Source organism: Salminus brasiliensis, chromosome 15, assembly GCF_030463535.1.
Source record: "Salminus brasiliensis chromosome 15, fSalBra1.hap2, whole genome shotgun sequence".
Classification (NCBI taxonomy): domain Eukaryota; kingdom Metazoa; phylum Chordata; class Actinopteri; order Characiformes; family Bryconidae; genus Salminus; species Salminus brasiliensis.
Window position 1 is genome coordinate 1,910,571 of NC_132892.1, and position 71,190 is coordinate 1,981,760.

General features: G+C 44.4%; 4 protein-coding genes across 5 annotated transcripts; 1 reads left to right on the plus strand and 3 right to left on the minus strand.

Annotated features, from left to right (window-relative positions):
• The first annotated feature begins 253 nt into the window (after positions 1 to 253).
• LOC140536200 (interferon-induced GTP-binding protein Mx1-like) lies at positions 254 to 7,054 on the plus strand. The gene is made up of 12 exons (XM_072657901.1): positions 254 to 660; positions 2,186 to 2,323; positions 2,591 to 2,745; positions 3,069 to 3,207; positions 3,286 to 3,484; positions 3,888 to 3,966; positions 4,351 to 4,473; positions 4,621 to 4,762; positions 5,006 to 5,164; positions 5,266 to 5,342; positions 5,457 to 5,729; positions 5,813 to 7,054. Exons 1-12 carry the CDS (start codon positions 471 to 473, stop codon positions 6,035 to 6,037), a joined length of 1,899 nt encoding a protein of 632 aa, XP_072514002.1. The 5' UTR covers positions 254 to 470; the 3' UTR covers positions 6,038 to 7,054.
• A 724-nt stretch (positions 7,055 to 7,778) lies between these two features.
• On the minus strand, positions 7,779 to 12,711 carry pcnp (PEST proteolytic signal containing nuclear protein). Of its 2 annotated transcripts, none has more exons than XM_072657675.1 (5): positions 12,646 to 12,711; positions 9,653 to 9,888; positions 9,482 to 9,550; positions 9,277 to 9,332; positions 7,779 to 8,387 (listed from the first exon to the last, which is right to left on the minus strand). In XM_072657675.1, the coding sequence occupies exons 1-5, from the start codon at positions 12,692 to 12,694 to the stop codon at positions 8,279 to 8,281; spliced, it is 519 nt and encodes a 172-aa protein (XP_072513776.1). In that variant the 5' UTR covers positions 12,695 to 12,711; the 3' UTR covers positions 7,779 to 8,278. The 2 variants fall into 2 exon arrangements, with proteins under 2 accessions (XP_072513776.1, XP_072513777.1); XM_072657676.1 differs by having other exon boundaries at positions 9,653 to 9,885; positions 12,646 to 12,696.
• A 2,471-nt stretch (positions 12,712 to 15,182) lies between these two features.
• On the minus strand, positions 15,183 to 26,020 carry mylz3 (myosin, light polypeptide 3, skeletal muscle). The gene is made up of 8 exons (XM_072657970.1): positions 26,016 to 26,020; positions 25,772 to 25,882; positions 25,365 to 25,488; positions 19,310 to 19,337; positions 17,220 to 17,363; positions 16,054 to 16,224; positions 15,837 to 15,914; positions 15,183 to 15,452 (listed from the first exon to the last, which is right to left on the minus strand). Exons 1-8 carry the CDS (start codon positions 26,018 to 26,020, stop codon positions 15,424 to 15,426), a joined length of 690 nt encoding a protein of 229 aa, XP_072514071.1. The 3' UTR covers positions 15,183 to 15,423.
• Positions 26,021 to 28,932: 2,912 nt separating this feature from the next.
• lancl1 (LanC antibiotic synthetase component C-like 1 (bacterial)) lies at positions 28,933 to 38,282 on the minus strand. Its single transcript, XM_072657695.1, has 11 exons — positions 38,200 to 38,282; positions 36,288 to 36,385; positions 36,061 to 36,178; positions 35,201 to 35,408; positions 33,969 to 34,116; positions 33,615 to 33,761; positions 32,632 to 32,814; positions 31,512 to 31,688; positions 31,243 to 31,315; positions 30,306 to 30,394; positions 28,933 to 29,562 (listed from the first exon to the last, which is right to left on the minus strand). The coding sequence occupies exons 2-10, from the start codon at positions 36,372 to 36,374 to the stop codon at positions 30,318 to 30,320; spliced, it is 1,218 nt and encodes a 405-aa protein (XP_072513796.1). The 5' UTR covers positions 36,375 to 36,385; positions 38,200 to 38,282; the 3' UTR covers positions 28,933 to 29,562; positions 30,306 to 30,317.
• Positions 38,283 to 71,190: the final 32,908 nt, after the last annotated feature.

Sequence of the window (71,190 nt, forward strand, 5' to 3'; positions counted from 1 at the left end):
TGGGTCACAGACACGTTTATGTCTTATTAATAACTTTTAATCGTGTTTAAAACACACTTTTCCAGTCAGGTTAGCAAACCCAGAACCAAGCTGCTAACCCTGAATGGAGCTAGTGGCTAAGCTAAGCTAAGCTAAGCTAAGCTAAGCTAAGCTAAGGGCGCCATCTTGTGCTCGGTCGCGGTTATGGCATTTGTGTAGCATTTAGGAGCAAGTAGGCTTTATTTCCTCGATGTTTTACTGAAAAACGAAACTAAGGAAGCTGAGGGTGAGTTTCGATTTCAGGTGAAGCCCCAGCTGAGCTCCAACTCCCTCCAAAAGCCAGCGAGAGAAGCTGAGGGAGCTGGTGCGAGCTAGCTGCTGAGGGGAGCCTGGCTGACTGTTAGCTAGCGCCGGCTATCTGAGGTAACTCACTCACGACAGCTGCTTCCCTGAGGCGGTGCGAGGCGGTGCGAGGAGGTCACTGAGGCGAGATGGGCTCCACGCTGAACGAGCAGTATGAGGAGAAAGTGCGGCCGTGTATTGACCTGATAGACTCCCTCCGCTCTCTGGGGGTGGAGAAGGACCTGGCTCTACCTGCCATCGCCGTCATAGGAGACCAGAGCTCCGGGAAGAGCTCGGTGCTGGAGGCGCTCAGCGGGGTCGCCCTACCCAGAGGCAGCGGTTAGTGCGGAGGGTCAATTCTCAGAACCAATAGGAAGGCTTTAGTACTTTCATAGTAGTTTTAATATATTATAATATATTATTATTGTTTTAATATTTTAATCTCATTTTAAATCTATTTTTTAATCTTATGCTAATATTTAAAATTATATATCAACTTGTAGTGGACTGTATGGATGGCTTTAGTACTTTCATAGTCATTTTTACTAATATATTATAATATAATAGCATTTTTTAACCAATATTTTAATCTAATTTTTAATCTTATGCTAATATTTAAAATTATATATCAACTTGTAGTGGACTGTAGTGCTCAACTACTTCAATGTATAACCTTTTGACCTTCCAGATATAACCATACACTACAATAACTAAGATTTCGGGTCATTGTGTAGGGTAAAAAAATATCTGATGGTTTTGGTCAATACCAAAAAGACCAAAAAAAACAGCTTTTGTCCATACGACCTTAAAATTCCACTTTGTAGGACTGTGGGACTGTTTTTTTTTTTTTTGGCCGTAGACATTCAAAATTGAGCCTAAAACTTGTACTTTCTTGACCCTTAAAACATAAACACACAACACTGAGACTCAAAATTCTAGTTTTTAGATCCCCACAACACAAAATGTAAGTTTTCTAACCCCAAGACCACACCTTACATTGTGACCCTAACACGTAAATGTTGAATATTATCACACATAACTGCAGTCTTATGACTCTTCTGATATAAACTGGCTACATTCTGCCGCAAACTGCCTCAAAAACTTCTCAAATGTCTTAGACCCTCTCAGGATGAATGCACGATTGTTGGTTTTTGTCACCCACAGATTACTAGATTATTAGATTTTTTTACCTTCGAAACTTAGACGTGAAACTCCGGGACTTACCTAAAGTACACCACTGTCATTCAAAATAGCATGACTGCAACGTCAGTACAACCGTAGGCCTCTCACGATACTTACATCATCAATTTATTGCCCAATATATGGACCTCAATCATTCTTGCGGGCCGCCATATTGCCCAGTGTGTTTACTGGTGAGTTTGTTTACATGAGAATGGAAGTCTCTGATATTTTAGCCAGTCATGCTAAAATATGACCAAAGCATCAGTAACAGCGCCTCCAAGAGGAGGACGACTCGGTAGGAACAGCCAGATCACAATCCAACTCCACGTTTCTCAAAAATGAGCGCTGAGGAGAAGGGACATGGATCCATTCAGAAACAAAATATCTGCTCTTTATTTTTGAAAAATGTACTGTGGCATAAAATGATAGCGTTGCTAACGCCGTGATAGCTCTGCTAGCACTGCAACAGGGTTTATAACGCAAGTGATGCTAGTGCCACATTAGTGATGCTAGTGCCGCGGGAGCAATGCTAACGGTATGGTAGGGATGATGGTGTGTTAACACTGCGTTAGCTTCACGGAAATCGTAGGCTTCTAAAGACGTGGCGGATGATTAGGTTGCAAAATGCTGATGAATAAAGTACATGGAATGACACACCTCCCTTTCCCAAACACACATAAAGGTATCGTGACACGATGTCCGCTGGAGCTGAAGATGAAGAGGAGCAGGGAGGAGGACAGATGGCACGGGAAAATCAGCTACGACGGCTACGAGGAAGAGATCGACGACCCAGCTGAGGTGGAGAAGAAGATCCGAGAAGGTACCACACATGAAATCATCTTGAAATGCTAATAGAGCACATAGCTAATGTAGCCTATGCGGTTTCCCGCCCTTACCCCGAATGTAATCAATCAGTCAAGGCTCTTGAGCAGAATAGTGTATGTTGCATACTTTTGCCCCCAGCATGGTCAACCAGCATGGTCAAGCTTGGTCCTACTGCTTGTTTGCTTAGTCGGGTAGTGGGGTAGGCTTGACCAACATAGGATTATGTGTTTACGTAGCATCAACCCATCCATTGTGTTTTTAGCTCAGGACAAAATAGCCGGGGTCGGAGTGGGCATCAGTGATGACCTCATCAGTCTGGAGATCACTTCGGCCGAAGTGCCTGACCTCACGCTCATCGACCTGCCCGGGATCGCCCGAGTGGCCGTCAAGGGCCAGCCAGAAGACATCGGAGACCAGGTACACAAAGTCTGCTCCATAATGCCCTTCTGAGTCAGTGTTGTAGTGAGTAGAAGCACAAAGTAGGGGTTTCTAATAAAGTGGCCAGTGAGTGGAAGCACAAGGTGGGTGTTTCTAATAAAGTGGCCAGTGAGTGGAAGCACAAGGTGGGTGTTTCTAATAAAGTGGCCAGTGAGTGGAAGCACAAGGTGGGTGTTTCTAATAAAGTGGCCAGTGAGTGGAAGCACAAGGTAGGTGTTTCTAATAAAGTGGCCAGTGAGTATACATAAATGTATTATTTTTGGCATCAGTGCAGTTCAGTGAACGCTGCAGATTTCTTTCAGATTAAGAGACTGATCCGGAAGTTCATCACCAAGCAAGAAACGATCAGCTTGGTGGTGGTGCCGTGCAACGTGGACATAGCGACCACCGAAGCTTTGAAGATGGCTCAAGTAGAAGATCCGAATGGGGAGAGGACTCTGGGTCTGTACCTTTTGTGAGGAAAATGTTCTAGATACATTTGTGCGTTGCGTTCATTGTAACCCGCCAGTCGTTCCTCAGGGATCCTAACGAAGCCGGACCTGGTGGACAAGGGCACGGAGGAGACGGTGGTGGAGATTGTTCATAACGAAATCATAAACCTGACTAAAGGCTACATGATCGTCCGGTGCAGAGGGCAGAAGGACATAAAGGAGTGCATGTCCCTGAGCGAAGCCATGGAGAGGGAGAAGGCCTTCTTCAGAGATCATGCGCACTTCAGGTGGGTCATCTGTTCTGTTCACGGAAATGACCGGACAGCCAGTCGGAGGTGCAGATCATGATGATGAATCAACATGCTCCAGTTGATTACCCAGGACATGTCTGTTTAGGCTAACAGAAGATGCTAGGCTAATGTTGCTAACGAAGTCTCTTCTCTGTAAAAACACACCCAATATCACTTCTTTCTGAATCGCCACAAGAGGGCAGAGTTTACCAGCTTGTTTCCTCACTCTTTCAGAGTCACTGCATACTTAACGTAGAGTCATCCTGCACCCCCTCAGAATCACTATACTCCTTAAATCTAGGGTCTAACTGGTTCTTAACAACCGTACTGTACTCTACAGAAGGTCACCATCACTGCTTGGATCTTTACTTTCTGTGTATGATGAACCTTTTTTCCACAGCATGCTGTACGATGAAGGCAAAGCCACCGTTCCCAGACTGGCTGAGAAACTGACGCTTGAGCTGGTTCATCACATCGAGGTAAAAAAAAAAAAAGTTTATCTATGGAAATCCTAACCCTAAGACGTTTAGTCCGGTCTGCTCTTGATGGTTAAAGTGAGGGGTGAAGATCACCATGGCCAGATCCAGAGAGCTCTCTGAGGCCCTTAGAAAGAAGGCTGTAGATGCAGAGGAGTGTGGGAAGGTGGTTAAAAAGATCCACCATTTCACTGTCGAGTCATTTACAGGGTATGGCAGGCTCTCCATCACAGAACCCACTAAGAATTCAGTATTGTATCAGAGGGTGAAGCTGAAGCCTCACACAGCTGAAAGAGTTCTGCATGGAGGAGTGGGAAGCTTGGAGGTGTGTAATCTGTGTGCGTCACTTGTTGGTAAGATTAGACCCTGTGTGTGTACGTTGGTCAGAAATCGCTGCCACGGCTCGAGGAGCAGATTGAGGTGAAGCTGGCCGAGACCCTGGACGATCTGGAGAAGTACGGGAATGGACCACCCATTGAGCCTGGAGAGCGCATCTACTATCTGATTGATGTGAGTTTGGCTCTACGTACCCGTAAGGAAAGAGGAACATATTGAAAATGTGTGGCCAAAAGTAACCGGACACCCATTCTTTAGGCCTGCAGTAACGCTGTACAACTGTACGATCAGCTGTTCTGCTTGTGTTGTTGTGTCTTTCAGAAAGTCACAGCCTTCAACCAGGACGCCCTCAGCCTGACCATCGGGGAGGAGCTGAAGACCGCGTCGCACCTAAACATCTTCTCAAAACTCAGGATGATGTTTGAAAGCTGGAAGAACCACCTGGACTATTCAGGACAGGCTTGTGAGTGTCTCCTATCACTGCTCTGAGGTCCACTATTTTTTCAAAACTTTGTGGACACCCTTTCTAAGGAATGCATTCTGCTAATTTAAGGTATAATGCCAGGCATGGGCTAGAGGGGTATAAAGCCCCCCCCCCCCCAGCATCAGTGGTCTTATTGAGTCCCTCCTTCAAAACGAGGAGGCTAATAAGCAATTCTTTTATGGCATTCTTCAACATCTCAGTTTCTCCAAAATGGTTTACTAGTTAACAAGCGGATCGAGAAGGAAGTCCAGGAGTACGAGGTGAAGTACCGGGGCAGGGAACTGCCAGGCTTCATCAACTACAAGACCTTCGAGGTGATGGTGAAGGACCAGATCAAGAAGCTGGAGGAGCCTGCCATTAGGAAACTGAAGGAGATCTCAGGTAGGCAGCAAGACGTTACCTTGGAACACACAGTCTGTCATACTCTACATATCTTTAATTACGGACGTGTTTTTTTTTTTTTTTTTTCCATATGTGCAAAGATCTAATTAGAAAGGGCTTCATCCAGCTGGCTCAAAACAGCTTTGTGGGCTTCCCTAACCTTCTCAAAACAGCAAAGGTAAGTTCTTACGTTGTTCTCTGGCGTTAGGATGAAGAAATCTATAAGGCAGGTAAGGGATGTGGTTGTCTGGTTGTCTATGGCTTTGGCTGAGGTTGCCCTTGGCTCTTCCAGACCAGGATTGACAGCATAAAGCAGGAGAAAGAGGCACAGGCCGAGTCGATGTTAAGGACCCAGTTTAGGATGGAGCTGATCGTGTATACTCAGGACAGCACCTACAGCCACAGCCTGGACTCTCTGAAGTGCAAAGAGGAGGACGAAGAAGAAGAATACGGAAGAAGGAATTCCCACAGAGTGTCTGGCTTCGGTTCCTTGAGTTTGGTCTCCAACACAAACAACCACGCCACCCTTCAGGAACTGATGCGGCACCTCAAGTCCTACTACAGCGTAAGTGTTCGCACAACCGTCTCTTATGTCCTCTTGGTTAAATCATCCTCTGACTCCTGCTGTCCTGACTGACCCCTGTCTAGATTGCGAGTAGGCGTCTGGCGGACCAGGTCCCGCTGGTCATCCGCTACCTGCTGCTGCAGGAGGCAGCCTTGCAGCTGCAGAGGGACATGCTGCAGCTGATACAGGACAAGGACTGCACCGAGCACCTGCTCAAAGAAGACCACGACATCGGCAACAAGCGCGCCAACCTGCAAAGCCGTCAGAAGCGGCTGATGAAGGCCCGCAGCTACCTGGCCAGGTTTTAGGGCCGTCGGCCAAAGAAAATGACCAGCTGATTATGTAGTGAGACTATCTATCTAATCTTTCTGTTAGTTTAGTTCTGTTGTTATTTAATGGTGGGCAGGGTTGCTTTGGACCTCCTGTGTAGATGTTTTGGGGGTGGTTATCTGTTCTCTGAACCAGAGACGTCAAACTGGGTTTCTTGGTGTTCGTCCTCATTAAGCACTTCCTACTCAATCAACTCCTCAGCTAAGTAGCAAAGCCTTTGAGAGGTGAATTGGACAGAGTGTCAGACGGCCAGTTTCCCAAAGGGTTTCGTGTGCTGGTGCACGTTTATATGGTTTCTGGTAGGTGTCCCAGTATTAACCAGTGGTTGATGGCGATTTACATGAAATAGTCGTTAATTAGCAGGTTAATATTGTAACACAGCAACCAAAATTGCAGTATGGAGTCATTAAAATATTATAAATAATATATAAAAAAAAATACTATTTTTGGACTGTTGCTGCCAAATTAACGGTTTAACACAGCGGTTTAATCCCAAATTACACACTGCTCCCTATGTAGGGCACTATGCAAGTCAGGAAATGGCCTCAAAATATAAACAAACCTTTATTTATATGTCTGTAGTGAAACCATATCTATATTTGTTCATATATGGAAATCTGAACTCTTTTTCATAAAGCTTAGTGTTTCCCATCCACACAACACTGTTACACTAAGTAAAAGGGCCCTCGGCGACTGAAAACAACCCAGGCAGACGTCAACAGTCAGACGTTCGTTGCTACCTTGGCAGTAAATTGTCAACACAGGCGTGGCCAGCCCAACATTCGCCCTTAAATCAAGCTGCACGCTGCGTGATAGAAGGCTCCCCAAAAGATCGCTAAAATAGGGCCCATAGTGTTCTCAGTAAAGTTGAGGTTTTCTTTTTAGGTCACGTCTTGGTTGCTGAAGTATCTTGGTCATCTTTGCTGATTGATGTCTTTATCTTATTATTATTATTATTGTCTACATTATAAAAAATAAATATAATGTTTACATAATTTGTGCTTTGCATTGAATGATCTCCAACAGACATTTAAAAAATGTTTCCTATAAAACCGTAGCTGAATTGGTCAACAATATTCACAGACCTCAGAACTTGGATTTTTCCAAGTGTGCAAACAAACCAAACCAAGAGGAAAACACTCCCAATTCATCTTTTACAAAAATGCTCCTGATGGTCCAGTTATGCTCAACCTCTGCCTGGCAAGGAAGGGTTTGGCTTCAGGTCCCATCAGCTCAAAGCCCCCCAATAACTCAAGCCTAAATGTCTTCAGTTCTCCTTCCTTGCCTTAATCAAGCAAGCGCGGTCTCCACTTTGCAAAACAAAGCACTGTCTAGTAGAAAACATGTATCGTCCATGAAATAAGACATAATTCCAGGTAATTTAGAGCATTCCCATTGGTCCATTCATCCAGAAGTATTCACACAGTGTACAGAAGCAGCTACAGGGTTCAAACCATGGAGAAAACTAAAAACGGAGATATAGGTTTTTATTGGATAGAAGTGAGATTTTTTGTTTTTTGAAGTTTTCAGCTGTCCACATCACCAAAAAATCAATCCGGATACAATCTAGATCTGACGAAAATCAGATATGGGCGGGCAGTCTGAACACTGCACTATAAGGCCCACCACACAGTGCATGAATGACCCATTTCCGAGATCCCTCCAGCACAACGCGACAATGCTGGATCTCATCATCGTGAAAGAAGACACTCGCTGGCATTGTCTCTTCAGTTTGCTTTAATGCTCTTTCCAAAAGAAAACCAAAACGGATCACAATGTGGAGAGCACACGTTCAACATCTCACACGCCTTCCTAATACTCAGCCGTAAATTCGGTCCTATGCTTTATTTCCCATTGCTAATAATTATAATTATAATAATATTAAGTCATTAATAATGGTACTAATTGAACTATACTTAACGTTGGCATATACAGACGAAGTGATGGTGACTCTGGATTTCGATCTTCATCTCTATATGGAGATTTTGTTTTGAAGGAAGGCTTTTATTTAGTATTTTTTTCAAACCACAGCCTCGTGGTAAAAATCACATTCATACCTACAATAAAAAGACGCTTTATAGTGGAAACATCCCGTTACATATATACATTTTTACAGAGTTAATCGAAAAACAGAGACAAAATGACAAAAGATTTCAAAGAAAACAAAAAGTAAACGAAAAACGAAAACCATCTCCATCGTTTGCTGCGATGCTCCAGAGCTACTGGTCTGTCTGGGCTTTGAGCTTCCTCTCCCAGAGTTTCTGATGGTCAGAGAATCCCTGCTTGCCTTTGTTGAAAGAATTGGGGCCGGCGGAAGTGGGCGTGTCCCTGGAAAGAGCAGCAGAGGTGAGACACGTCTATCAAACACCAGCAAGAAGTCTAACGTCTAACCAATATCAGCTAGCATAGTTAACATCTAGATTTCATCAGTGGAGTAACTGTCATCTAGCCAACATCAGCTAGAGCAGTTAATGTCTAGGTAATGTCAGCTAGAGAAGCTAACGTCAACTGAACATCAGCGAGAGTAGCCAACATCTAGCAAACATCAGCTAGAATAGTTAACACCTAGATTTCCTCAGTGAACCAATTGTCATCTAGGCAACATTAGCTCGAATAGTTATCTCCTAGACATCATCAGTGGAGTAGTTATCTGTCAACATCAGCTAGAGTAGTTAATGTCAAGTGAACATCAGCTAGAAAAGTTATCGTCTGGACAACATCAGCTAGAGTAGTTAACGTCTATATAACGTCAGCTATAGGTAACATCTGGTAAACATCAGCCAGAGAAATGATCATCTAGCCAACATCAGGTTGAATAGCTAATGTCTAGATAACATCAGCTAGAGTAGCCAACTCAAGTAGAGTGTAGTTAACATCTAGACATACACTATGTCCTAAAGTTTGTGGACACCCCTTCTCATGTAGCTACTTTAAGCACCCAATGCTGACAGAGATGTGCAAATGCACACACACAGCTCGTCTAGTACCTGTAGAGGAGTGTTGCCAATAGAACAGGACTCAAACATGAACTTATTATTGGCACCATGCTGCCTAATACCAGGCGTGGACTAGAGGGATACAAAGGGGGGGTGCTCATCTTCATCCAACATCCTGACTCCACCAACTTTTTAGTGACTGAGCAGGTGTTCGAATACTTCCCCACCCCCAATATAGTGTACATTCAGCTCATTAGTTGATATTTTTGATATAGACCCACCTTCCGATATTTTTCATCCTCATCTTGGCTTCTGGAGGCATCTCCTCAGGTTCACTCTGGAGAGACATTCACGACAGTTAAACAAGACTGTGACCCTGCAGCTCCATTAAACCCAATCATATCTATCCAGAATAACTACAAGCTAACAACTAATGCATGAAGATCGAGAAGATTCCTCAAGATTCGGTGAAGAGCAGACACTCACATCATCGTCATCGTCGAATACCGATGCAGGCTTTTTGACGGGTGCGGCAGGAGCAGCTTCCTTAGGTTTCTGTGCAAAGGGGACAGAGACTTTAGTGAGAAGCTCTAGACCAACCTCCAAGCTAACCCGTTAAAAGCAGGAAACCGATCTGGCCTCAGTGAAGCTACTCACGCTAGCTCCCAGCTTGATGGAAATGGGGGCAGGCTTCTTCAGAGACAGGCTGGCTGTACTAATGCCTGGTTTGGCTATTTTGAAGGGCACAGCCTGTTTCCTGCGCTGATTCTCCGTGCTGCTGCTGCCGCTGCCGTCGCCATCGCTGGCCGGCCGCTTTCCCAGGCCTCCCCCGGGGCCCGTGCTGGAAGAGACCGTGTTACTTTTCACACTGCCTCCCTTCTCCTCTGGTCCTGCTGGAGGCGAAACAACTTACCAAGGTGAGCGACTGTAGCCTTGGTGACCAAAGGAGAGCTACAGTTACCTGGAAGATGAGGGGACGCCAGGAGGACCTGCTCAGAAGTGCTGCTGGTGAGCATAAAAGCAGAACTTCTACTGGTGCGATTAACCAAGCTCATGTTTAAAAGGCTGTATCTCCTCTCAGAAGACCTCCAGGTACTTCCAAGAGAATAACAGCAACTTCACAATTAGAGGTTAAGCTGTGAATAGAGCGGGCTTGAGCTGAAACGCCCTGCTTTAGAGACGTTTTTAGAGACGTTTCCTAATTGGTCATGGAGTAAGCTGCCTGACACCTAAGACACCCATTCACGGTGGAGGGATACATGCAGAGCGTTGTGAGGCAGAAATTCGAGTTGTCAAGTTTCTCTGCAATGAAGCGCAACTTTGAAACCAAAGCTCTGAACCATTGAGATATGCAGTATTTACACAGAGCTGGTTGGGTTTCTTCTACTGGAGAAGATGGGTTCTGGTTCCTGTGGTGGCCCAGGATCTAAAAACACGGCGAAGTGTCGACATTCTGCATCACTTCAGCATGAAAAAGGTTCCACGACCTAGGATCTACTTCTTATGGCCACTAATTATCTGACTTCTCAGACTTATCAGCATCTACTTTTTGAAATTCCTATAGAAACATCTAGTCTGAAGGTCACATGTGTGAAGACGTCGCTGCACAGTAGACCAGTGCACCACCACTCCAGAGTCTGCTCAATCGGTCTATGAAGATCTTCTACAGTCAGATGTCGCTCTTTGTTTGTCTAGCAAACCTACAAGAAGGTTTTCCTGTTTTTCCAGACCTCAATGTCACCTCCACCACGTTAGACCTCCCTGTTTACTGTCATTACTTAATGCCTTGCGAACTGAGGAGACGGCTACCTTCATGTCATCGTTGTCGTCTTCTGCTGCTTTGTGAGCGTCAGTTACTTTCACTTTCAGAGCGTTGGGCAGCTGCTTAGAGGAAGCCATGGCTGCTGATTGCTGAGGGCCAAAGCTTTTGTATTTATAGAGCTTTAAAAATTGCCTCTCATCTCAGAGATGACCGAACAAAAGCCATAGCCTTGATCAGTTCATTAAAGGTCGAGGAGACCTTGGTAGACGTTATCTGAGGAAGTTCTGCATGGTTCTCCTTCCCTATTGTCACTCAAAACGTATCTTTTAAAAAAAATGGCAGACTAATTTAGCTTAAAATTATTACATTTTTGGCTTTTGGAGATCAGTTGATTCTAAGCTGTTCAGCCTGACTGTTGACAAATTTTTTTCGAGGTTACCAGACTGTGAGTCCAGGGTTGATGTTTTTTTTTATGGGACTGGGGTGACTATTTAATTTATTGTAAATAATTGTATTCAGAAATTTGATATTAAGAGTTTCTGAGGTGCTGAGAAATCACAAAGTACGTATTTAGAAGCAGGAAACCACTAAACGTGTAGGACAAGGGGACCAGGGCTGGGAACCTATGACCTAGGTGATACTCCTTCCGAGTTTTTGCTGGAAAATGTTAAAATGACAGATTAATCTGGCCTAAAATTATTACATTTACGGCTTTTCATGGATCAGTTCATTCTTCTCACTTAACTGTTCATCTCAACTCTCAAATCTAAAGAACCTCGTATCTCTCTTGAGGAACCATCTAAAGAACCTCGGAGCTCTCTTGAGGAACCATCTAAAGAACCTCAGAGCTCTCTTGAGGAACCATCTAAAGAACCTCTGAGCTCTCTTGAGGAACCATCTAAAGAACCTCGGAGCTCTCTTGAGAAACCATCTAAAGAACCTCGGAGCTCTCTTGAGGAACCATCTAAAGAACCTCGGAGCTCTCTTGGGGAACCATCTAAAGAACCTTGGAGCTCTCTTGAGGAACCATCTAAAGAACCTCAGCGCTCTCTTGGGGAACCATCTAAAGAACCTTGGAGCTCTCTTGAGGAACCATCTAAAGAACCTCAGCGCTCTCTTGAGGAACTATCCAAAGATATTAAGAGTTTCTGAGAGATCACAAAGTACGTATTCAGAAGATGATACACAGGAACCACTAAAACGTGTGGGACAAGGGTTCTCCCTGGACCAGGGCTGGGAACCTGTACCCTATGCAATCCTCTTTCCACGTTTTTGCAGAAAAATATTAAAATGACAGATTAATCTGGCCTAAAAAGATTACATTTATGGCTTTTCATGGATCAGTTCATTCTACTCACTTAACTGTTCATCTCAACTCTTCACAGTAGTTGTTTTCTTAGCTAGCAGGCTGTGTTTCCCAGGGTATTTAGCAATAGCATTTTTATTTTTTTTTAAAAGGTACTGGGTTATTATATTTGAAAGATTAAATAAGTTTATGAGTCAGAAATGTGATATTAGGGGTTAATGGGGTGCTGAGGCTCCCCGTTAGACCAGTCAACAGACCGCTACCGTGCCCACAGCCACAGCCACCCCAGCACAGGACAACTCATTACAATATTAAAATTAATACAATATAATAAAGATTAAAAACTAAAAACATGGAAATTCAACCCGCTTTCAGTGCAACTTTAAACGACAACGCTCAAAAACACGCAGTCTGTCAGTTAGCCTAGCCTAGCCTAGCCTAGCCTGGCCAGCTGCAGTGTATTCAGCGCCAGCGCTGCTGGAGCACAGTTCGGGCTCAGTTCGGGCTCAGGCTCAGCGGCTCTGCCCGGACTCTAAGCTCCTCTCTGAGGAGGAATTCAGGGGGAATTGTGTGTAAGTTCACCTCCTCCGTGCCGCTCCACTCCGTCCTGCTGCTGCTGCTCGTTCGCCATAGTGCTGGAAACGCGGAGGACGGACGGAAGCCGAGCAGTAGCAGCCGAGGCTGTTCACTTGATTCCACCGATTCAGGAGTCGACTCCGATTCACTGTCTAAACTACTATCTAAAGAACCTCTGAGCTCTCTTGAGGAACTATCTAAAGAACCTCAGAGCTCTGTTGAGGAACTATCTAAAGAACCTCAGAGCTCTGTTGAGGAACCATCTAAAGAACCTCAGAGCTCTGTTGAGGAACCATCTAAAGAACCTCAGAGCTCTATTGAAGAACCATCTATAAAACCTCTTGAGGAACTATCTAAAGAACCTCAGAGCTCTATTAAGGAACCATCTAAAGAACCTCAGAGCTCTATTAAGGAACCATCTATAAAACCTCAGACCTCTCTTGAGGAACAACCCAAAGAACCTCAAAGCTCTATTGAGAAACTATCTAAAGAACCTCAGAGCTCTCTTGGGGAACTATCGAAAGAACCACAGAGCTCTCTTGCGGAACTATTTAAAGAACCACAGACCTCTCTTGAGGAACTATCTAAAGAACCTTAGAGCTCTATTGAAGAACCATCTATAAAACCTCAGAGCTCTCTTGAGGAACTATCTAAAGAACCTCAGAGCTCTATTAAGGAACCATCTATAAAACCTCAGACCTCTCTTGAGGAACAACCCAAAGAACCTCAAAGCTCTATTGAGAAACTATCTAAAGAACCTCAGAGCTCTCTTGGGGAACTATCGAAAGAACCACAGAGCTCTCTTGCGGAACTATTTAAAGAACCACAGACCTCTCTTGAGGAACTATCTAAAGAACCTCAGAGCTCTCTTGCGGAACTATCTAAAGAACCTCAGAGCTCTCTTGGGGAACTATCTAAAGAACCACAGACCTCTCTTGGGGAACTATCTAAAGAACCTCAGAGCTCTATTGAAGAACCATCTATAAAACCTCAGAGCTCTCTTGCGGAACTATTTAAAGAACCACAGACCTCTCTTGCGGAACTATCTAAAGAACCTCAGAGCTCTCTTGCGGAACTATCTAAAGAACCTCAGAGCTCTCTTGCGGAACTATTTAAAGAACCACAGACCTCTCTTGCGGAACTATCTAAAGAACCTCAGAGCTCTCTTGGGGAACTATCTAAAGAACCACAGACCTCTCTTGCGGAACTATCTAAAGAACCTCAGGAGCTGGTCAAGCTAGTTTAGTTGGTTGAGCAGTTTAGCTGCTGACCAGTATAGGGCAGGCTTTTGTTAGAGTTTGATGGTTAAGCATGACCAAGCACGACCGGTATGACCAGCAAGACCAAGCTGGTTGACCAACATGACCAAGCATGCCCAAAATCAAATGCAACATACACCTTGTTGACCAATAGCTGGTTATCAGCATAAGACCTGAGCACCTCTGACCAGGTCAAAACTTTCATGTCCAACACGGATCCCTGGTCAGCAGTGGTGGATAACTACACTATAGGGACAAAAGTATTGGGACACCTGCTCATTCATTGTTTCTTCTAAAATCAAGGGGATCAAAAAGAGCTGATCCTGCTTTTGTTGGAGGAACTGTCTCTACGGTCCAGAGAATAAGGCTTTCCTCTAAATATTTTGAGGACCAGCATTGCTGTGAGGATTTGATTGCTTTCAGCAACAAGAGCATTTGTGAGGTCAGGATGTTGGATCATCATCCCCAATGGCTCAATGGGGCGCCTCTACACACACTTGGCTTGGAGCCACCTGCTTCGGAGAGGCAGTATTTCTCTACAGAGACTGGACATGTCAGCAATAGGGTCAAGTCAGCTGAAAGAGCAGAACTACTGAGGAACACGTCTGACCATCGATGATGACAGTTTTAGGTGGCGCCCCCTGCTGCACAGCTGCAGACTGGTCGTAGTGCCCCTGTTGATCTTCAGCAGTGTCTAGAGTGGACGCACAAATGCCTGGACTGGACCGGTTTTGGTAATGGTAGGTGAAGGTATGGTTCACATGCTAGATATGGTCAGACGTAAATACCTGTACCACTGGAGGTCCAAATTGTGACTGGCCAGTGAACTGGGTCACGGCATGACTGTTTACCTGACCTGAACACAGTTACCCCAGGGCACCTTCAAAGATCTTGTAGAGTGAGCTGTTTTGGTGGCAACAGCGTATTAGGCAGGTGGTCTTTTGTGGTGTATATCTCAATGTATATATACATTTTGGTGTATATATAGATGTATACACACCTTATAAAGGCTTATGTCTTCTTTACATGATTAGCCAGGAGCTGCAGAAAAGCAAAGACTAAGAGGCACTTTTGGAAAAAGAGTTTATTGTGAAATGGATGAACGCATGAGGGCTGGTTGGGCTTGGCTGGGCTGGGCTGGACTTGGCCGGGCTCGAAAAGGGGGTTACCAAATGCGCGGGCCGTCCGTGGCTGCCGCAGGTGCCTTTGGCACGGCTGGCTGGTGCTGGAGTGACCTTGGCGGGCGAGGGAACAGGGAACGCACCCTCACTTTATGAGTGGACGCCGCCTCCTCCCATCGGTCTCCGCCGCAACCGCGACTCGACCGCTTAAGGGTTTTTTTTTTGGTGTGAGGTGGGTGCGAAAAAAAAAAAAAAAAAAAGAATGGTTTAGAAGTGGTATCTCATTGTCCTTTTTTTTTTGTTGATTGTTGCTCGATTGGTCTTAGAGTTGATGTTGATGTTCTGACACCATGGGGTCTGTAGATACACCACCTTTCTCACCACTCTCTTGGGCTGGGGGCGTCTTACACAGACAGGATGTGCTTGACGAAGCCTGTAAAAGGAGAAGCGGCGGTCTGTCAGTTGTATATCGCCATACAAGGGCCTGAGGCACTTTCTAAAAATACTGACAAAGCCTGAGAGATATCAGAGTTGGCTTGAGATCTCAATTAAGGATACGTTTAAAGCAGAAGTGCTCACACAGAAAGATTTACACGATAAAATACTTATAAAAACACAAAACCTACCGAAAAACCCACTATAATCAGTTAAATATGGTAGAGCACAAGCTCATTTTCATTGGATGAGGGCCTGGGGTGAAGGTAACTGTTCCCTCAAAGGCCAGAATTTGACCAGGCCCACGTTTAAAGGCTGTTAAATAATAAGGTGCTGTGGAATAATAGAGCCCTGTGAGGTGTTCCCAGCTCAAGGCACGTACTTTCATAGTTGACGGAGCCATTCTCGTCCTCCTGTCCCTGCATCAAGGCATCAACCTCGGGCTCGGCCATCTTCTCTCCTGTGGGAAAAGGAAAACAACAGAGGTGTTCAGGCTCATCAGCTTAAACTATATTCCCCATAATCTTCTCAAAGCCTGAGGCCCAGTCACGCCATAATACGTAGCAGTCAGGAGGAGGCCCCACCCCCCCGCCACTCACCCAGTGTGGACAGCACGATGCGCAGCTCAGCACCCATCACTGTGCCGTTGCCCTCCTTGTCAAAGACGCGGAGACCCTCAACGTAGTCATCGTAGGCACCCTTCTGGACGGCATCCACGGTCTTCAGCATGGGCATGAAAGTATCGAAGTCGATCCTCTTGTTGGCCATGTCTGCACGGACACAGAAGAACGTGTTATGACAACCGGCCTGTATCAATAATGCCCTTCACGTATTTACACTTACACACACACATATATATATATATATATATATATATATATGTACACACACACACACACACACATTAGTTCTATGCAACGTAATCTATTTTACAATATTATAAGATTATTTTATATATTCCTACATATTATTTACTAGTTTTTAGTCAATAAAACCACTAAATGTCCCATTTTAGAACATTATTCAATATTTTAATTATTGCTTTAATTAATTAACTTTTTAATTAAAAAAAACTTTTTTTAACTTAAGTAATGTTTTTCCTGTTTGAAATTATTTGATCTGTATACATTTTAGTATACTGTCAGCTATATTCAGCATATTTTTAAAAATATTTTTCTGTAGCTTATTTTAAGATATTTTATAAGATATTTTGACTTACTTCTATACATCTATGTTTCTTTGTTTGTTCTAAGTATTTTCTGCTTCTCATTTTAGAATATTACAAGTTATACATTTTAACTCTTAACTTTTTCATGTTTTAAGTCATTTGATCTGTTTCTCATTTTGGAATATTCTAAGATATATTAACTTAGTTATAAAAATTTCTAATCACATTGACATTTTCAAAGAATATTTGTAATTTATTTTTATACATTTAGTTTTTCTATTTCAAAATTGGTTTGAAGTAATTTGATCTATTTCTGATTTGCTTTCAACCTGTTGTTAAACATTTCTTTCATCAGTTTTAAGTCATTTTATATAGTGAAAGTATTTAAACTGAAATACACACATTTTTCTGAATACATTTTTAGACCCTGTAAAAATCCCTACTAAACTGACGTAAAAACTGGAATATCGAATCAACTTTAAGTATTGTTTTTAAAAACTAATGTGTTATTTTGTGTGAAATAGGTTTACAGTATTACTTCAGACTTCTGATCTGTAAAGTTTAAACTTTAACTAAATAGAAAAACGTTGGCCGTGCCTTCAGCAGATGGGTCACCCAGGATTTTCTTCACGTCCTTGTTGGTGGGGTTCTGGCCCAGGGCGCGCATGATGTCAGCAACCTGGTTGTAGGCAACCTTGTTGTCACCAACTCTGTCAAAGAGACCGAAGGCCTCCTTGAAGTCTGTAGAGCAGAGGGAGAAGGGTCTTTAGCATGGCTGTCAGCTGACATCGTAAATGTCCAGAAATGATGATGATATAAATACAGAAATGAGGTGGATCTTAATTCAAATCAAAAATGTCTATTACTAGTGTTTTTTATTTTTTCATTTTAGCAGGATAAACGGGTTCTAGACAACATTGTCTTCACATAAGAGGGTATTGTAATGCTGTAATTTAGGTTAATGGAGATTTTCAGCAAAAGAATTCTGGATTATTACTATTGGCCCAAATGTCCTGGCATGTTTACAGAATGCAAGGATAAACAAATTATTAAAAACACCAAAACAGTATATATTATAGTAATAACAGTAATATTTATAGACCTGCATTCCGATGTATTACCAGTTCCTGACTAAACCCGCAAGGTCAACGAAAGTGAAGGCCTTGCTCCTGCCCTCTGCAGCTACCGCTAATTAAAAACGACGAACTCACTGACAACTGTGTACACAGGAAGAAAAGGAGTGACGCTAAGGCACCATTGCTATTTCTATGGGCCCAGCAGGGAGCTAAATGGAAAGTGATCCTCCAGCAGATTGATGACCTCCTGCAGCTTCCCTACTGTGGCAGCTGCGCCTCTCCGGCCTCTTTTGGGTGGCATTTAGTGCCCTGCCTGTCAGCTGATACGTCTTGAGAAAGTGGCTCTTGCCAAACATGGCTACGGCCCCTGAACCAAGTTTAACGCGGGAATGCTGACTACGGCGTAACCCGCGCCCCAACACCCCCCACCCCACCTCAGGACACGGTTCAGCCTGCTGCTGAGCTACTGTCCTGGATTATGTCTCGCTAATTATAACAGCGAATCCGACGGTATTCCAGAATCTCTCGGAAATACGGCTGATTAGCGTAGATCCAAGGGATTAGCAAGCTAATATATCTGAGGTAACATGACTTTCCTGTTCGCGGGGAACAAGAAGAATGGGGGGGATTACTAACGCACATTCCTGCCGAACAGCTAGCGTTAGCTGTGGATAAACACCATCTCCAAATGCAGAAGGCTCGCCTGTTTTTTTTTTTACTGTTGCCTGAAATATCCAACACATGTTTACCCACAGCAGCTGAGGAAAGCTAGCGGGCTCCATGTTTTGGTCGCAGTTGAACCCCTATTTGATCCCCTATCGAGTTTAGAGGAAAGCTAATGAGCTCCACTGGCTGTTTAAGAAATGCTAAGATGCTAATTTCACTGACTGGTTTGAATAAAGGCTAATAATCACACTAACGATGCTACACGATGCTGCAAGTACAGGCTAAGCTTAAAATTAAAGCTACCCCCCTTTTAGACATTTTGATCCAAACGAAGGCTAACAGACTCCAGCTAACATGCTCCACTTACTATTTCGGTTTAGTTAGCCTAAACTACAAGCTGTTTTTGGACATCCGTTAGCATTTCTGACTAAAAAGTCTACCTTCTCTACCCAAAAAATCCACTTTCCTCCACACCAGTCCTTAAATTATCACTACCTCCACCAATTCTGTTGTTGTTATGTTGAGCTAATTCTGCTAGTTCTAGCGTATGCAGCAACATGCTATGCTAGGTCTTTACCATTGACTTTATCCTCATTATCTGACGCCAGAGAGGAGAGGATGTGTTTAACTGACAGGATAATGTCCGAGCTCTTCACCCTACATGTTTTTTCTTTTCTTTTTTGCTTACACAGTTATTCTAATGCTAATGATAAGTTTGCCTCATTTTAGGACCTCCTGGCTCGTTCCACACTAAAATTGCTCTGGTAAATGTTTGAATCCCGAACTCCGAGGTTCAATCCTGAAGTAAGAGGTTGAACTTCGAGAGTTTTAGCTACCACAGCTAAACGCAGCGTCCAAGAATGCTATGTCAACAATCAAATAAGGTACCGGGAGGGAAGGGAAGGTACGGTACTGTAAAACCTTTTATAGACATTGATTACTTACCCTCAATCTGGTCAGCAGTGAAATCACCCTGGCAAAGACAAACACAAAGGTCAGTCCAGTTTACATCACTACAGTTTCATGCTAATCAGCGGCGGTCAGCGGTACGAAACTGGGCAGCTAATCTAAAGGAATCTTCAAAAGTATGCACTTTATGGACATAAAATTTCACAGAAACAGCCTGACAGAAAGAAATTCTGTGAAATGTTATGATAACGATTTCAGAGCTGTAGCTTCTACAGGGTTACAGGGAAAATTAGCGAAGTTGTTCTGCCGATATGAAAATTCTCAAACATTCTCAGTGAATTAGCCATCCTGCGCTGATTCACAAAAAAAACAAAGGGTATCCCGAAATTGCCCAGACGCCGGGTTGCCAGATTTCCAGAGCCGAACCGAATGCGGAAAGAGAAGCAAAAAGAGCATATTCCGTATTACAGTACACACCATGATGCAGTTTAGATGGACAGGAGAAGGGGCACAAGTCAAGAAGCCTTAGTCCCAGGAGAGTGGTCCTGAGCCACGGGCACAGGCCTTCATATTTAAGCCTGGCGGCTGATGTCACAGGGCGGATCGGCTGACGCGTTGGAAGTTCTTTAACTTTCTTAGGGCAAGCCGAAAGGGGAGCTGCGTCCTCCTGTCGGTGGCACTATTTTTAGACTACTCCCTAGGCCTCTATTAAGACTCCTTGGCTCTGGTCAGCAATTCAGTGTTTTGCAGTGCCCGATTACATCACAGCAAATTGGCCATCATTGACAAGGTAGATTACAGTCAAAAGTGAGAGGTGGGATTTTACTCAGTGGGCTTAAGACTTTTGGGCTTTTGCTTCAGGCCGGCGAGGAAACCTGGGAGCGCTTCTCACTTTCGGTGGCGATATTTATAACCGGGGACACTCGGCCACATATGGCCTATGAGGAGCTTGGTAAAGCCAGGTCAGAATGGGTAGAAGCAGTGCACTTCCTTGATGTCGTACGAAGGGGCTGATAGATGTGAAGAAGGTGGTCTGTTAGTATTCACAACATTTTTGACTGTTTTTAATACATGGCAGTAGAACATGGATATGTTTAATTGAACAGATAGCTCCATCACTGTCCCAGCTGGTGGATTAATGGAGTTGCATGCTTGGATATAGGCCTGTAGAACAACTGGTGGAGATTCTGAAGATGGGCTGGTTGCAATTTTAAACATGACAATGTCCAGAGATCAAATTTCAACACTCAAACACTTCTTGCATCTTGTAAAATCTTGCATCTACAGCTGCAGTTGTTCTTCACATTGTGGAATATATTGTTCATTGATCTCTTTTTTCCCGTCTTATGTCATTTGCCATTTGAGGTTTATTCTTTTTTTTTTGTATGATAGCGACGATATGCTCGATATTCCATAATGTTTTGTACTGTATAGTCCATAAAGACGTAACAATTGATCATCTTACTGTCCTGTGCAGAGTGGACCAACAGACAGAAAGAGAGACAGAAGGACAGGTGGGCCAAAAGTGTTGAATACAACCAGTGGAAAGTCAACCCAGTTACACTGCTAAATAACTAACTAAATAAATAAATACAGATAATAATTCAAATAAAAAAAGAATAATTCAGAAGGAAATCTGTAAAATAATGGTGTCTCTCTTTAGAAAAGTTTTTTAAAATCAAATAATTATGCAACCAGAAGTAATTAAAACAAAACAATACAATCAATGAAATACACTAATAAAATAATAAAAACACTGATAAAACTGACACATAATCACAATATATGGGTTTCCATATATGGATATATATTACCTATAAGATGTATCTAGAAGATATGTCACCATCACATACACATATCCTCTGCATACATGTAGCTTAAGGTTTGTAACATATACAAAACACCTATAAAAATGTGTATATGCAATTATATATGTAGTATCTCTATATATTGAATTCATATATACAAATGTATTAAACAACAAAAATACAACATGCTACATTCAAACTGTGTAATTCTTATTATTTATCTAATCTATGTTTCATATTTACACTGTATATATATATATATATATATATATATATATATATATATATATATATGCGCATATATCGTCAGCCTTTGAGATATATATGTATGTATGTATGCATAAAACATATAAAAATATATAAAACGCTTATATATATCAATAAATATATATTTTGTCTCATTTATTGATCTTATACATATACATGTGTGTATCTATATATATAGATATGTATATACAATATATGTATATATGTATATAATATATATCATATTTGCATATAGATAAGAATGTTCTGATCTTATACATATACGTGTGTAAATATATATGTATATACAGTACAATATATGTATATATGAATATATGTATATAATATCATATTTGCATATAGATAAGAGTGTTTTTCCTTCCAGAACCTTCACCACCAGGGCCTCCATCCATCAACATAACAACCTCCTTAACCCTGCCCCTAATTTCCTTTTGTCTTCTCCTGCTTGCCATTACATATTCCCCAAAGGTATAGGATACCCAACTCAGAGCAGAGCAGAGGACCTACACCTACACCCTACACCTACACCTACAAGCACAAATATTTAATATAAAAGATAAAAAGAAGGACAAAACACTTTGACCTGGTTACTAGGAGACTGTGATCAAATCTTAAGAGTCTGCAACAGACGGCGACCAAGCCTCTTTAGTATTGGACGTAATAAACTGGACACTTTGGTACATTTATGCTCATATCCAAATTACTTTAGCAAGTTCTCAGTCTTCAAAGAGCTGAACTGAGGAAATTCCCAGACCCAGGACAAATTCCCAGACCATTCCAGACCGAATACTACCCTGTTACGGCAATTACAGGTCCGACCTGGCAGTAGTAAGACTCCTCGGAGCCTGTGGCAGCCACATTTATGGTTTGCCATGGCATTTAAACTCTGGGCCACATGTGAAGTGTCTGTACAGCATTTCTATTTCAGGCCAAAGTTGGCCCAGTTGTAGCCAGCTGCGACTGTGTTGTGGCACCCGAAGCCATCGGCTTCGTCGTCACACTGCGTTATGCGGACTGGGCCACAGAACTGGGCCGTGACCACACTGGTCTGACCTGTGTTAAAGTATATGGATCAAGTGTCAGAGGACTGAGCTTTTCCTGCTGCTTCTAGATGGTCTGGAGCGATTACCAAAATAGACCTCCCCTGCGTTTCTGTCGGCGTATTTCTCAGCGCGGCAGCTGTAACGCACCACTGACCATTTTCTGAGCTCCACTTAACGCCGCGTAGCCCCCTGGGTGTAGGTGCACAATTAAGGACTATAGCCCTGGATCTTATTAGCTCTCAATGTCCATTCATTCATGGTCGGGTTTGGACCACAGGGCCACTGTTGACCTGATGATAGTATAATGTTGGGGTGGTAGTGTGGATGTCGCTGCTAGGTGGAGAGCGGGTCCACCACCCAAAAATACCCAGACAGGAGTGTCTCTGTGGTCAGAAAGCGGGCACTGATTAGGTTCTAGCATAGCATATTTTTTGGTGGCTGATTTTTGCTTCTTTAATTTGACCCCTGGAGCCACAAGGGGTAATGTAGCATCACATAACAGTAGCTTATTGCTATCCTAACAGCTAGCATTGTGCAGACAGCATGCCTCCACGCCGAGTACTCTACAACCGGCTCAAGCTTGTGGTTTCTGACATGGTGTTCTGGCATTCTGTCCTCTAAATGTGGGCTCATAATAAGACATGTTTGCTAATGTAGCTAACAAGTACTGGAAACTTTACACCGTCAATTAGCATTCCTAAATCATCACTCACTTGCCTCAAACTGTGTCCAGGTCATAAGCAAGTCACTTTGAGATTTTGAGAGTTGTACATTATGTCTTATGAAACAGTGTTAGCTGTAAAAATGGACGAAGGTAGCTTAGCATTGGTGAAAACAGTAGTGCTACACCTGTCTATAGGGGAATCAGATATGTGGTCGTATGTGCACATATATATATAATTAGGAATTGGGTATATACTGTATTTTAAAACATGTGTACACACACACACACACACACACACACATATATGATTGGTGGCCAAAGTTGTATTTTTCAGTCGTCCTCTATGAGAGTGATGTAGCTAACCTGTAGTAGAAGCTAATGTACAGAATTAGCATTAATTCATTCATAATTCATTCATTCATGTACATTCATTCATGTACATTCATAAGAATTATATATATATGGATTATAGTTATTATACTATGCTATATAGTTACATTATACTATATACTAATATATATATATATATATATATATATATATATATATATATATATACACAATTCACCAATTTATTTAGCAGAAATATATATATATATATATTTAAAGAATTATATATATGGATTAAAGTCATAGTTATTATACTATACTATATAGTTACATTATACTATTATATATATATATATATATATATATATATATAGTTTTTTAAGGAATTATATTTATGGATTATAGTTATAGTTATTATACTATTAATCACTTTTAATCTGGAAGCAGAGCCTGTTGTTACAAGCATGTTTTGTAACGTAACAGGGTGGTAAAATGCTTGTAAAGCTTGTAAATCTGAGCATTTCTTTACACTAATCGCACTCTACTATTTATACGTCAAATGTTGTAAATGCTCAGTAAATTCATTGTGTAGCACTTTTAAGTTAATTTAACAAAGTAAATTCATGAAATTCAAAAACTTAATTAGACTTATGACTAGTTTACTTTAAGTAAACATGTAAAGTTAGCTAAATTTGCTTAAAACTTTACTGTAAAGTATGTAAAGTAGACTCATTGAACTGAGCTAACACAGTGTGAGCGAGTGTGCACTATTTCAGGATGGATTTGTTACAGAATACGACCGAAGTAATTTTTTTATTCCCTCTGATCACCAACCCAGCATTTTCTGCTGATATCAGCCCCACAGCCGCCCGTACCAATGTGCCATCTCCAGTCCTAATTATTGTTTTTAATTAATATGCTATTTTTATTATTGTATTTTAAGATAACAACAAATTTTAACAACAAATATGGCTCTCAACCTGGCTCATAAAGTCCATTTCCACCAGTGTTTGGTTAAAAATACACTGAATATGTCTAGGTTGATTGACAGTTGAAGTCCGTCTGGAATTCTGCCTGGATTGGAGCTTCATGGTTTAAGCACATGACCAGAAATGGGCACGCTCCCCGGTGCTTTCCCTGCGCTCATTAAACCCAACAAAAGTCCATTTTGCAGGCGTCCTTACTTCTCGCCCTTGCCTTGAGCGTCCACTCCCTTCTTTCTGAATGTGTTGGAGACTCCGCCCCCACCCCCCCACCCCTCCGGGGCAGATGAGCTCTATATTTAGGCCCACTCTCTGTGTTCGGAGGTGTCGAGTTCCCCCTGAGGTTTCTCAGAGAAGGGAACTTGGGCCACTCAAGAGTCTTACACCCACACGTCTTACCTCCCCCCCACGCCCACCAGCACCCCCGCCCCCCCCCACCAGCAGGCCAGGGATCGTAAAGATGCTTAGCAACAGCTCAAGTTACCCACCCACGGCTAAGAACCGATTCCAGATCGGCCAACCAAGACGCCGCACCAAGATGCTCCAGAGCCAGGGCTGCAAGGGCTGGCCTCAAGACAGTCGCTGGGCTGCAGTTTAAAAAAAGCCGGAGCGAGAGTCCATCATTGTCCAGCAGCCCTGAGGAGGCGGGAGCCTTATTTGGATTTGGCAGAGAGCCTTGGGTCAAGGCGCAACGCTGAAGATCTGCCCCATTGACTTCTACTGTACATGTATTTTGCCTCAGCGGCTCTGTGGGACATTAGGGCCTGTGCTAAACGTTCGTAGGCTACAGTTCGGGCAGATTCAAGCCCCCTAAATCAATGCTTCTCCACCCTGGCCCTGGAGGCCCCTTCTGTCCTGTATTTTCTAGTGTTTACCCACTAGAAATGCCCATGTGGGGCCTGTATGGGTTTCCCAACTGGGAACCAGAAGATTTTGTCCTCTGGTTCCACATTGGCTCCACATATGGACGCCCACCAAGGTCCATCTGGATTGTACACTGCACATAGGGCCTAGACTGGACCCATGTGAGCCCATCTCATCGTGATCGAGGAATTCACTGCCGTAGAGGCTAATAACGTTAGCAATCTGGCTTCCTTCTGCACTGCAAAACTCCTCCCACCTTCAAGATACATCATAAGAGGGGAGGGGCTTGATGGAGACCTGCAGACATACGCTTAAAGCTCAAAATTGTGCTGAACTGAATGCAGGACCTGGTGTAAAAACAGAGCACTCTGCTGCCATCTGTTGGAAGCCTGCTAAGCCTGATCATCAGATCACACTAATGGCCACTATATTAGAAACCCCTTCCAATGATCTGCTCTTGCTAGCTGGTCAGCTAGCCGGTTGACCAGCTCTTGATTAACATGGTGTATGCCCCAACTGATGTAGGTCCTGCTGGTCACCCAGCTTGGTGATGCTGGTCTTGCTGGTCATGGAGGTCGTTCAGCTCGGCGATCAGAAGAGAAGAGTCGCTACGGGAACACAGCAGATCGGGAACAGACGTTTCCATGTACCTGCATTCCCGTAAGCAGGGATTAGCTCAACCGCAAACGAATACATGCTGTAACACTGCCAGCTGTGGTTACCAGTCAGCCCATAGGAACCTCTTTGTCTTCACATCCTGATACGTATGCAAAACAGGCTCACCCCATTTGCGTGTCCACTGTGTTTCCATGCCCAGAGGTGAGAGATATACAGTCAGGAAAGTAAGATGTTTGGGGGGGGGGGGGGGGGTTCAAGTAGGCCTAACTTATAGGCTGAACTGAAAGGAGGTGATTGGGTCATTTAGGCTATTAATTTACTGGTCTTTTGCTAAACGAGGAAATGTGTGTGTATTAATGTACATTAGCATACTGTACGGTGGATGTACGGTAGCATATGGATGGTGGATGGCCATGTGTGTGTGTGTCCCCAGTGTCCTCTTATCTTGAAAACAACACAGCTCATGCGTTACTGAATGTCTACTATTCTGTTAAATTTCAAAAATGAAAAAGCTAGCTAGCATGTCCTTGATTTTTTGGACCGGAGAACAACTAAATGTGTGGTGTGCCTAATAAAAGTCTGCACTAGCGTGCTAGCAAGTGTCCCTTTGAAGTGGTTTATGGTTGAGGACTTTTATGCAAATGTATTCATCTTATTTATTTATTCGTACACCTAAAAGATTATCTTGTTAGATTCCGTATCGGTTTATATATATATATATAAATAAATGACCTTGATGATATTATATAAATAACCTATGCAGTCCTCTCTCCTATGTATATACGTAGCTATACATTTATAACATATACAGTGGGGAGAACAAGTATTTGATACACTGCTGATTTTTCAGGTTTTCCCACTTGCAAAGCATGTAGAAGACTGTAATTTTTATCATAGGTACTCTTCAACTGTGAGTGATGGAATCTAAAACAAAAATCCAGAAAAATACATTGTATGATTTTTAAATAATTAATTTCCATTTTATTGTGGGAAATAAGTATTTGATACACCAGAAAAAGAAACTTAATATTTGGTACAGAAACCTTTGTTTGCAATTACAGAGATGAGACGTTTCCTGTAGTTCTTGACAAGGTTTGCACACACTGCAGCAGGGATTTTGGCCCACTCCTCCATACAGATCTCCTCCAGAGCCTTCAGGTTTCGTGGCTGTCGCTGGGCCACACGGACTTTAAGCTCCCTCCAAAGATTTTCTATTGGATTCAGGTCTGGAGACTGGCTAGGCCACTCCAGGACCTTAAGATGTTTCCTACGGAGCCACTCTTTAGTTGCCCTGGCTGTGTGTTTTGGGTCGTTATCATGCTGGAAGACCCAGCCACGACCCATCTTCAGTGCTCTTACTGAGGGAAGGAGGTTGTTGGCCAAAATCTCACGATACATGGCCCCATCCATCCTTCCCACAATACGGTGCAGTCGTCCTGTCCCCTTTGCAGAAAAGCATCCCCAAAGAATGATGTTTCCACCGCCATGCTTCACGGTTGGGATGGTGTTCTTGGGGTTGTACTCATCATTCTTCTTCCTCCAAACATGACGAGTGGAGTTTAAACCAAAAAGTTCTATTTTTGTCTCATCAGACCACATGACCTTCTCCCATTCCTCCTCTGGATCATTCAGATGGTCATTTGCAAACTTCAGATGGGCTTTGACATGCGTTGGCTTGAGGAAGGGCACCTTGCGTGCACTGCAGGATTTTAATCCTTGACGGCGTAGAGTGTTACTGATTGTTTTCTTTGAGACTGTGGTCCCAGCTCTATTCAGGTCATTGACCAGGTCCTGCCGTGTAATTCTGGGCTCATTCCTCACCTTCCTCAAGATCATTGATGCTCCACGAGGTGAGATCTTGCATGGCGCCCCAGACCGAGGGAGATTATCCGTTATTTTGCATTTCTTCCATTTTCTAATAATTGCACCAACAGTTGTTGCCTTCTCACCAAGCTGCTTGCCTATTGTCCTGTAGCCCATCCCGGCCTTGTGCAGGTCTACAATTTTATCCCTGATGTCCTTACAAAGCTCTCTGGTCTTGGGCATTGTGGAGATGCTGGAGTCTGACTGATTGAGTGTGTGGACAGGTGTCTTTTATACAGGTAACGAGTTCAAACAGGTGCTGTTAATACAGGTAATGAGTGGAGAACAGGAGGGCTTCTTAAAGAAGAAGTAACATGTCTGTGAGAGCCAAAATTCTTACTGGTTGATAGATGATCAAATACTTATTTCCCACAATAAAATGGAAATTAATTATTTAAAAATCATACAATGTATTTTTCTGGATTTTTGTTTTAGATTCCATCACTCACAGTTGAAGAGTACCTATGATAAAAATTACAGTCTTCTACATGCTTTGCAAGTGGGAAAACCTGAAAAATCAGCAGCGTATCAAATACTTGTTCTCCCCACTGTATAGAATATCCATAATAAACAAGCATATGTACATAATGGATTCATTTTCAAATAGTATTCTATGATGTATCCATATATATTCATTTACTAAATGCTCATATATGCTATTATTTGTAAATATGTAGGTCTGTTTTATACCTACAATATCTAAATATACTGAGACGAATATACATGTACACAATAAGTAAGCCAGAGTTTGCACTAGGCTAATGGCTAACTCACTGCTGTGGTCCTTTAATGTGGCTAATGCTCACTTGGAGGAAAGCGTCGGGTCTCCAGCTCCCCCACACCGGCTAACGACTAGATGACTGTCCTGGCCAGCATTGTGATGAGGGGAAAGAGCGCCATCTACCCTCTCAGAGAGAGCACGGCCAATTGCGACTGCTGATAGCAAAGCGGCATGGAGCAGGATTCGAACTCATGACTCAACCATGCATTAGTCCGTTACGGCCTATTTGATCCAGACATATTTTAATGGATCGGGTACAGGCTATTTCAATCCAGTTCTGATCCTTTGCTTTAACCGCCGTATTCTAGCAGAGCCCCACCTGCCACATTATTTCAGGTTGCGTTGACTTTTGCACCACGTCTGAAGCTGAAACTTCGTGTGGGAGCGTACCAAGCATTTAGGAGTCAGTGTAAGGAACAGACGTCACAACCACCCAAGTCTTTTCACTCTACAGGTTTTTTATTATTACTGAGCAGATGAAAATGAACAGCAGATGAAATTGGAAGAAGAAGAAGAAGGAAAAACCTCGGAGAGCAAGGTCAGGAACAATTTCTCGAACTACTGTGACAAACAGCTAGCGTTGCGTTTCCTCTAAAGTCATTTATGATCATCAGGAGATGATGGATCTCGGTAAAGACCTTGGCAATCTTAGTGCAAAGCAAAGTTACGCTAACATCAACAAAAGTACGCTCACTGTACGAAGGTCCGAGAAGAGAAAGCTGGGATGGCACTTGTACAAAAATAACACTCGTCTTGTCTGATTCAAAACCATCCATAAGCGACACGCTATCCATTACAAAGACGCCCAACATTTAGTGCAACAGTAAGTGCTTACCGCCCCAAGTTTTAATCCACGACATTGACGTGACGGTTCCAGTAAGACGTGAGGTTCCCGTGAACTGGAAGCATGCAGACTCACAAGTAGAGAATGGAGAGCGGTTAAGAGTGTGACTGTGACTGTTCTGGAGTTCGCGACGCTCCAGATCCAGGCTCCGGGCTTTTGTTGCAAAGCACTACTTAACGCCACCTGGTCAGCTGCCGTTCGGTGGCGGCCTGTGGCGGGGGGACCTGCGGCACAACGGAGCAGACAGATAACAGAACAGCGGAAATGACAGTTTTGAAATAACTGAAAAGCAAAAGCGCTCTAAGCTAACGCTAAGGATCTGGGCACAACGCTAATGCTGCGTTATGCTTACTTTGGAATCTTGGATTTTGACGTTTGAGGCTCTCCCGACTTTCCGAAATGTAGGAAATCCAACTTGAAATCCAGTTAAAAAAACCCTACCTGCAGATCGGAAATTCCGACATCCCAGTTCTAACGGAGAGCAGCATTAGCAACGAGTATCGCAGCTTCTTGTTTGGGTGGTTTTCAGCCCTTCAGCCATGCTTCCCAGCTGGTGTGTAGCGTAGCTGGGGACCTGGCGCTTTCCTCCGAGCGGCTGCCCGGCAGTGTCACGTGTTAAGTTCTTATCCTCTTTTCCTCCTAGAAGTCTAATATTAACTTTATCAATCCATAAGACTCGTATCCAAACAATTTTCGGCTGAGGATCCAGGAAAAGGGTTTCTTCTGATGGCTCTTCCAGAAAGGTCATATTGGTGCAGGAGGCGCTGCACAGTAGAACAGTGCACCCCGACTCCAGAGCCTGCCCAATCGTCCTGCAGACAGGGCTTCTGATTTACAGGGTTTTGTTCTTTCTAGGAATCCCACGAGCAGTTCAGTCAATCGAAATGCAGCTCATTTACATATACCGGCCTTAAAAACACCAGTAACGTGAATCATGAATCGAATGTGTCTGAAATCAGGAGTTTACCTTTTTCTACTTTTACACCTCAAACGCTGGGAACTTGGCGGCCAGCGGCTGCAGCAGGTCGGCAAGGAAGTAGATTGTCCCGGCCATTCCTGGAAAGAAGAGACGAGAGAAAGGAAAGCGATAAAAATAGGTCATTCAAACCATTCAAAATTTGACCATGATTAATCAGGCTGCTCAAATTTTGTCTCTTGAAAAAGACATGAAGGGAAAACATAAAAAAAATAATTCTGTATAAAAATAAATCTTCTATAAATGTTTATATATATATATTACTAATATTATTATTGTTATTATAAAATATTATTATTATTATTATTCAGTTACAAAGATCTTAAAGAAATGAAAACAGGTTTGTTTTTACTATACAAATGTTTTTAACTATAAGCATATTTAAAAATTCTTTTAAAATTATTTTCTTTTAAGAATACATTAAATAAATTTAAATTTTAAAGTAAATAAATAAAAATATATTTTCTAAATTAAAGTATAACAATGATCTATTACAGAAGACATAATAACAAATAGATTTTAAAAAATTATCCAGGTAATTAATGTTTTCATTATGGATTAATTACAAAGACCTTACAGCAATGAAAACAGAAGGCTTGTTTTTACTATAGTTAAAATCTATAATATAATAATATAAAAGTATAAATAATAAATATATAATAATAATACATTTAAATAAATTAAATTATATTTTCTAAATTAAATTATAACAATAATTTATCTTTTTTATTATTTTTTATTTTAGTAAATTTAGTACTTGGTAAGAATGACTTTTGACTGTTTTTGGCTCATAAAAACCACACAAGTGCCATAAGAGGACACCAGGAGACCCAATAAATCACAATAATAATTATACTCTAGTTATTATTGCATAATATCCTCAGTTTAAATTTAAGATTACCCACATAAGGTGTAAAGAATGCAGTACCTTCAAAGAGAGAGAAAGGTGTGTCCGGGGTCCGACAGCCATGTTTCCCATAGTTCATGCACCAGTCTGCAAACTGACAGAAAGAAAACACCACATCCCATCATGTCCTCATTTGCCAGACAGGAGGAACAACCGTGCTCCGGCTGAGAGCCTACATGATGCGGAGCTGCTAGAGTAAATCCACCAGGGGGCGCTATCAGCATGCATACCACTCACACCAGATTTATATTGTCATAGGCTAACATTCGCTCGCTCGCTCGCTCACTCACCATGCAGGCCCTGTACAGGTACTTGGGGTCGTGGGTAAGTTTGTAGAGGGACAGGAAGCAGTATGCGTTGCCTGCGGCTCCGTGGCAGAGGCCATAGCCCTTCTTCAGCAGACCCCTTTGCCACACCACGTCTCCACAGCGCACAGCGTCCTCCAGGTACTGCTGCACCCCAAACACCTGCAAAGGAGGCAGGACATCAGGCCACGGGACACTGGCCAGGAGAAAAGTCGCACCTTTAAGATGGCGCCGAGGATGGCAGCCACGGTGACGAGCTCCTCCGTGTGGTGTTTGTTTTTGTTTGTTAATGTTGTCTATTGTACGTCTAACTCAGTTAGTTGGAGCAAAAAAAAAAAAAAAAAAAAAAAAAAAAAAACAGCTCTTTATTACCTTTATTACCTTTAGTACTTTCTACTTTTTTTTAATTTATCCCCTACCCTATTTATTGTTTAGTGTCATTTTCCTTTAGTTTAAGACTGTGTTCTGTGTTTCTTTGTTACTTGTCATGCGTGTTGCTCTCACCAAGACAAATTCCTTGTATGGGTAACATACTTGGTGAAATAAAGAGATTCTGATTCTGATTCTGAAGACTGCTACATGCAAACGACCCGAGTTCTGAGAGGAGCCTGGCCTACAATGCCCTTACAAAACGCCATGCCATGGTCCACGGTGGAGGGGTACGTGCAGGAGGTTGTGAGGCCAATTAGTCCCCCTGTCAACATTACACATATGGTGTATATCTCTTTTCTGCCACTAGGTGCCTCCATAACACCATCAGCTGTCATAGGAAAGAGGCCAGTGAGTGGAAGTGCAAGGTAGGCGTTTCCAATAAAGTGGCCAGTGAGTGGAAGCACAAGGTGGGTGTTTCTAATAAAGTGGCCAGTGAGTGGAAACACAAAGTAGGTGTTTCTAATAAAGAGGCCAGTGAGTGGAAACACAAGGTGGATGTTTCTAGTAAAGTGGCCAGTGAGTGGAAGCACAAAGTGTGTGTTTCTAATAAAGGGGTCAGTAAAAGTACAAGGTAGGGGTTTCTAATATTGTGTCAGTTAAGACAGTGATCTGGTCATGAGAGTGAAGGGCTGAAGGTCGGTGCACTGCAGCAGGTGTTCAGTGGTGGTTGTACCTTATAGGCCTGCAGCAGCATGTAGAGGACTCCAGGAGCGCCGTGGCACCAGTGCACCAGCAGGTCCCGCTCATCCCCGACACACGGGGGGTAGTTCCCGGATGGAAACTTCAGCCGGCACACGAAGTCCACGCTGGGCTTCACTAGCGCCAACAGCCTGCCCTCATCCGACACGAAGCCGGGCTGAGGAGAACCGAGACCATGCCAAGTTAGTGCCTTAGAAAGCTTATTTTAGAACCTAGAACACGGGTTACAGAGTGGGGGTTTCTGATAAAGTGGCCAGAGAGTGGAAGCACATAGGTGTTTCTAATATAGTGGCCAGTGTGAAAGCACATAGGTGTTTCTAATACAGTGGCCAGTGTGTGAAAACAGAAGGTAGGTGTTTCCAATAAAGTGGCCAGTGTGAAAGCACATAGGTGTTTCTAATACAGTGGCCAGTGTGTGAAAACAGAAGGTAGGTGTTTCCAATAAAGTGGCCAGTGTGGAAGCACATAGATGTTTCTAATACAGTGGCCAGTGTGTGAAAACAGAAGGTAGGTATTTCCAATAAAGTGGCCAGTGTGTAAGCACATAGATGTTTCTAATATAGTGGCCAGTGTGTGAAAACAGAAGGTAGGTGTTTCCAATAAAGTGGCCAGTGTGTAAGCACATGGTAGGTGTTCCTAAGAAAGTGACCAGTATGGAAGCACATAGATGTTTCTAATATAGTGGCCAGCTTTAAAAAACAGAAGGTAGGTGTTTCTAATATAGTGGCCAGCGTGGAAGCACAAGGTAGATGTTTCTAATATAGTGGCCAGCATGGAAGCGCAAAGTAGGTGTTTCTAATATAGTGGCCAGCGTGGAAGCGCAAAGTAGGTGTTTCTAATAAAGTGGCTGGTTTGTGAAAGCACACAGTAGGTGTTTCTAATAAAGTGGCCGACACAACCGCTGGGACAACATTGGTCTGGCTGCACGATGAAGAAGCTGACGCTTGGGTCCTTTACCTGCATGAGGTAGTAGTAGATGCCGGACAGCCCATGGGCAGCGCCCACATACTGCTCCTGGTACCACTCGTACATGAGCGGGGTGTGCTCCTCAATCCTCATCCTCTGGGCCAGACTCTGGCCCGAAGCCAACACCGCATCACAAATCTGAAGCAAACACACACACATACATACACATACACACACAGACAGGGGACCTGGTCAGTGTGGGCAGACACTGCTGGGCTTTCGGTCATTACCCGAATTCACTGATGCTCTTTTAGGCCACACTGAACAGAGCTTTGGTAAGGCTGAGTCTGGTAGAGACTGAGATGAGAGAGAGAGAGACAGAGAGAGAGAGAGAGAGAGAGAGACCTGTTGAATGTACTGCGCTGGGATGACCTCCTGCTGGAGCTGCTGGTTGATGAAGATGAGGGAGTAGAGGTAGCCCACGCGACCGTACAGCAACTCATTCGGCAGGCTGCCCGAACTCTTCACCACCGCCTTGTGCATCTGCAGCAACCTGGACACACATTCAAATAAGCTAATTTAGACATTACGTCCAAAAGCTACGTCCAACTTAGAAATTACGTCCAAAAACTGTCCAACTTAGACGTCATGTCCAAAAGCTACGTCCAACTTAGACATTACGTCCAAAAACTGTCCAACTTAGACCTCATGTCCAAAAGCTACGTCCAACTTAGACATTACGTCCAAAAACTATGTCCAACTTAGACGTCATGTCCAAAAGCTACGTCCAACTTAGATATTACGTCCAAAAACTGTCCAACTTAGACCTCATGTCCAAAAGCTACGTCCAACTTAGACATTACGCCCAAAAACTGTCCAACTTAGACGTCATGTCCAAAAGCTACGTCCAACTTAGACAGTACGTCCAAAAACTGTCCAACTTAGACCTCATGTCCAAAAGCTACGTCCAACTTAGACATTACGTCAAAAAACTGTCCAACTTAGACCTCATGTCCAAAAGCTACGTCCAACTTAGACATTACGTCCAAAAACTATGTCCAACTTAGACGTCATGTCCAAAAGCTATGTCCAACTTAGGTATTACGTCCAAAAACTATGTTCAACTTAAACATCATGTCCAAAAGCTACGTCCAATTTAGAAATTACGTCCAAAGATTACGTCCAACTTAGACATTACGTCCAAAAACTACGTCCAACTTAGACATCATGTCCAAAAGCTACGTCCAATTTAGAAATTACGTCCAAAGATTACATCCAACTTAGACATCACGTCCAAAAGTTACGTCCAACTTAGACATCATGTCCAAAAGCTATGTCCAACTTAGACATCATGTCCAAAAACTATGTCCAACTTTGACATCATGTCCAAAAACTATGTCCAACTTAGACATTACGACCAAAGACCAAGTCTAACTTAGGCATTATTTTCTAAATCTATGTCCAACTTAGGCTGCTAATCTGGTGTTTACACAGCGTCCGTGAACCTGGTTAGCGAACCAGTTTTCGGGAAGGTCCGCTTCACTCGCAGTGTGCTTGTGTTTTTACGAAGGTTTCATGAATGAAGCCCTGCAGTCCGAGCTGCAAAAGGTCAGGAAGACGTTAAAAGGACAGCAGACCTGTTGATGCACTCCTCTGCTTCTTGAGGCCTTTGCAGGCGATGGTACACCACAGCAGCCACCGCTAGCGGGCCGACGTCCCCGCACAGGAAAGTGACCCGGCTGTGGGTCAAACACCTCAGGCTGCGGCTGACGTGGTCCAGAGCCCTCTGCAGGTACAGCGGGTCGCCGTAGATTGTGTGGAGGTGCAGGTACAACAAAGCGATGCCTGTGGGCAAAGGGATTGGACAGGTAACTCCGTTGCTATTGCAACATTAGCATTGCTACCATGGCGACTGACTGCCTTGCCCAGCATCGCTAACATGGCGTTAACATTATTATTGGGGCACTAATAGCGTTATTATGGCGTTAGCATCACTATAACAGCATTAGCATCATTACTACGGGACTGCCGGTACGCCGCAATGTTAGCACTGCTACAGTGGCGTTAGCATCCTTACGGCGATAAGTGGCGGTCTCGCCATGTATTGCTACAGTAATCATAGCATTGATATTGGGCTGGTACCATGGCTACGGTGGTGTTAGCATCGCTACTGTGCCTCTGTTGCTACTGCAACGTTAGCATCGTTACCACAGTGGCCGACGGGTTACCCAACATTGCTACCGTGCCGTTATCATTATTCCTGTGGCATTAGCATCCTTACCGTGGTGACCGGCAGTCTCACTCTGCATCGCTATCGCAATGTTAGCATCTCTACCACAGCGTTACCATGGCTGTGGTGGTGTTAGCATTGCTATCACCGTTTCAGCATCACTGTCGCGCTACCGTGCCGATCGCCGGTCTCGCCCAGCATCGCTACCCGTTTAGCAGGTGTAGCGCCATTCCACCGCTAAGGGTCAAAACTAGCCGTTTTCCTTACCCGCCCAGCCCGTGTAGCTGGTGCAGTCTCTCGGGTCAGCGTTCTTCAGCCCATTTTCCATCACCGCCAGCAGCTCGCTGATCTTACTGCTTATGGACCCTGCGAAAGCAGCCGTCAACTGGAATGACATTCACAGAACATGCATTTACACTCTGCGCAAGTGCGCACTTACACCTCTGAGAAAACAATGACACTGAGGGTGAACATGATGGACGTGAGGAACTTACTCGGCCCTGAGCGTCAAATATGCCCTGCACGCTCTCAGGACCGCTGTAGTCCGGATAGGGGTTCTTCAAAGCCCGTTGCTCTGACATCTTTCAGGAGTCTGGAGAGACAGAACAGAACAGGACCCGTTACAGTGCCCTGTCCCTGCCGAGCAACCGCCCCCATGCTTCACTTTTTGGTGTCATGCCCTGAATAGAGTGCTACATAAGGAATTACCTTGCCCTGAATAGTGCACTATATAGGGAATTACTCTGCCCTGGATAGCGCACCTTTTAGTGAGGAGTACATAGTGCACTATATAGGGAATAATCATGCCCTAAATAGTGCACTATATTGGGAATTACCATGCCCTGAATAGTGCACTATAAAGAGAGTAGGTGTATACAGTGCACTGTATAAGGAGTAGGAGTATACAGTGCACTATATAGGGAGTAGGAGTATACAGTGCACTATATAGGGAGTAGGAGTATACAGTGCACTATATAGGAAGTAGGAGTATACAGTGCACTACATAGGGGATGACAAGGCTTTACTTCATGCCCTGTAAAGTGCACTATATAGGGAATTACCATGCCCTGAATAGTGCACTACATAGGGAGTAGGAGTATACAGTGCACTATATAGGGAATTACCATGCCCTGAATAGTGCACTATATAGGAAGTAGGAGTATACAGTGCACTACATAGGGGATGACAAGGCTTTATTTCATGCCCTGAAAAGTGCACTATATAGGGAATTACCATGCCCTGAATAGTGCACTACATAGGGAGTAGGAGTATACAGTGCACTATATAGGGAGTAGGAGTATACAGTGCACTATATAGGGAGTAGGAGTATACAGTGCACTATATAGGGAGTAGGAGTATAAAGTGCACTATATAGGGAGTAGGAGTATAAAGTGCACTATATAGGGAGTAGGAGTATACAGTGCACTATATAGGGAGTAGGAGTATACAGTGCACTATATAGGGAATTACCATGCCCTGAATAGTGCACTACATAGGGAGTAGGAGTATACAGTGCACTACATAGGGGATGACAAGGCTTTATTTCATGCCCTGAAAAGTGCACTATATAGGGAATTACCATGCCCTGAATAGTGCACTACATAGGGAGTAGGAGTATACAGTGCACTATATAGGGAATTACCATGCCCTGAATAGTGCACTATATAGGAAGTAGGAGTATACAGTGCACTACATAGGGGATGACAAGGCTTTATTTCATGCCCTGAAAAGTGCACTATATAGGGAATTACCATGCCCTGAATAGTGCACTACATAGGGAGTAGGAGTATACAGTGCACTACATAGGGGATGACAAGGCTTTATTTCATGCCCTGAAAAGTGCACTATATAGGGAATTACCATGCCCTGAATAGTGCACTACATAGGGAGTAGGAGTATACAGTGCACTATATAGGGAATTACCATGCCCTGAATAGTGCACTACATAGGGAGTAGGAGTATACAGTGCACTACATAGGGGATGAGCAGGCTTTATTTCATGCCCTGGATAGTGCACTATATAGTGCACTACATAGGGAGGATGGAATCTTGGCCTAGATAGGACTGAACCACTACGACGAGAAGCTGCAGGCGGCTGTAAATGAAGGTCCGATGGTCTGAGCCGCGGTCTGAACTCGGAGACTGAGCTGAATGAATGAAGCCGGGTTTACTGAGCCGCCTTCCTACTCTTCCTCCCCTTCCTCCTCTTCCTCCCCTGCCTCCTCTTCCTCCTCTCAGCACGCAGCTAACACTCGACCACTACGTCATGATCACGCACCCCTGCGCGCAGTACCGAGCCGCTAATAACGAGGCCGTATTGAACAGCTGCGGGTTAACGGGGACACGGCTGCGGGTTAACGGGGACACGGCTGCGGGTTTTCGGCCGTTTCTGCGGTTTAAACTCACCTCAGAGACGCTGTTGTTGTGAAGTCTTGCTCTTCTCCTCGCCAGCCTGCAATGCTGTGACCACTAGTGAGCCCCTGCTGCCGGCTACTGGCGGGAAGGCGCCACTGCACCACTCACCATCATCTCAGTTCAGTGTAGAAACATCCATATTAATGCACTGAACTGAGGTGATCTGACCCCTAACTGCTGAACGAGTGATGTTTAAAACGTCAATAAATAAACAAACAAACAAACAAACAAACAAACAAACATCTTCAATTATAATGTAGCAATGCTGCTACACTAAATAGGGTGTAGAGAAGGCTTACTACTCCCTATATAGTGCCCCTATATAGTGCACTGTAAATAGAATAACCAGGCTATCCCGGAAAGTGCACTATATAGGGCGTGAGATATAGTGCACTATATAGTGAGTAGGATATAGTGCATTATATAGTGAGTAGGATATAGTGCACTTTACTTTGGAGTAGGATATAGTGCACTATATAGGGAGTGAGATATAGTGCACTATATAGTGAGTAGGATATAGTGCACTATATAGTGAGTAGGATATAGTGCATTATATAGTGAGTAGGATATAGTGCACTTTACTTTAGAGTAGGATATAGTGCATTATATAGGGAGTGAGATATAGTGCACTATATAGTGAGTAGGATATAGTGCACTATATAGTGAGTAGGATATAGTGCACTATATAGGGAGTAGGATATAGTGCACTATAGAGGCAGTAGGATATAGTGCACTATATAGTGAGTAGGATATAGTGCACTTTACTTTGGAGTAGGAAGCCTTTATTTTCGCACCATTTTTACTGGCTTTGTTCACTGACGCTGTCATTGATGTTACACTGTCATTGATGTTACACTGTCATTGTTGTTAAGCTGTCATTGTTATGTTGTTGTTTTTGTTATTGTTATTACGCTGTTATTGATGTTACGCTGTCATTGTTATGTTGTTGTTATTGTTATTATGCTGTCATTGATGTTACGCTGTCATTGTTGTTAAGCTGTCATTGTAATGTTGTTGTTATTGTTATTACATTGTCATTGATGTTATGCTGTCATTGATGTTAAGCTGTCATTGATGTTACGCTGTTATTGTTATTACACTGTCATTGATGTTAAGCTGTCATTGATGTAATGCTGTTATTGTTATTACACTGTCATTGATGTAATGCTGTTATTGTTACTACACTGTCATTGTTATTACGCTGTTATTGTTATTACACTGTCATTGATGTAACGCTGTCATTGATGTAAGGCTGTCATTGATGTAACGCTGTCATTAGTGTTACGCTGTCATTGTTGTTATGTTGTTATTGTTATTAGGCTGTCATTGATGTTACACTGTCATTGATGTTATGTTGTTATTGTTATTACGCTGTCATTGGTGTTATGCTGTGATTGTTGTTATGTTGTTATTGTTATTACACTGTCATTGGTGTTATGCTGTGATTGTTGTTATGTTGTTATTGTTATTACGCTGTCATTGATGTTACACTTTTGTTGGGGCCATGCTGTCATTGTTGTTTTGTTGCTGCTGTTGCAGTGTTGCATTATTTAAATATAGTTAAATAATCATAGTTTTATTATTTATGTATTAATTTATTAAAAATTAAAGCGTTTTAATGGAGATATGAATCCGTGAATACAGGTTTTATTGACAATAAACATTTTATGGGTCAATGACAAGATTAAATGTTCCGCAACCCACCTTTCTACCTTTAAGGCTACAGTCCAAGCAAAAAGGGGTCTATATAGTGCAAACAGAGGGTCCCTTTTGATGCTCTCTCTCTCTCTCTCTCTCTATATATATATATATATATATATAGGAGTCTAGAGGAGAGTTTTGTCCTGAATATGAAGCTCCATTTAACTGAAGAACCATATGAGCGATCAGCGGTGGGAGGCTGCAGGTAATCCCATGCGTCTTTTAAAGTGCATCAACATCAACAGTCGACCCAACCTGCCACCCTCCATTAGGGCCTACCGTCACATGTCCCACTGCAGCCGACCGAGGAGGCAAATTCATATGCAAGCATTAGCATCTCATTAATGACAGCAATATTTCAGCTTCCCCCTCAAAGCGCGGGCCTGTGTCGCTGTAAGCCCCTGCATCTGATATACATGCTTGTAAACATGGTTTCCATCCCGATGAGCGTTAGCGCTCCTCACTGATCCCCCTCTGGACGGCTCAGTCGCACGAACGCTGTAACCGTCTCTAGTAGTGATGCTGGAAATGCAGCTGTAAGGGCGTTTAATTAAAATCTGATCAGCGCTTGTGTGGAGGACCACAGCAGTGCTTCCCACAGCATCATCTTCTTAAAACACTGCAGTAGCGATGCTGGACGAGGCCAGTGCAGCAGCCTTGATAACGCTGCGGTAGCGATGCTGAACGAGGCCAGTGCAGCAGCCTTGATAACGCTGCGGTAGCGATGCTGGACGAGGCCAGTGCAGCAGCCTTGATAACGCTGCGGTAGCGATGCTGGACGAGGCCAGTGCAGCAGCCTTGATAACGCTGCGGTAGCGATGCTGGACGAGGCCAGTGCAGCAGCCTTGATAACGCTGCGGTAGTGATGCTGGACGAGGCCAGTGCAGCAGCCTTGATAACGCTGCGGTAGTGATGCTGGACGAGGCCAGTGCAGCAGTCTTGATAACGCTGCGGTAGTGATGCTGGACGAGGCCAGTGCAGCAGCCTTGATAACGCTGCGGTAGTGATGCTGGACGAGGCCAGTGCAGCAGCCTTGATAACGCTGCGGTAGTGATGCTGGACGAGGCCAGTGCAGCAGCCTTGATAACGCTGCGGTAGTGATGCTGGACGAGGCCAGTGCAGCAGCCTTGATAACGCTGCAGTAGTGATGCTGGACGAGGCCAGTGCAGCAGCCTTGATAACGCTGCAGTAGTGATGCTGGGCACCAAAATCCATGCACGTCCTTTAGTAAAACCACTAGATGGTCCAGCAATGATAATAAAACAGTATAAGCCATATCGCCCCCTATGTTTCCGGTAGTGTATTGCAATCTGTCATTTGCATTAAACAGCCTTATAGATTACATAGGGTTTTTGTAAACAAGATATTAGCCTTTTTATATCACCAGCATTGGCCAGGGCTAATCAAATCTGCTGACTAATCCCCATAGCAGGACAATGCTGGACAGTGCCAGACCCCATTAGGCCCTATTTTATCTCTGGAAGCGTCTGCTGTGGTCAGTTGCATTTGTCTTTGCTGTGTTTTGACAGCAAGGCACCACTGAGGTCACGTCACCTCCACCTGTACGCGTCTGGGTACCTCAGAGGGAAATTACAGAGGTCGCAGAGTGCTCCCGGTCGCTGGCAGAAAAAAGGACAAGCGCTACACGTCTATAAATAGGGCGGCTGTGCTGAGAACAGAGTGAGGGGACTCAGGAAGCAGGCGGTAGGACCCCGCTCCAACACCCCGGACCACTGCATGGATCTGAATGGCTTTTCAGCTGGGAGTTCTCTGGCCACTTTATCAGAAACCCCGTGCTGGCGTACAGTTCGAGACTCTAACCCATACGTTCATGTAGAGGTTATGTCATTATTAGAAACACCCACCTTATACTTCCACCCACTGGCCACTTTATTAGAAACACCTACCTTATACTTCCACCCACTGGCCACTTTATTAGAAACACCTACCTTATACTTCCACCCACTGGCCACTTTATTAGAAACACCTACCTTACACTTCCAATCACTGGCCACTTTATTAGAAACACCTACTTACCTTGTGCTTCCACTCACTGGCCACTTTATTAGAAACACCTACTTACCTTGTGCTTCCAATCACTGGCCACTTTATTAGAAACACCTACTTACCTTGTGCTTCCACTTACTGGCCACTTTATTAGAAACATCTATCTTGTACTTTCACTCACTGGCCACTTTATTAGAAACACCTACTCACCTTGTGCTTCCACTCACTGGCCACTTTATTAGAAACACCTACTCACCTTGTGCTTCCACTCACTGGCCACTTTATTATAAACACCTACTTAGCGTGTGCTTCCACTTACTGGCCACTTTATTAGAAACACTTGCCTTGTACGTAGTCGACGGTCAGTTTCTGACCTCAGAGACGTTCTGGTCTGGACATTTTCAGGGTGAGTAGAACTTATAATGGAAAACTCTCCAGAACTTTTCTACGAGAAGGTGAACCGAGGCCTCTGCGCTGTTTGTTTTAAGGCCCAGCAGATTGAGTTATGAAAATTTGATTAGGACGTTAATATAGGAACGGTCCAATCGGAGTCCCACGTCCCCTCGCTTTGATTTGTCCTTGAGATTCAGGGCAGTGGATAACGCCTCCCAGGATGATAAAACTTAACTTGCTTTGCATATGAGTGGTTAGCTCATTGTTTATTAGCCCATAATTAGGTAGTCTTTGATTGTTTAGCCCATGATTAATTAGCCATAGATTGATTAGCCCTTTAATTGGTCAGGATCACTTAGCTCATTATTAGGCATGCTATGATAGCTTAGCATATGATCAGTTAGCCCATGATTACTTGCCATATTAGTAGCCCATGCTATGCCATGATTAGCCAGATCTTAACTGGTAAGCGCTACAGTTAATCAGTGTTTGACAATGTGTGCTTAGCATACGGTAGTTCTTGGCTAGTTAGCCTATGATGAGTAACCCATAGATTGATTAGCCCATGATTCGCCTTATGGTTAAGTTAGTCCACGATTGGTTATCCCATGATTGGTGGTCTTTGATTGTTTAGCCTATGATTAGTTAGCCATCGATTGATTAGCCTCATGGTTGAGTTAGTTCACGATTACTTAGCCCATTATTGGTAGTCTTTTTTTGATAGCATGATTGGCGGTCTTTGTTTGTTTAGCCCACACTTAGATAGTTCATAATTGATAGTCCTTGGTTTGTAACAATGGCTAGTAGTTTTTGCTAGTTACCCATAGATTGATTAGCCCATGATTAGACTCATGGTTAGGTTAGTCCACGATTGGTTAGCCCATAATTGGTGGTCTTTTTTTTGATAGCATGATTGGTAATCATTGATTGTTTGATAGCCCATAACTGACCAGCAAAGTGCGAATCAGGGCCTGGATGCAAATTTTCTCCCCCGCTCTTCAAACTCTGGGGTCAGAGCCTTCCAAATAACCCTCCGAGTCATAGGGTCAAAGGTCATAGTAAGACCCGCTTCATTCACAAAGACTCTGCTGACATGTAGGTGGTCATTAAGCCTGAATGTCTGCCAGATGATTACCGTTCCTCAGCTCCTGCGCTACGATGCTAAAGCGCTACGGGTTTTGCAGCCCGGACAAAAGCTTTTCTCCGGCACCAATCGTCTGCGTAATTGCAGCCGAATCTCAGAACAATGGCTGGATCCGGGGAGCTAATTGCACGGGTATAATCCACTCGATGGAAGGTGTTTTTTCCCCTCGTAATATCCAACAGCAGCAGCTGCAGATGAATATGAAGTGTTGTGAAGAGGCCAAGCGCGTTTCATTCCGAACAAAGCGTCTGAATTAAGTAAGCTACTCATCAGGTAATAAGTTGAATTACATTTGAGGGCCTGGAGCCAGGCGTTTATCTTCTCACCCTCTTCCTCTTCCTCTCGCTCTCCCTCTCCATCACATCTTCAGCCGACTGTGAAATTAATATGAAGTTCTCGCTGCTCGAGTATGATTTCAAAATCACAAACTGCTGTTTGAAATTTGTAATCCTGGGACGGCTGCCTGTTTCTGAGTGCAGATAACCTCCACACGCCCATTTTAACCACCAGTCCAAACACAGTGCTCCGCTATATCACCCCCCCCCCACCTCCCTCTTTACTCCATTCCTCACCGGTCAGCTACTGACCACAGGGCCACTGTTGTCCAGGTATTATGTGGGTGGTGGACTGTTCTCAGCACAGCCTAAGAGATGGCACTGACATGGTGATATTCCCACCTGCTGGACACTTTATTAGAAACACCCACCCTGTGCTTCCACTCGCTGGCCACTTTATTAGAAACACCTAACTTGTGCTTTCACTCGCTGGCCACTTTATAAGAAACGCCTACCTTATGCTTTCACATGCTGGCCACTTTATTAGAAACACCTACCTTACACGTTCACTTGCTGGCCACTTTATTAGAAACACCCATATTGTTTTATACGACACTGGCCACTTTATTAGAAACACCCACCCTGTGCTTCCACTCGCTGGCCACTTTATTGGAAACGCCTACCTTGTGTTTCCACTCACTGTCCACTTTATCAGAAACACCTACCTTTTGCTTCCACTTGCTGGCCACTTTATCAGAAACACCTACCTTTTGCTTCCACTTGCTGGCCACTTTATTAGAAACACCCATATTGTTTTTTATGACATTGGACACTTTATTAGAAACACCCACCTGGTGCTTCCACTTGCTGGCCACTTTATTAGAAACGCCTACCTTTTGCTTCCACTCACTGGACACTTAATTAGAAACGCCCACTGTAGTCTAATAGTCCAGGGATTAGGAGGTGGAGCATTCCTTGGTCATATTGGCTCTACTGGACCGTCGCTGAGAGTTCCCTACTTGGTGCTGGATGCACAGGTGACCTCTAGGTGACAGTGTGGTCCCAAACATCTCCTCCGTCCTCAGCCTGCGAGCGAGACCCTCAGAGAGAGGGATTTTGGCAGGGCTCCCGTCGCTTTTCTACTCATTGTCTCCTTCCAACAAAGTGTTTCCCCATTCTGAGACCCCACCTGCAGTATCAGCCCACCACACACCTCCCAGCGCCACACCACCTGCACCTTCCTCCCAAGATACCAGCGGCCACCCCCTCCTTTCAGCCAAGTCCTTTCCCCTCAGACTACCAGCCTCGCACTCTGTGCTCCTCAACCACCATAGCTCCTTAAACAGCAGGCTCACCCTTTACACACACACACACACACACACACACTATAAAGACAAAAGTATTGGGACACCTACTGGGACAACTGTTTCTTCTGAAATCAAGGGTATTAAAAAGAGTGTATCCTGCTTCTGTTGGAGTAACTGTCTCTACTGTCCAGAGAGAGGACTAAAGTTTTCTACCAGATTTTGGAGGAACATTGCTGTGAGGATTTGATTGCATTCAGCGACAAGAGTGTGTTAGTGAACCTCATCAACCTCTACTCCCCAACAAAAGTACTGGGAGGAGCACCAGGAATCATTCCAGAGAACACAGGAGCCCACACGAAGGGGTGTCCACAAACATTTGGACACAAGAGAGTTATGCTCAATGGCGCTCCGACTGCTAATGGCCAGTGGACCACTCGGAGCCCAGACATCTGGGCTGGGTCTGGCTAGCGACCCTCCAGTGTGCCCCATACCCCGAAAACTGGAACGACTTGTAAAAATACATAAATAAATAAATTCATTGAACTAGATGATGTCATAGTAGGCTGCTATCCAATCAGCTACTTGGATTTTTGGAGTTACTAAGTTGTGGATAGTGATAGTGATAACGCTACCTGAGCCTGCTTAGCCTTCCCAGTCAGAGAGCAAATGCTAGCAAGTCCCCGAATGGACTTTATAAACAGGCGCCTCATTAAAACAGAGCTTGATTTAATTGCGTTGGGGGAGGTGGGGCGAAGCTCTCAGCGCTCTCCCGGGACGCTGCCTAATCGCGGTAAAGCCACAGTCGTTGTTCCACAGCGTACACCTGAATCCAAACCCGCCAAGAGAAACGAGTGGGCGAGGAGCTCACTGAAGGAGTGCGAGCGCGAGAGAGCGCGAGAGAGCGAGTTTGTTTCCCCTCAGAGAGACTGAAGCACTCGCCGACTCTTTCTTGTATTACTGCGGACACGGCCCACTGCCCTCATAAAAGGAAATGAAAATTAATCAGGAATTAATTAGAAAAACAGACATTCTGAACCGGAGGATGAAGGATTGCCTTTTTTCCCAACCTCAGCTCTTCCCTCTGAAGTGGAAAACTGAGCCAGAGCCTGGTACAGCAACGCTGCAGACCATCATCCAACAATGCTAAAGTGGCTAACGCTAATAAGTGGTAATAAGAGTTCTGTTAGCATGACCCAGTGCAGTAACGCTGCAGACCATCATCCAGTGCGTTATCCATCAATGCTAAAGTGGCTAACGCTAATAAGTGGTAATAAGATTTCCGTTAGCATGACCCAGCGCAGTAACACTGCAGACCATCATCCAACACGTCATCCAAAAATGCTAAAGTGGCTAACACTAATAAACGATAACGCTAAGAGGAGCTCAGTTAGCATTACCTAGTACAGTACTGCTGCAGTCCATCATCCAGTGCGTTATCCATCAATGCTAAAGTGGCTAACGCTAATAGACGGTCGTCTGAAGCGCTCGGAGCCCCACCAAAAAAAAAACTCTTTAGAATAATCAATAAATTAGTTGTTAGAAGAATCGACTAATCTATCGACTAATAATCGTTAGATTAATCAATGAAAAACAAAAAATCAAAACAATTATTAGGTGCAGTGCTTAAGGTGTCCAAACTTTTGCACAAGCCACATCCAGGTGTTGGCTTGCTGCGTTTGCAACTTTTCAATAAAAAAAAAGTCAAATGTGTCAAGGGTGTCTAAACTTTTGCACAGGACTGGCCATAATAGTGGAATGTCTGGAATGTCTGGAAAGTTGTCCACAGGCTCCTAGTTCCTAGTCCCAATTCCACGAGCGGACTCGCGGTGGGGGGGCTGCGGCCGTGTTGACTCGGGTGGGTCTCAATTGATCAAACAATAGATTTGAATTACAAATCGGACCTCCCTACATGGACCCCACCCCCCGCCTTTCCCCGTGGCTGGAGCAGCCTGCCCGATCCAGGGACCGGGGCTTAAATCTTTTGAAGCCCAGATGGAAGCAGACACCAGTTATTTCTCATCGCGCCGCGGTGGTTTCATGTGTCACAAGCACTCAGCGCACGTTTGATAGAAGCGCAGGGGGCTATTATGAATCCTCGGGCCCCGTGAACACCAGGCGCTGCGCTGTCTGGGGACCTGCCAATACTGTCATGTTTTATACTCGTCCTCTTCGGCCCTGGAGCAGAACGGCTCACGAGGAACCCATGCAGGAGAATCCTGGCGGCCCGCTGCGCTCTTATCTCAGGGAAGAATGACGGAGAGCTGAGCGTGTTAAGGTGGCTAACGCTGAGTGAAAGCTAAGCAGGGCTTTGGTCAGCATGTTCATCCTCCAAATAAACACAAACCCAGATTAATTAGCAACATTTTGTATTTAAACTCTTATCGATCACCATGACCACGTTGGTCAACCAACAAGACCAGCAGGCCCATACTGACTAGTTGACTAGCATGACCAGCATGACCACGTTGGTCGACCAGCAAGCCCAAGCTGGTTAACTAGCACAGCCAGCATCACCAAGCTGGTTGACTAGCCTGACTAGCAACCACCATGACCACGCTGGTCAACCAGCATGACCATCAAGCCCAAACTAGCTAGTTTACCACCATGACCAACATGACCACATTGGTGAAACCTAGCTTGACCAGCATGACCATGTTGGTTGGCCAACAAGACCAGCAAGACCACATTGGTAAAACCCGGCTTGACCAGCATGACTACATTGGTGAAACCCGTGAGTCGACCAGCATCACCAAGCTGGTTGACTAGCCTGACCAGCAACTACCATGACCAGCAAGCCCAAGCTAGGTAGTCAACCACCATGAGCAGCATGACCAAGCTTAGTCATTACTATGACCAGCAACACCATACTAGTCGACCACCATGACCAGCATGCCTACGTTGATGGACCAGCATTACCTGCATGACCACATTGTTCACCATCATAGCATCCTGCTGGCCACGATGGTCAACCAGCCTTGGCTTGCTGATCTTGCTCGACCATCATCGCCAGCATGACCACACTGGTTGACCAGTCTGACCAGCAGGATGCTATGCTGGTGAACAACTAGTTAACCAGCTATCTCACCAGTACAGGGTGTGTTTATCCTTGGATGAGCAGAAGACCAGCTCAGACCTTGCGGACCCAGCATCTGCTGGAGGAGCTGACCCAATAGCACACCTTTAGGGGACGTTGTGTAGCTGGGACTAGCTTACCAGTAAAGCTAAATGCATGTCGTATTTGCAGCAGCGTCCCCATTCAGCAACCTCACACCCTGTTACTCACGTCGTTTCTCGGCCCTGAGATTCGCCGCTACATTAGAGCCAGCTCTCGTCCGCTTGACAAACACTCCTCTCTCAGCGCTAACTCACCTCCACCAGACGTCCCCATAGCCCCGCTTCATTTACAGTGCGGCACACATGAGCGGGCTCTATTTGCGCCATAAATCCGCCTCCGCGGCTTAAGGACTCCCGTCGCTGCGGGTGAGCCGGTGCACCGTGAGGGATGCCTACTGCCTTTGTTTTGGCTGCAGGTACTTTGCACTGTGTTAAACTCCCATTAGGAGCCGGCCTGTGTTTTCCAGCGCCGCACTTGACTAATGGATGCGGAGCACCACTTGCTGGGCTTTACAGGCCTGATCACTCAGGGCTAGCGAGTGGCAGCTCCGGCAGGATCTCGGGCAGAGCCTGATCACTTGGGTCCAGCCGATGGCAGCTTGAATAAGATCTCACGCCTCGCTTAGGGGACGCTATTGATCTTCTGCTTGCGGCAGGGGAAAAGAGGACGCCCGGTGAATCGAAAGCCACCTATTACACCACCACCACCACCCACGGGAGGGGAGTTTAAATGCTTTGCTGGCGCTGATTTGATGCGTAAAGATGGTTGAAGGGTCGTTGGGTCGACCTATGGAGGGTCGTATAAAGCTCAGAAGGTTGCAGAGTTGGGGAGGTACAGGGCTGTTTTTCAGGAGTTGTTCAGCAACTATAGCATTCTTCTGGTCATGCTGGCCGTGATGGTCAACTAGCTTGGGCTTGCTGGTCTTGCTGGTCTTGCTGGTCGACCACTCATGGCCAGCATGACCACACTGGTTGACCAGCCTGACCACCTTCACCTTCAACCACCTTCACCATCAAAGACCAGCAAAGACCCAGCGGTGGTTCTGAGGAGCTTTGAGAGCCCAGCCAATGTTCTCGTGAGAGGCTCACATGGGTGGAACATGAGCTAGGTGGGTTCCAGACGATTGGCAGGAGAAAAATCTCATGACTTTGAGGGTCCTATAACGCACAGAAGGTTGAAGCAGTGGTTCTGAGGAGCTTTGAGAGCCCAGCCAACAGGCTCACATGGGTGGAACATGAGCTAGGTGGGTTTCGGGAGTGGGATCGTACCTACTTTGTCATTGGGTCCTAAAGGGGAGTCCACCCTAATCACACATGGGTATGCAGTGTACAACCCAGAAGGGGCCCATGTTTTTAACCCCTCCTGGACCTGCAATCACTGACCCCAGTGGGCATCCCCAGCTGGGCCAACGTGGATCCCGAGGACAAAGCTGAGGTTGGGTCTCCTTGCTTGAAATGTCATTGTAAAGGGAAGTGGGACGAAGACATGTTGATGACATCCTGGGCACTTCACATCTACGTCAGTATGTGGTCTATTAAGATTCTGAGGGCAGGGCTGGAGTTCTTAACCAGGCAGGGTCACTGGAAATGCTACAGGAAACAGAATAGAGGTCATTTTCAAACTCAAAACTTAATTCAGACTCGATTTATGCTCACAAATCAGAGACTCTAATCTTGATTCAGGCTCAATTTAGATTCACAAACCAGAGACTTGATTTAGACTTGTTCAGACTCAATTCAGACTCGAATTAAGCTCACAATCCAGATGCTTAAGACTCAATTCAGACTACATTCAGACTCAATTTAGGCTCACATACCAGAGACTCAAATCTTGATTCAGACTCGATTGAGTCTCATAATCCAAAGACTTGAGACTTGATTCAGACTCTCTATTTAGAATCATTAAACTTGTTTCAAACTCAAAACTTGACATAAAACTTGATTCAGTGGCTCACAAACCAGAGACTCTAATCTTGATTTAGACTCGATTTAGGATCACAAACCAGAGACTTGATTCAGACTTGATTCAGACTTGATTCAGACTCAATTCAGACTCGAATTAAGCTCACAATCCAGATGCTTAAGACTCAATTCAGACTACATTTAGACTCAATTTAGGCTCACATACTACTTGACACAAAACTTGATTCAGGGGCTCACAAACCAGAGACTCTAATCTTGATTTAGACTCGATTTAGGATCACAAACCAGACACTTAAGATTCGATTCAGACTTGATTTTATCCTACACAAGCTTTTTCAAAGAGCTGATATTTTGGTCCCAGACTCCCCGTTGTTGAACCAACGTAGAACAGTCAATGGCGGTCCAGCAGAATTAGGCCTGCCTGGTTTTCCTTGTTTGTACAGTTAGTTAGAGGCTCTCTGTAATTGCTTGCCTTAAAGACCTTATAGAGCAGAATGTGGAGGATAGTGAGACGACCTCTCTCTTCTCTCTCGTACTCTCTGGAGTTAAGCCTTCCAAGACCGCAGGATGTGTCGGCCTCTCACCAGCGTAAGAGTCAAATCATATTAAGGACATTTTGAAAAACAGCTCCTGGCTACACAGCTACACAAGGGCAAAACCTGGCCCACCTCCATATGCCACACACACACACACACACACACACACACACACACTCTCTCTCACCTGCACGAAACAATACACATGCAGGGTCTCCATTTCCATTGCAGAATTCTCAGGTGGAAGTCTTCTGAAGTCCTGAATCTTTGTTTAATTTTTTTGTGGCAACATTAACTGGAAACAGCTTGTTCTTCTATCTCTTACTGGTCACTTCATTAGAACTACCCAACCTACCCACCTTACCTACCCCAGCTTAGTGCTGACTAGTTACTCAAGACTTGGTTTAGGCTCAAAATCCAAAGACTTGAGACTTAAATCAGACTCTGTTTGGGCTCATAAACCACAGACTCTAATCTTGATTCAGACTCGATTGAGTCTCATAATCCAGAGATTTGAAACTCAATTCAGACTTGATTCAGACTCAATTTAGGTTCACAAACCAGAGACTCCAATCTTGATTCAGGCTCAATTTAGACTCACAAACCAGAGACATGATTCAGACTCAATTCAGACTCGAATTAAGCTCACAATCCAGATGCTTAAGATTCAACTCAGACTAGATTCAGACTCAATTTAGGCTCACAAACCAGAGACTCTAATCTTGATTCAGACTCGATTGAGTCTCATAATCCAGAGACTTGAGACTTGATTCAGACTTGATTCAAACTCTATTTAGGATCATTAAACTTGTTTCAAACTCAAAACTTGACTCAAAAATTAATTCAGACTCGATTTGTGCTCACAATCCAGACACTTGTGACTCGATTCAGACTCAACTTGACTTTAGACTCAAGTTAGACTCACAAACTAGAAACTCTAATCTTGATTCAGACTCAATTTAGGATCACAAACCAGAGACTTGAGACTTGATTCAGACTGGATTCAGACTCAATTTAGGATCACAAACCAGAGACTTGAGACTTGATTCAGACTGGATTCAGACTCAATTTAGGATCATAATCCAGACACTTAAGACTCAATTCAGACTAGAATCAGACACAATTTAGGCTCACCAGAGACTCTAATATTTAGGATAATATTTAGGATTTAGGATCCTTAAACTTGATTTAGACTCAAAACTTGACTGAAAACGTAATTCAGACTTGATTCAGACTCGATTTATGTTCACAAACCAAAGACTCTAATCTTGATTCTGACTCAATTTAGGATCACAATCCAGACCTTTGAGACTTGATTCAGACTGGATTCAGACTCGATTGAGGCTCACAATCCAGAGACATGAGACTCAATTCAGACTGGACTCAAGTTAGGCTTACAAACCAGAGACTCTAATGTTGATACAGACTCGATTTAAGATCACAAACCAGAGGCTTGAGACTTGATTCAGACTTGATTCACACTTGATTTAGGATCACAAACCAGACACTTACGATTTGATTCAGACTTGATTCAGACTCCACTCCGACTCACAGGATGCAAAATGTGAACATCAGCTACTGACATATAGGACTACTATATGGTCACTTTTGACCAGATACTATGTGGGTAGTGGAGCACTCTCAGCAAAGCAGAGACATTAGCAGATAAGCTCCAGGTTTCGAGTGGCCGGTAAGCATTCATATTAAGAACATTGTACAACATCAGGAACTTCTTTTGCCAGGATGGAAACCCTTCGCTAATATTTTCCAACCATTTCTTGCCTGAATCAGGTTCTTGATTGGCATTTGGGACGGTGATCAATAAAACAGCAGGCGGACCAATCAAAATGTCTTGTGATTGTGGACTTCGCATCCCACTGAGGCTCAGACAGAACCCACAGGAACCCAAATCACACCCTCTGCAAGATTGTCATATTCCTTCCCCATCAAACTGATTAGGGCCCATGATTAGATAGCCAGACAGGACCTGCTCGTACTCTTCGCCTCTTCTTGACCTTCTGACTTCCTAACTTCCACTCGGCCTGCTCTGGGCTCCACACTGGCGTTCGCAGTTGTTGTGGCCGTCCGTGACTGGCCACCGAGGTTGCTGATGAGACGGACGCGCTGAGAAGGAGGAGAGGCAGCGGGGCATCCGTCTACCCCCCTCAACTCCCAATCAACGCCAGCTGCCCTGTCTCCTCAGCCAAGGCAGCAGGAGGCTGAGCAAGACTGAAAATATTGATTTTTATGGGAAAAGCATGCAAAAGGAACTGGTTCCAGGGCTGTTTTCGCCTTGGTTGTCGTTCCTTTTCTTATGACTTTAATCCAGATTTGTCAAAAGGGGTTTATTTCATGGATTGCTCTAATCATGGGGCAAGGGTATACCCTATACCCTAATTTATGGAGGCTCTCTGAAGCTCTGGTCTTGTTTGTTGATCATACTAATTGTATGGTTGGTCAGGTGGTCCAAGCAGACCATATCCCACCAAAGTTGAAACACAACCTAGGTGTTTCAAGTGCTCTAGTACTTTCCTCTTGGTCCTACACACATTTCAGCCTGGGGAGATGCACGTCCTCCCCAAAAAATAATAATGAAGACCCTCTGAAGAAAACAACGCTACCCTGAGAGTCCTCCTCCTGCAAGGGAGCAAAATTATTCAGCTGTTCGTGTGTTTACTTACGTTCCTCTCTCTGATAAATGATTCAGGATCATGGCCTCACCTCCAGCGCTCCTCGCTCCCACCATCTGCATGAGCCTTGCGGTGCGTCTCCAACACTTGATGGTGTTTTGCCCTAAATCATCAGGCCCCTGGGACGCCTCTGAGGGGCCCAGCAGACGAGCTGACCGATCATGGCTGGCATGCTAATGGAGCTGCGCTGTCTCGCATAGCTGTGTTCCATCATCAGTTGATACCACACCTGAATACCAACCAAGTCTACCTCTTTTTTTTTTTACTTGAAATTCTTACTTAGGGCTGTAGTCAAGATCCTCGCGGCCAGAGAGTCCGAGACTGTGACTAGTCGATAGTTCTAGAGTCTAATGGGCAGACTGAGACCATGAAAGTTTAAATAAGACTTAATAATAGTAAAATAGACTGAGCTAAAATGAGAGCAAGACTAAGTCAAGACCTGATCTAAATGAGAGCAGGACCAAGTCAAGACTAAATCCAACTGAGAACAGGACTAAGTTAAGACCAAATACATATGAGAGCAAGACCAAGTCAAGACCTGATCCAACTGAGAGCAGGACTAAGTCAGGACCTTATCCAGATAAGAGTAAGAGCAAGTCAAGACTAGGCAAAAATGAGAGCAAGACCAAGTCAAGACCAAATCCAGATATGAGCAAGCTCTTGTCAGGACCTTATCCAGATAAAAGCAAGATAAAGTCAAAACCTGATCTAAATGAGGACAAGACAAGTCAAGACTGGGCCCAAATCTGAGCATGACCAAGTCAAGACCTAATCCACATAAGAGCAAGACCACGCCAAGATCAAATCCAACTGAGAGCAAGACCACGTCAAGACTAGGCCAAAATTAGAGGTCAAGACCAAATCCAGATGAGAGGGAAACCAAGTCGAGATCTAATCCAAATAAGAGCAAAACCAAATCAAGAGCAGGATCTATTAAAGACTGAGTCCAAATAAGGCAAGGATTAAACCCAGAATGGGCCAAAATCACAGTGAGTTAGGTCCAAGTTTAAATAAGGACAAGACTAAGCCTACTTGAGAATGAGACCAAGTCAAAACTGAGCTCAGCTGAGATCAAGTCCATGTCAAGAGTGAGCCCCAATCAATGACCTCCACCTAATTTATAGCCTCATGATCACTGGCTTCCTCCACCCCATCCATCACTGGTTTTTATACACATCGGTGTCCACCACCCAAGAAATCCACCCAGAACTGGCTCTGAGGTCACAAACTGATCTTGAGGATAGTCTTAAGGATGTGCATCAACAGATTCGCTACAGGTGGAGCCACAAGTTAGGGGGCTGTAAGACAGTAGCAAGTGGGTGGAATGATCCTAAAGATGGTGGACGTTGTTTCTTGGGTATTATCCATCACATGCTCGGCTGAAGTAAACGCTTTGTTAGGGAGGTTATATTTCAATTAAAACAGCTTGTCACTTCGCATCTCCCCGCAATCCCTCATAGGAGACGGCCCCATCTTAGGGGTTACGCAGTGATAATGCTATTTCATACCTCGTTACTGCAAACACTCCATCACTGTCACATGGCCTACATGTGGCCGGAGCCATATTCCAAAATAAGCTCTTCTATCCACCCACTTCTCCAGCCCTGCTGTCCCTGTCCAGGGCCCACTCCACCAGGCCGTGTTGGGTAATCCTTCAAATGGGATCAAAGGGTCAGTGGGTCACAATTAGTGGGTCATAATCATCTAAATGAGTTAGAAACAGTTATTTTCTAGTTAATAATTTCATTATTACTTATTAATATTATACGAATTATTAATGTCTATTGCAAGAAGACATTTACTAACATCATATTAGAAAGATTTAAGCCAGTGGTGAACCGTAAATGGTCAAGCTAGACCTTAATTTTGAGCCATTTATTGACACAAATGGTCAAAACCCTAAATGTTAGGCTAATTTATGCTAGCACTTGTTTGGAACTTTTAGAGCCAAGAACATTAGCATGAGCATTTTTGCTCTTTCTGGATTGAACTGGACCAGATAGTTGAAGCCAGGCCTCCAGTTCGAGTCACAAATGTTCAAGAAATGAAGACAGAAACAAGAACAGCCACAATTATGATAAAGCTAATATCACACTGTGTCCAATCACTGTCCACTCTACCTAGTTCCAAGATCCACCCTGTAGAAGTAGAATGTAAATTGACTTCTGGAAACTGCGTACCAAGCTTAAGCCTACTTGAGAGCAAAACCAAGTCAAGACTGACTGCAAATGAAGACAAGACCAAGTCAAGACTGAGCCCAAATGAGAGCAAGACCAAGTCAAGACTGACTGCAAGTGAACACAAGACCAAGTCAAGACTGACTGCAAATGAAGACAAGACCAAGTCAAGACTGAGCCCAAATGAGAGCAAGACCAAGTCAAGACTGACTGCAAATGAAGACAAGACCAAGTCAAGACTGAGCCCAAATGAGAGCAAGACCAAGTCAAGACTGACTGCAAATGAACACAAGACCAAGTCAAGACTGGCTACAGATGAAGACAAGACCAAGTCAAGACTGACTGCAAATGAACACAAGACCAAGTCAAGACTGGCTACAGATGAAGACAAGACCAAGTCAAGACTGACTGCAAATGAAGACAAGACCAAGTCAAGACTGGCTACAGATGAAGACAAGACCAAGTCAAGACTGACTATAAATGAGAACAAGACCAAATCAAGACTGCCTACAGATGAGGACAAGACCAAGTCACGACTGGCTACAGATGAAGACAAGACCAAGTCAAGACTGACTGCAGATTAGGACAAGACCAAGTCAAGACTGACTACAGATGAAGACAAGACCAAGTCAAGACTGACTACAGATGAAGACAAGTCCAAGTCAAGACTGACTATAAATGAGAACAAGACCAAGTCAAGACTGGCTACAGATGAAGACAAGACCAAGTCAAGACTGACTACAGATGAAGACAAGACCAAGTCAAGACTGACTGCAGATGAAGACAAGACCAAGTCAAGACTGGCTACAGATGAAGACAAGACCAAGTCAAGACTGACTGCAAATGAAGACAAGACCAAGTCAAGATTGGCTACAGATGAAGACAAGACCAAGTCAAGACTGACTGCAGATTAGGACAAGACCAAGTCAAGACTGACTACAGATGAAGACAAGACCAAGTCAAGACTGAGGCCAGATCTTAATAAGAGCAAACAAGCTCAATTAAGAGCAGTATTAAGACCAAGACCAAGACCAAGTCCAAATAAGACTAGGATTAAACCCAGAATGGGCCAACACTGGACAAACACTGTGAGTCAGGTCCAAGTTCAAATAAGGGCAAGACCAAGTCAAGACTAATTCTACTTGAGAATGAGATCAAGTCAAGACTAAGCCCAACTGAGAGCAAGACCAAGTCAAGAGTGAGCTCCAATCAATGACCTTCACCTAATTCATAGCCTCACTGTTCACTCTACCCAGTCGGTCCACCTTGTAGACGTAGAGTCAGAGACAGAAGCTTATCGATGGGTTACCAAGTCTTCCAGACCTTTGCAAGGCCGGGGATGTGCAGTCTACCCACAGCCCTGGACATCAGACGGCCAGCAGTGGCTCTGTAATTAGGAGCTGTCCCCACGGCTTCTGCTCAGGAACAGCTGGACCAGCACAATACTGACTGCCAGCATGGGATTTACGAGCCCTGGCAGTAAGAATTCCGACAGTAAAACCTTGTTCTCCAGTACGCCGCAACCATTTCTGACTATCCTCTGCTTTAGGATGGCAATAAACCGGCTAAATGCGAGATTTAGGGAATCTCCACGCTGCTGCAATGCAAGCTACGTCCATGAGAACTCCAACGATCAGGTAAAACGGAATGGCTAAATGCTAGGTAATAGAGAGTTTAGCTGCCAGGTGTAGCTATAAAGCCAACCATAAACAAAGATTAAGACCTGCGAGGAAGGAAAGGTGAATAAATCATTCATTTTACAATGCAACACTTTTTAACAGCACTTTTTTGTAGCTAGGCTAGGGCCTGGATTCCAGCAAGTCTAACACACTTGTTAGACATTTATGTACATCAGCATTTTTAGCGTGTTCTAAAAAATGTAGAAATCACTGACGCTCTTGTCACTGAATGCAATCAAATCCTCGTAGCAATGCTCCTTCAAGATCTAGTGGAAAGCAGAGACTCCAGTTAATCCGACAAAAGCAGGACCAACTCTTTTTCGACGAGTTGAATCAACGAATAGGCGTCCAAATACTTTTGTTTATTTATAGTGTATTTAAATGTGGCAATATGATGAAGCATTATGAAAGCTGGCGATATGGAGACGTACAATATGGATTTTTATAAAGGTGTTGCATGTAACTATACTCACTTATGAGCACTTCTGAGAACAACCGAGCATTCTAAGTGATGCCAATTCCCACCGGATTTTTCACCTCCCAAAAAAGAGCTAAACAACCACACACACTTACACACACACACCGCAGTCTAACAGTTCAACATCTGAAGGGAGGCGAAATGTAAAATCAGTTGAAGCTGATTCCAACGCTGTCTGATTTCCTAGAAGCTTCCAGGGGGGACAGGTCCCACTGTGTGAAAAAAGACACAGCTTTTAATTATTTCACTGCAGTGTAATTTTCCCAGCTGCAGGCAACTTTATCATAACTACGCGATACCTGAATGTGGCTTCACATCTGAAGCTAACATGTATGGCCTAAAATCACTCCAGCAATACAAGCCGTCACTCCCTTTTTCTAAAGAACTAATCACTAATAAATTTAGCTCACCAATTAACCGATGCAACACCACCAGACAACCAACCAACAGATTTGGAGGAAAGCACCGTGTACCTGGCACTGATGCACCCGCCAGCAGGCGCCAGTGATGGTTAACATCTCAGTGGAGAGAGCAAAGCCAATTGTGCTCTCCCAGGCTCTGGCTGCTGATGACTAGCAGCATGACCGGCACACTTGGAGGAAAGCATCGGCCAGCATACGCCATTGCCAGCCAACATCGCACTGGAGTGACATGGGGAGAAAGAGAGCCATCAACCCACCCTGGAGAGAGCAAGGCCAATTGTGCTCTCCCAGGTTCCGGCTGCCGATGCCTAGCAGCTTGAACTATTGATCCTTTGGCTGCCCGTACAGACCCCACGTGGACATGTTATCTGCAAACCTTCTTCCCTTCTGCCAGCGCACTTCTTGGGTCCATCCTTCATAAGACCCTCTGAACATAATGCCACATGCTCTCCTAACGTGAGTTGAGGTGTTTCCAAGCCCACAGTTGACTTCCTGTCCCAATCCCGACTTAGCCACTGGAATCCGTCAGTACTGGGCAACTCAGGAGAACTTGCCTTACTTCTGTGGTTGCCAAGAAGCTGCTTGGCACTGTCTCAAACCACTTCATCTCTAATTCAGCCTCATTTACCTCAGCCCTCCATTACAAACGGCTCACGTACGGTTGGCACTACAAGGTGAATCCTCTTAAATCCAGCTGTCTATCGATCTTTCCATCATTTACCTTCAGATGCACTTAGAAGGCCAACAGGAAAATGCACTTGTGCTGTACAAGCTCTACATTTACAATTTTGACGGATGTACCCTGTGATGTACACATGTTCCCTGGGTCTGTATGTAAATACAGCAGTAGTTCAACACTTACAAATGCCTGATGGCGTTAGCGCTAACAGCTGCAACCGAGTCTTTCACATCACTGTGGAGGCATATTGTCCATGAACCTCCCATTTCAGGTCCTGTCGCAGCCTCTCAATTGAGTCAGGACTTTAAGTACAAGCTGTTTTAGCTTGGGATAATTGTCTTGCTGCATAGCCCAATCCCGTTTGAGCTTCAGATCATGGCCATGATTTTGCCAATTTGCCACCCAGGTCCTGAAGAAGCAAAGCATCTCCAAACCATCACACTACCACCACCATGTTTGACAGTTTATGCCACATTTAGCAGACAGGACATTGGTCTTCTACAAAGTTCCCACAAAGTGCCGATAGATAGCAGCATAAACTAGTGATCCTCTGGTCACAGTGACAGCGCCTTATTCTGCTGGACCACTCAGGACCTATAATTACTCTAGAAACTGCGGTTCCAGATAATAATGTAATTAGTTATAGATATTAGAGAGAGGGCCAATGTGGAACCCATGGACAAAACCTTCTGATTCCCAGTAGGGCTGCCCGTACAGACCCCACGTTAAGCTTCAAATCATGGCCTGGATGATCAGAAAATCTCCTGCAAGAGGTTACAAAATTCATGATTCTGCCAATTACGTCAAGTTGCCCAGGTCCTGAAGCACCAAACCATGAATGCTACCACCACCATGTTTGACAGTTTATGCCACATGTAACAGACAGGACCTCTGTTTTCCAATTATTCCAAAAGGCTTAGCAGGGTTATCATAGTGTTTTTTTTGGAGAAGAGCCTTCAGGTCCTTCTTTGGTAGCAGTGGTTATCGCCTTGCAAGTCTCCCATGAATATTAGTCCCCTCCAGTCTCTTTCTAGTGGTGGTCTTAACTGACTACTGACCCTAAGTGAAGTAAGCGAGGCCTACAATTCATTAGATGTTCATCTAGGTGTTTTTATCCATCGGTATGTCAGATTTTTCACTACAGTACCCATCACAGTTTGAGGAACTATTGTGAATCCCCCATACGGAACTCCTGACCACTAGAGTAGCCACCGATTTATGTAGAAATGATCATTCTAGAGGTACTTTTGGAGGTTCTGCAGTTTGAAACTGGGGAGAAACTCCTTTCGGTGATTTGAGGAACACAGAACCTTTTCTGGAATGTTCCTCAAAGCACCTTAAGAGGTTCTTAAACTTGTATTGTATCAGTGTTTTTCAAAAGCGCCTACCTTCCACCTTCAAGACATATCATCAGAAGAAGTTCTTCCATGGTTCTAGTCAACTGGGAAATCTCCCTTTAGATAGTACGGCAACATCACAGCAGGAGATGAGGAACATGTTTAGTGCAGATGTAGCTTTGGCTACATTTTCGAGGTTAGGTTGAGAGTGGGTCCACCACCCAGCTAGTTCCTGAGTTCCTTATACTCGTTATTTTATAGTGTAAATGTTCTCGCTATATTCTAAACTGTGGAGAAATAAAAGCAGAAGTAAAAGCCTGTGGCGCTGAGGTCCAGACTGTTGACTGCTACTGTATCTGTCTTTTCTGACAGTAAATTGCATTTCTGTTCTCCAGCCAGACACCATCTCCACAGATTCACTCGAACAAGCTCAGTGTGAGTCACGTCCTTCCCCACAGTCGCTATACCTTCTCCGTCCTAAATTGAAGCAGCGTAACCATCCGCGCGTCTGCCGGGATCCTGCGGCTCCTTGGGCCCACGCTCGCGAGCGGGACGCATCGGCAAAACAGGCGGCGGCATGCTGGGAAAGAGCCGCGCGCCCTCAGCACGAGTGCCCAGCACCAAGTCCTGTTCATTTGCTCCTAATTGGTGCCAGCCAGGATGCTGAGGAAAAACAATTTAGCCAAATGAAATTGTCCCCGGTGCCGAATGCTCCTTCGGATGTGTCCAGTGCTGCTATGTCTCCACATTAGCTTTTTTTCTGCCCATGATTTGTTTATTTGTTTATTTATGTTTGTTTGTTTGTTTACTGAACCCAGAGTTAATTGTGGAAGCTATCACCGAGCTCGATGATCGCTCACCTTCATCTGCATTTAAGGCATTTGGTTAACTCGCTTGCCACTTTATTTGAAACACCCACCTTGTGCTTCCACTGACTGGCCATTTTATTAGAAACACCTACCTTGTGCTTCCACTCACTGGCCACTTTATTGGAAACAGCAACCTTGGCTGTCTGGTCACTGGCCACTTTATTGGAAACAGCTACCTTGGCTGTCTGGTCACTGGCCACTTTATTGGAAACACCTATGTTGTGCTTTCACTCACTGGCCACTTTATTAGAAATCCCCTCACTGGCCACTTTATTGGAAACACCTAAGTTGTGCTTTCACTCACTGGCCACTTTATCAGAAATCCCCTCACTGGCCAATTTATTGGAAATCCCCTCACATCATTTTATTGGAAACACTAACCATGGATGTCTAGTCACTGGCCATTTTATTAGAAACACCTACCTTGTGCTTCCACTCACTGGCCACTTTATTGGAAACACTAACCATGGATGTCTAGTCACTGGCCATTTTATTAAAAACAGCTACCTTGTGTTTCCACTCCCTGGCCAGTTTAATGGAAACACCTATCTTGGATGTTCACTCACTGGCCACTTTATTGGAAACACCTACGTTGTGCTTTCACTCACTGGCCACTTTATTAGAAATCCCCTCACTGGCCTCTTTATTGGAAACACCTACGTTGTGCTTTCACTCACTGGCCACTTTATTAGAAATCCCCTCACTTGCCATTTTATTGGAAACACCTACCTTAGATATTCAGTCACTGGCCACTTTATTGGAAACACCTGCCTTGGATTTTCACTCACTGGACACTTTATTGGAAACAGCGGCCCTGCGCTTCCACCCAGCAACTGACCCTCCCGAGGCCTACGAAGATCTGGAGGAGACTAATAGAGCTGAACACCAGCATGGTGGAGCTGCACGGCAGGGGTTTCTGATAAAGAGGCCAATGAATGTAAAGTGTTTCATGAATGCTTCCAAGGCCTGCAAGGCGCTCTGACGTTCTCTAGGATCACAGCAGTTCAGCGCTAATAACGGAACAAGGCCTTTGTCTGTCGGCATTATTGACCGAGCGGGTCGGAATCGGATAAGAGTGTGAGCTCTTACCGGGCCGCTCCAGTCTATTTACGAGTGGCTCGCTCGGCGGCTCGTTTTCAGGCCGAGCACGCTCCCTGGCCCTTGGCATGATCCGTGTGTTCATTACTCCCGACAGGCCGGGGGTTGTCGGGCCATTAGAGAGAATTACTCTGCCTCCTGTGTGACATTGGCCATGCTCCTGCAGCGGCGCCGGCTAATCCGAGCAGAACTGAGACGGGATTTCCTCCAGGGCTTTCCCTTTAATCCCACAGAATAGACGGAGCGGGGTTTCACAGAGCCGAGAGGTGAAGCCGATGATGTGTATCGCCTGATTCTTAAGGTGTGTGTGTGTGTGTTAACGGTTCACACTGTGATCGTAGGTGATCCGATCTTTGTGCTCGACAGCTTTAGCAGTGTTTAGGTAGACATTATATCAGTCATTTAAAGCTGCACTGGTGCCATGTTGCCCTGGTGGTCATGGGTTCGAATCCCAAGACATATTGTGTTGCCATCAGCACTATTCTACTGTGCAGCATTGCTTGCACAAACAGGATCTTCCTGGAAAAGACCTACAGAACATCGAGCCGAGGTCTCAGAGGTCTAATGCGTTGCCACTGTGACCCAGGTGGCAGCGGGTTCGAATCCCGAGCCATTTGTCGCTTTGTCGTCAGCAGCCGGAGCCTGAGAGAGCACAACTGGCCGGCGCTCACTCTTTAAGCGATGTTGGCCGGCACAGGCGCCTGTTAGCTGGTCCAGTGGCAGCTTGCCGAGCCTGGGTAACGAACCCACAACCCTGTCATCAATAGCCCGGAGCTCTAACCGCTGAGCGGCCACTACCCCACACACTATCGGTATGTTTACTTTTTCTCGATTAAAAACAAATAAATAATATATATATAATTATTACATATATTTATATAGCCAAGTATGAGACTGCATGTATATATATATATATAAATAAATAAAAAAATAAGCAAGAAGATAATCAGATATGCGGAGTGACAGACAGACTGGCATCACCACACGTCACCTCACTGACGTGCAGACGTCCAGCTGAGCTCCTCGCACGGCTGATACTGTTGGCTAGGCCGGTAGAAGGGGCAGACAGGAGGGGGGGCGGCGGCTGGAGAGGCGCGTGTCTTCATGCCTCTGTTAAAGTGGTTAAACCGTGGGTCTGAGCCGAGCCTGGTTTTCCCCTCAGTGCAGGTTTTTGAGGCCGCTCAGGACAGTAGGCGGCGCTGTTGGACCGGATTTCTGAACACAAAGAGGAGCGTGGCTCTCTGAGGACATGACTGAGACTTCTTATATATTTATTTACCATTCGCACTGCCTGACCAAGGAGAGACCAGTTAAATACATCATCATCATCATCATCCTCATCATCATTCCTATTATCATCATCTTCAGTTTTGATCATGAGGATGCTGCTGCTGCTGCAGGTCTATTATTAGGAAGAGGATTAATATAGTACTTGTGATTATGATCAAGATTAGGATTATTAATTTTGTACTTAAAATAATAATAATAATAATAATAATAATAATAATATTATTATATCATAAATTCAAATAAGAGGTTCTCTGTCATATTAATTATTTATATTATATTATATACTAATTATACAGAAATTATAATAAAAAGTATTTATTTATTTATTTATTTATTTTTGTATGATATCTTGTTATTGCTGTTGGTAGTAGAAGTAGTATTAGTAGTAGTAAAATAACAGCATATACATTTTATTAGTATGAATTATGTATAATTATGACTTATGTACTAATTATATATGCATTATTATTATTATTGTTATTAATAATAATATTGTTATTATGGTATTCTTGTTATTATGGTAGTGTTAGTAGTAGTAAAATAACAGCAATGCATGTGTATTTATTTTAATTATTAATAATGATTTATTATGTACTAAATATAAACTAAATATTTATATTGTTGTTATTATTCAGATATCCATGACAAAATGATTATTAACTATATTATTTATTAATATTTTGCTGAATTTAGCTGAATACCTACACCTGATACTAATGCCACTACCACCCCGGGGGCCTGTATGGATTTCCCAACTGGGAACCAGAACGTTTTGTCCATGGGTTCCATGTTGGCCCCACATATGGACGCTCTCCAGGGTCAGTGATGGCAGGACCAGAGTGGGGGATAAATGTGGGTCAGATCTGGGTTGTACACTGCACATTGGGGCCTAGATGGAACCCATGTGAGGTTAGGGTGAGCTGTAACGATGGGGCCCGTTTGGGAAGCCAGTAGTCCCAGTATCAAAGTATGTAGAAACCCAATAAGAGTCCATGCCCACCTGGAACCCACCTGGAACCCACCTTGCACAGGTCACTACGGCCTACGTCACTTCAAACCATCTCTGATCTCAGCATGAAGTACAGTCTATCTACACTATCCAATTACACACACGCATTAAAAGGACAAAAGTATTGGGACACCTGCTCGTTTTTCAAATTGTTTCTTCTAAAATCAAGGGTACTAAAAAGAGCTGATCCTGCTTTTGTTGGAGTAACTGTCTCTACTGTCCAGGAGAGAAGGCTTTCTACTAGATTTCGGATGAAGAGCATTGCTGTGAGGATTTGGTTGCATTCAGTAACAAGAGCTTTAGTCCCCAATGATAGTGCTTTATGTAGTGATCTGACTTTTCACATGTAGGGGATAGTGAACAGGGCACAGTTTGGGACATAGCTATATATTATTTTTTTTATAAGTTTTGACATTTGCATTAGCCTAGCCTAGCCTAAGGATGACTGTCAACAAGCCACAGCCTCAATTGAAGCTAATTAAAAGCTGAAAGCCCCTTTTAAAAGTAATACTTTTGGAGACCACCAGCGGAGGACCACTCGCTCAACGGCACAGCAAACGAAGGCGCGTAGTATTCCTGCAGTAAAGCAAGCAGCCCAGCAGCACGTTCCTCCAAGGACTTGAGCTTTGTAGTCCCGCTCAAAATAGCCAAGGGCGCTAAAGAGCGCTAAGGAGGGCCCGGCTGGCGACAGGCGAGCCGCTAGCTTTACGCTAATCACATTTAAAAGCACTCTCCCACTTCAACAGCTTGTTGGGTCTGTAAAGTGATTACAGCCACAGTACTTTTACATTGCGGGCTTTTAGGAGAAATTAAGGACAGATGCTGCTCAAGCGAGCGGCCGAGGAGCTCGGCTAGTTACCGCTGAGCTGCGGTAAGTTTGAGGACGAGGGGAAACGAAGAACAACAAGACGGTCTGTCCGTCTGCGAGCCGTCCCGAGAGACGTCGTCTCCTTTCCTGGGCTGCAGTCCGACTCCTGCTTTCTATTAAACATTCAGCTTCTGACAAAAGTATTGGGACACCTGCTCAGCCATTGCTTCTTCAGAAATCAAGGCTATCAAAAAGAGTTGATCTTGCTTTTGTTGGAGTAACTGTCTCTGGGAAGCGTTAGAGAGGTCAGGAGGTCCATCCCCATCCCCTCCATGAGGCTCCACCATCCATCATTCATGAGAACACAGTTCCACTTCCACTGCTCCACAGCTCCTCAATGCTGGGGGCCTTTTTACCTCTGTAGCCCACACCTGGTATTGGCAGTACTTCTCTACAGGGACTAGACAAGCTGTGCGGGTGCATTAGGTGCACATCTGTGTCAGCAATAGGTGCAGCATAAAGTAGCTGAATGCATGGTGGTCACAAATATTTGGACACATAGTGTGGACAATATGGGCCAATGGATCCAATTATGGATATTAATTAGGCTGTGTTTACGTTGAGTCACAGGGGAGTACATGCTCGGTGGTGTCAGCAGGGCCGGGATGAACACCTCTCCGTGTATTAACTTTTCACTTCGTTTCACTCGGCCTGAAAGAGGACTGCCTGAGTGAGCTGAGCTGCTAGCGGAATGCTTAAGCGCGACGAAGGCCATCGAGTGGCAAACCTCAGGGGAGCCAATTAGGTGTATTTATCAGGTCTCATTTAAAAATGAGGAGGTGCTGTGCTTTCAACCCCACTCCCTCGTCCCTCCTTTTATCCAAGGCGCAGCATGTGGCCTGACTTCGCATTCATTATCTCTAAATGCAATCAGTCATCCGAGTGAAAGCGAATGCGCATTCGACGGTGGAAGGTGGCTGAAGCCTGAGGCCTAAGCGCAAGTCAACGCTGGGGGTCCATTAGCTTGATTGTTAATAGCCCCATGCTTTTGGGCTTTGATGTCAACCAAGGTCCCCAGCAGGCTTTCTTATTACAGATTATGGAGGTTTCCTGGGTGAGGGGTTCCCAGGCTGGGTTGCTGAGCTGCTAGCACTGGGACGTCCGGTCCAGGGTTTGAAATGTAGGGAGGTTCGGGAGGTTGAGGTATTTGTCGAAGTGTCTTAAGCCCTTAGACCCTGTATCTACACCCACACTTCAGTTCCTTAGCTACTTTACCTTTACTGACATTATTACCTTTCATAGGTCCTACAATAGAACCCTGTGGGACTCCGCAAGAGAAGATTCTAAGACAAAAGGTTGCTGAATAATTCTCAGTGGTGGATCATCATGTGGATCAATGACTGGACAATATAGCTAGAACCCAGCTGGACTTCCCAAATGGGCCCCATCTATTACACCCCACCCTAATTTCACATCTAGGCCCCATATACCCCTCCCGGTCACCATTATTGACCCTGGTGGGCATCCATATGTCGGCCTACGTGGAACCTTCTCCTCAAACCTTCTCCCAACCATCAGCCGCCCTGGGCTCCTCTAAGCAGCTGCCGAACACTCTGAACAGCAGTGAGAAGCCTACAGGAAGCTGTTCCCTCGGCTCATAATGGAATTGAGATACGGCAGTTAAGCAGTCCAAGCTGAGCTTCAGGAAGACTGGTCAGGCTCTGGAATGGAGGTGCACTGTTCTACTGTGCAGCGACTCCAGCAATACTATGGCTGTCATGGATAAGAGTCGTCAGAAGATAAGCTTTCCTGCATCCTCACCTCGAAATTCATGGTCAGAAGTTGTCCAAAGGAACTATCTAATGAAGCGAAAATAAAAAATGGTTTTAAACACAGTTCTCTTGATGCTTTTTTTTTTTTAATCCCTTGTCTTCTACTGCTTGTTTGTGCTTGCAAGTCACTCTGGATGAGCGCATCCACAAAGTGAAGTGACTAAATGTGAAGCGTAAATATCCCAAGCACTTCTGCTTTCAACATACAGTACAGCGCGCTATCCATCATATTACCAAGCTTAACGTCCCTCCCCGCCTCTGAGATGAATTCCCCCCATTAGACTGACTCATGAATCCATGTTTCCCTCTTAAACCGTAGATGTATTTCAAGCAACGCTCCGTCTCTCCTCTTCCCCAACTGACAGTTTGCAACACAAGAATTCAATAATGAAAAGGGGCTCTTTTACAAGGCTGTGATGACAGAATCGATAGAAACAATATATGAGGCCATTTTTTACTACTTCTGCTGCTATACTAGTGTTTAGAGCTTTATTGTCAGCACATTTCTTGCAGAAGTTTACTGAGTCCCTTTTGGACAAGTAAAGTCAAATGTCCCCTTTAACTTAAATATTATTATTATTTTTTTTTTTAAAAAAGGCCAGCATGTTTGCAATGGCACTGATTACTCAATCAAGCAGTCAATCAATCAACAAATTCAGCAAATCAGTCGTAAAAGTACTGGGGGCCCTTTCCTACTCCCTTGAGATGCTTGTTGCTATCTTAAACCCTGTCAATTTTTTACGTTTCCTCCTGTGGAGCTTAAACAGCAGCGCTGCTTGTGAATATATCTACGCCGATAGGCACAGTGGTCTCGAAATGAGGGGTGTTCAGGTCAATTTTCAATGACCTCAATGACGTTCGTCAACAGTCAGACGTGCGTTGTTATCTTGGCAGTGAATTGTCAACACAGGCACATGCACCCCCCATGCCTTACACCACTGAAATAGCAACCCGCCAAGGTCAGACAAGACCACACCTGGCTCTTAAAGGGATCGGCGAGAGACACACTGATTGATTTATTACTGCACGTTATGCCCCCAAAACAAACACACCCATGATTAATTAAGAGACTCAGTACATGACTTTTGAGCATTTCGAGCTGCGCTAGGCAAACTTTTCCCGTTGTTACCATAGCAAAGACACACCGACACACCTTTAGCACTTGAGTTATTACGGTCAAGCTAATGCTTCTAAAAGTAAAGATGCTTTAAAAATGTGAGCAATGCTATAAGAGAACCATGATTGGTTCCATAGAGAACCCTATTTGTGCAATAAGAGCTCATAAAATTTGTACACATCCGACTAAAAGCAATGTACTCGAAGAAGATTTAAGAAAACACTGCCGCTGTTGGGCCCCTGAGCAAGGTCCTTAACTCCACTCTGCTCCCCACTGCTTTGGGCACATGCACTCACTGTCCATTGGGTGTTCTTGTCTTTGACCTCTGAAGACTCCACAAGTCCTCTGAAAGTCTCCTGTTGTATCTTTACTTACAACCTGTAAGTTCCAATATGGGGAGGACTCCCATCGGTTGTCCTTCCTCTTGGTAGAGGAACTTTTGGTAGGTACTGACCACTGTATACTGGGAGCACCACACAAGACCTGCCCGATGGTTTGGTGGAGATGTTCTGACCCTGTCATGGTCTAGAACATCACAGTCTGGTTCCTATCAAAGTGTCTCAGATTCTTACTCATGTCCATTACCTCCTTTTTTCTTTAGTAAGGCTCATTTAGTAAAGCACTACACTTAGTAAGCCGCCGTCACTGAAGTAAACTTGACTATGAGCTTGTGAGTGCTCTACCATCCCTACCGACGCCTGCTTGCCGTGTTCAGTTCTTCGAAGCGGCCAGTGGGTTCTTAACATAAGTGCCGAAAGCTGGCAGGCCGCGAGGTGCGATCTGTTCTCAACTGTCCTCAGCTTGGTGTCGAAATAGATCGGCTCTCTGGCACTGGAAGCGAGGGAAGGGTCTCGGCTGGGCTCGTCCCTGCTGTGATTCAGTGGGAAGAGCGTGGCGATGCGCTGTGTTTCTCCGAGTCGTTCTCATTTGCTTCCCTAATTAGTCTCAGAACAAGTCATTCTGGAGATTTGGACTGATTTGAGGCCTCCTCTCAGAGAAGTTTGAAGGATAACTTTGATGGTGAATGCTCACAGAGGTTCTCGGAAAGACGTTACTGTTGGGTGTCTCTACATCATTACTCAGTTAATTACAGGGTTAGTTCCCTTACAGGTTATATTTGTGGTTTATTTACCAGGTTTCCAGGCATACAGTTCAAGATGACACATGTCTTTAATAGTTTAAGCAAGGAAAAGGGCATCCTGCATGTTTAGCCCTTAGTGAAAGCCCCGTTAGCGAGTATCTCCAATTCTCCCTGCAAAAGCTGTCAAGTTCTGTGAGATTCTTAGGCCGTCTTGCTGCTAGAGATGGACCGATCAGTGTTTTTGGGGCCGATATAGAATGCAGATCCTCTTTCATCCCTGCAAATGGGAAAAAACGATAAACCAGCCCCGCTCTTGATTGGTCGACTGCCAATACCGATTAAGGGCTGTGCTGGTTTACTGTCAATTCCCAACTGTAGCTTAGAACTACCCCCTATTTCAAGAGATTCCCAGACTGAGAGACTTTTACCAATGAGAATTCTGAGGCCTTGCTGGGGTTTGAACATAGGACCTCACACCTCACACCTGACGATGAGCAGCAGTTAGACCGTAGGGCTGGAGCTGTATTCTACACTACATTAAGGTAAATTTACCTTCCCTTCTTTTACAGATACAGAAATGCACACGGCTTCACAACTCTAGAGTGGAGCGACTGTCTAACTGCCTGACAGGAGGTCATATGTTCAAATCCAATCAACACCACAGTTCTTCATGATCAGGTTTCGGAAAATGGGAAGCTGTGCTGTAGTGTGACAGGTGGAGTTTCTAATCTGCAGTGAACTCAATATATTGAGCCAATCAGCTCTTAGAACCAGAACTATCAATTTTATTAAAGTAGTTTTAAACGCTTCTGAGAAATGTTCCAGTGGCTACTCCTGTAAGTTCTTACACCGCACATCATGCCTTGAAATCCCCCCCAAAGCTCCAGAGGCTGCTCTAAGGACTGTATTTTCATTCAACATGTCCAAAGAACACCAGCCGTGAAATTCACACTTTTGGGGGAAGGTTTTCTCCCCTCTGAACAAGGACTTTCCCTTCAGCCTCTGGCACTGTTGCAGAAGCGCCCTGGTGCCCGCAAAGCATGGCGCAGACAGGGGTACAGTAATTGCCTGTCAGACCTGTCAGCTTGCCTTTTGTCTCGTCCCCTTGACACCAAACACATATTTACACACGGAATGAAATTACTCACCGTCGCTGGGCAGAGCTTCCCACGGACGCTACCATAGGGGAGCCATCCAAGGGCCCGACTCCACTCGCCCTTGTTTGGTTGGCGAAAGTATAAAAGGACTGTGGAAGTGGAAGTCTAATAAAGTGTCAGAATTCTGGGTTTGGACAAACGGCTGCATGTTTTTTTAGTTGCACAGTGAATGGGATGTTTATTTTACATGGCTGGAGATAAAGCATGTCATGGTAATGAGTGTATGACTATAGAATTCCCATTGTATCCAATGGCTGTAGCCCAAGGTTCTAGAATCCCTATGATGTCCATTAGTGTTAGCACAGTGACTCTACAGCCTCTGCGGTGCCCAATATTATTATCCCATTGACTCTAGAGCCCTTATGGTCTTAGCGAAAGGACTTTAGAGCCACTAGGATGTCCACAAGTCTTAGTGAAATTACTCTAGGGCCCCTATGATGTCCAACAGTGTTAATACAGTGTCTCTAAAGCCTCTATGATGTCCAACAATGTTGACACAGTGTCCCTAAAGCCCCTATGGTGTCCACAAGTCTTAGCAAAAGGACTCTATAATGTCCTTAAATGACTCTAGAGCCACTATGATGTCCATTAGTATAGGCACAGTGACTCTAGAGCCACTATGATGTCCACCAATGTTAGCACAATGTCTCGGTGGTGTCCACAAGTCTTAGAGAAAGGACTCTAGAACCCCTGTGTCGTCCATTAGTGTTAGTGCAATGACTCTAGAGCCCTATGATGTCCACAAGTCTGTGCACAATGTCTCTAGAGCTCCCATGATGTCCACAAGTCCACAATAATTGCAAACGTCTCGGAAAAGACAATGCCTACGTCCTCTTTCACATCAGGCCATCCATCTAAA

What these genes read in the sequence shown, in the direction of transcription:
- mylz3 (XM_072657970.1), bottom strand. An exon ending in GGGTGACCCATCTGCTGAAG is followed by an intron (nt 16,225 to 17,219) that starts GCACGGCCAACG and finishes GTGTCCGTGCAG; the next exon opens with ACATGGCCAACAAGAGGATC. An exon ending in TGGCTCCGTCAACTATGAAA is followed by an intron (nt 15,453 to 15,836) that starts GTACGTGCCTTG and finishes CTCCTTTTACAG; the next exon opens with GCTTCGTCAAGCACATCCTG.
- LOC140536200 (XM_072657901.1), top strand. Translation starts at nt 471, where the DNA reads ATGGGCTCCACGCTGAACGAGCAGTATGAGGAGAAAGTGCGGCCGTGT. An exon ending in AGAGATCATGCGCACTTCAG is followed by an intron (nt 3,485 to 3,887) that starts GTGGGTCATCTG and finishes TTTTTTCCACAG; the next exon opens with CATGCTGTACGATGAAGGCA. An exon ending in GCATCTACTATCTGATTGAT is followed by an intron (nt 4,474 to 4,620) that starts GTGAGTTTGGCT and finishes TGTGTCTTTCAG; the next exon opens with AAAGTCACAGCCTTCAACCA.
- lancl1 (XM_072657695.1), bottom strand. Translation starts at nt 36,374, where the DNA reads ATGTCAGAGCAACGGGCTTTGAAGAACCCCTATCCGGACTACAGCGGT. An exon ending in GCAGAGGAGTGCATCAACAG is followed by an intron (nt 34,117 to 35,200) that starts GTCTGCTGTCCT and finishes ATGTGTGTCCAG; the next exon opens with GTTGCTGCAGATGCACAAGG. An exon ending in TCTACTACTACCTCATGCAG is followed by an intron (nt 32,815 to 33,614) that starts GTAAAGGACCCA and finishes GGTTCTCCTCAG; the next exon opens with CCCGGCTTCGTGTCGGATGA.
- pcnp (XM_072657675.1), bottom strand. Translation starts at nt 12,694, where the DNA reads ATGGCGAACGAGCAGCAGCAGCAGGACGGAGTGGAGCGGCACGGAGGA. An exon ending in AGTGGAGCGGCACGGAGGAG is followed by an intron (nt 9,889 to 12,645) that starts GTGAACTTACAC and finishes TTTCGCCTCCAG; the next exon opens with CAGGACCAGAGGAGAAGGGA. An exon ending in CCATCAAGCTGGGAGCTAGC is followed by an intron (nt 9,551 to 9,652) that starts GTGAGTAGCTTC and finishes CCCTTTGCACAG; the next exon opens with AAACCTAAGGAAGCTGCTCC.